General features: G+C 38.6%; 1 protein-coding gene and 1 long non-coding RNA gene across 2 annotated transcripts in view; one reads left to right on the plus strand and one right to left on the minus strand.

The window, feature by feature from the left end:
* LOC141629683 (uncharacterized) overlaps window positions 1-441 on the minus strand; it is a 486-nt gene extending 45 nt beyond the window's left edge. Inside the window, exons 1-2 of the mRNA XM_074442654.1 lie at window positions 364-441; window positions 1-189 (exon numbers count right to left, since the gene is read on the minus strand). The exon at window positions 1-189 is cut by the window's left edge and continues 45 nt beyond it. Of these exons, the coding sequence (XP_074298755.1) occupies window positions 1-189; window positions 364-441 (267 nt within the window). The remainder of the gene's footprint in view (window positions 190-363) is intronic.
* A 54,356-nt stretch (window positions 442-54,797) lies between these two features.
* LOC141633732 (uncharacterized) lies at window positions 54,798-55,172 on the plus strand. Its single transcript, XR_012538507.1, has 2 exons — window positions 54,798-55,000; window positions 55,127-55,172. It is a non-coding gene; the product is annotated as an uncharacterized LOC141633732 (long non-coding RNA).
* Window positions 55,173-72,089: the final 16,917 nt, after the last annotated feature.

Consider the following 72,089-nt stretch of genomic DNA (forward strand, 5'->3'; position numbering starts at 1 on the left):
CTCCCAAGTAGCTTCCTCCACTTTATGGTTAGACCACAAGATTTTCACCAAAGCCACTTCACCATTTCTGGTTTTGCGAACCTTAATGTCAAGTATCTCCTTTGGGACTTCTTCATACGTCAACTGCTCATGTAACTCAATGTTTTCAATTTCCATCACATGTGACAGATCACTAATATAGTCCCTCAGCTGTGACACGTGAAATACATTATGGACTCGTACTAAAGCTGGTGGTAGCGCTAAACAGTACGCCACTTCTCTTACTCTATCTAGAATCTCATAAGCTCCCACATACTTCTAACTCAATTTTCCACGCTTCCCAAAGCTCATGACTCCCTTCATTGGTGACACTTTCAGCAACACCTTATCACCAACATAGAACTCAATCTCAGATCTTCTCAAATCTGCATAACTTTTCTGACGATCCTGTGCAGCTTTCATTTTCTGTATGATCACTTACACGTGCTTAATCTGTTGGAGTTAGTGTCCTCCACAATAGTGCGTTTACATAATAAATCTCATTAATGGAATATCATCAGATATTTAATTATTCAATCCTCGTCAGTTGATTAACGTAAATCGATAACGGTTGGCTGACTAGAGTTTCACATTATTATCGTGAGACGGCGGTGATCAACTGACCCCTTTCGGTCACACCTAAAGGAACGAACCCCAATTGACAACTAATTAATTGTATGAGATACAAGTTATTTAGTCCCTTGATTTATAAACTAAGAGGTTAGTCGATTATTTTTAGAGAGATTTCGAGTTGCGAACTCGAGGAACGGCAGTTATTATTTAATTATGTGATAATTGAATAATAAATTTTGGGAGACGGGTTTTAGTTAATTAATTGTTAATTCACTAAAATTGTACTAATTGATTAATGTGATTAATATTAGTACGTAAATAATATGTATAGTGGTACACGTAAACTTACGGAGTGATTTGGACGAATTAATTATGGAAATATTTAAACATGAAACGATGTTTAAAATAAAATTACACGTATTTGTGCGACAAATATAAGAACCAACATGGACCCGTAAACGGGCAAGTGGACCGTGTAAAATAGAGTTTTGGATGATTAGGAACATAATCATTTCACCTTACTTTATATACTACCATAAGTTATCTTATATAGATTTTGCATGTGATGTAAGATTAAAAATATAAGAAAAATTGAACACTCCACCTCACCTACCCCTCCCACCGGTTTTCCCTCCATATACACTCAAGATGTTTGTTCATTTTTACACACAACATCACTTGAACATCTTTGCATGTGTATCTTTTCTCTCTAAAAATAATAGAGCATTCTCTTACTATGATTGTTAGTATACAAAAATTAATATTTACTAAGAGAGTTAGTAATATTATAATATTATCAAAAGTATAATTTTAACAAGTTTCTAGTTAAATACTTGTTAGATTTTTGGGTTAAGTTCTTGGGTGCATCTTGAAGGAGATCTTCTCTTTGAAGATTTGTAAGGAGGATCATCCATTTGTTATAAGCTCAAGAACAAACTAGTAAGATGAAGTAGTTTGTGCCCATTTTACCATAAAATCAATGTAAGGAAATTGTTTTTCCTTAAACTTTCATTTTTTTGCTTTTATATTTGCATGCATGTTACATAGATCACCTAAATGATAAATTATGAGATAATTTAATTTTTATTAGAGAATCTAATATGGATCTATGATCTTTCAAGTGGTATCAGAGCTTAGGCTTGTAATTTGCATGTTGATTTTAAGCATTTTAATGAATTATGAGATAATTTATAAAAATTCAAAAATTGTGTTAGATGAGGTTTTAGCTCGAAATTTTTGGGGCATGCATACCTACTGATCTTAAAAGGTTTTTGGTTAAGTTTGGTGATTTATGAAGTTATTTTGCTATTTTTAATGATTTTTGGTAGAAAACCGAGTAAAAAAGTCGTATTTTAGTTAAAATTTGACTAAAAATAGTTAAAAGTTGATTCAGTCCATGGAATTTTTATGGTATTGCATGCATATTTGCTACTGATTGTATGCAAAAGATTGAAGGTTGTTTCGAATTTTTGCATGTTTATTGATTTTATGAGATAAAAGTCGATAAAAGTTAAATAAAATAATCATAATTTCGAAACATTTGATTCTGCCCTTGATAAATTTATGTAAATTTAAAAATATTATTTAAATGTTAAAAGTGAATTTTAATATGTGTTTTCACCTTGTTTTGATGTTTATTGGTTTTAGTGGTTAAAAACCGATAAATATCGATCTTTTTCTTCATAAAATTTATCCGGATTTTTTGGGCAATTTTTCTGACATTTTGGTGTTCTTGGGAGTGTTCCAGAATATTCAATTTTTTTTTCAATTTTTTGGGTAATTTTTCAATTTTTTTGGATTTTTACTTAAATATTATGATTTTATCAATTAAATTAGCAAAATATAATCAAACTAATTATTTATCATAAAATTAGTGAGGACTAATTTTGAGGTTAAAAACAGTTTGGACAAATAGTTTGGACTTAAATGAGATTTAAGAGTTGATTATTGATTTTTACATGTTAAAAATCGATTAAATCCACAAAAACCGAGATGGATACCAACGATTGATAGATAGGGCGATTTTGGCATGATTTTACAGCATTTTAAGCATATTTTTTTAAGTTGAATGAATGATTGTCATTTATTTAAGGTATTTATTTAACTGTACCTAGTATGGCCTAGTTTATTTTAATCGTTATTACCCGAAATGAATGGGAATAGCGATTTGTTTGTAAATTAAATACGATCTCGTATCGTCGGTTTGTAATTAATTAATAGTTTTATTTTTTTTATTAATTAATGTATAATAGAAATAGCTATGTAATTTAAATTGTAATAGTTATTCTTACCGGCGTTTCCAAAAGATGGATTACATCGAGACGGAGTCTATTTTTGGAAGGTGTTCCAAATCCCACAAGAAGGAGCCACTTATGGATTGAAGAGGCAAGGGACCAAGGAGTTGGTTTCTGAAATGTAATAGACTATTTTTTATTAACTAGGTGGCCATACTAGGATTTATTCATATGCTTACTTGTTTGCTTGTTTTATTTTCGCGCATGCCAAAATCGCCATTCATATGCATTTTATCTTCGCGATTGTCAATTCACGTCATTTACATTCACCGACTTAGTTCACTTATAGGGAATTTATGACTAAATTGACAAGATCTCTCACATAACTAAAATTGAGATTAGCCTTACCAATTAGTAACACCTATGAATCTCTTGTTCATTAGAGCCACGCTCGCCAAAGCGGGGTGTTCTCTCTTTACCTTGAGTGAGTAGGGTGGTAAGCGGTTATCACACGCCAAAATTGGTTGGACTCAACGAGATATAAGATGGTCTTGTGTTCCGGGGCTAGTAGATGGATTTAAGGAAATTCGTCGACCAAGAGTTCTAGAGGTAGAATTAGTCAATGTGACTTACCGAATTTACACAATTATGGGATATTTCACCCAAGCGATGCTCATTTTTGTGTAATATTTGAGTCTTGGAATCATTTATATAATTTAGTGGGAGATCATTATATAAATGTTAAAACTTGTTAAAGATGTTTCACAAGTAAAATTTAAACATTGAATGTTAATTTTTCCTATTTTTCGTTGATTCTCATAAATGTATGGCATCGCGCACTTCATCGTCTTTTCTCTATTTATTGTTATACTTTTTTCATTCTTTCATAGAAAGCGGTTTCTTTGAAGGAATTAATGATTGGTAACATGATTTACCAATTCACCTACATAAGCTTACAACGATTTTTGCGGTTATTATACAACTTAATTAACGTTCATACATATTAAAATGGGGTTTCATGTTGCAAACTCATATTACGAGTTTAAAAGGAAATCACATTTTATCAAGAGAGTCTTGATTTCGAAAGTGACACCTCCGTCATGATGATGACATATTAGTTTTAATTACTCAAATGTAATTCAAAAGTTTGCGAAAAGAGTTTTCAAAACCACTTATAATACTCCAATATGATACCGTCAAATGGCTCACTTCGAGAAAGGCCAAATCAATTGTTTATGCGCTAAAGAGTTTAGGCATATGATAACAATTGAACGGTTAGGTAGTCCAATTTCGCAAGAAGTTGAAATTTTGCCACATGTTACACTCACTTTATAGTAATTCACCCTTTTCTAAGTGTATAAAATATCACGAATGACATGAAGAGAGGCCTTCATGAGATTCATTTTTGCTTGATTGAAGCAAAGAGGAATGTGAAAGTGAGTGGGAGTTAAGAAGAATCAACCCTAGATGTATGCGATACAACAAAAGTTGAAAGAGACATCTACTCAATGGATAGGCTAGTTCCACTATCTTGGTATGAGATACCAAGTACGGGTCATTTCTTTGTAAAGAAGTTTACCTGAATTGACAAAACGTAAGACGTCTAGCATAGGACATTTTTGTATCGAAATGGTGCTAGAATAGCAATGATTTCGATAGGAACAAATGTACCTAAATTTGGTTTTAAAAGAATATAATTATCTATGTTTATACATAGAAGGCATCACTTATATGATTTAAAACAAAATGTTGTACCTACTCCTATGCTAACTTGGTGGTTGGTTTAGACCACTTAAGTTAGAGGAATTTTACATTCTTCATGAAAACTAAATGTTATACTATCTTGTAGATTTTAAAGTCTCTAATTTGGTGAACCCAATTGATCAAACCTCAAGTAAATTTGTTTCAAACGAGTAAACGAAAAGCACATTGAACAACCATTTGATTGTGAGTCTTATGGTATGTGTGCATGTATTATGTTTTTCTTTTGCAGAAAAGAAACACAATAGTGAGGTGATTGACCATATACATACGGATGCTTAAGGCCTATAGTTGGTTATATATATATATATATATACTTTGTTACTTTTACCGTAATGTTAAGTAGATATGAAAACCTCGTATCTATTTAATAAGACATAAAAGTGATTTTGGAAACGTGGAATATTTTCAAAATGAAGTAGTAAACCAAAAGCACGTCAAGATCAAGATGTTGATCGGAAGTTTCAAAGTAATGACTTTGAAGATCAAATGGGTAATATCAAGTAATGACCTTGATAATCACTAAGAAGATTGTGAACCAGTTCACATAATACCTTCTCCTTGCGACACCATAGCGTATGGTGTAGTCAAGTATATAAACCGAACTTTATGAGATATAGTTTGAGGTTTTTCGCAATTTTTGTAAGCTATTTTCTCACTAAAAGCTTAAAACCCGACTATAATAGCCTAAATGACTCAATATGAGATATGGATAGGGAGAGTCCCTAACTTGTCTTTTTATACATTTCGAATCATAAATGTTTATGTTCATAACCAATTTATGTATTTCTGAGGGTTATCCAAAATTGAACCACTTGGTTTTTACTCCTCCAAAACGAGAACAAAGAGTTTGTGGCTCATAATACTGTCTTTCCAGAAAGATTTTCATTTTCTGGAAGACAGAGTGGGAGAAATTTTGAACTTACGGAAGTCCAAGACCCACAAACTGAGTATAATGTAAGAAGACGTTCTTTATTGTGGCTCAGTGGTTATAAGGAGATAATTTTGCGATAATATTGCGTTACTTTTCAAAAGTGACGAATCTTAAACCCTCATCAAAGGCTTTTCTATAGTATGAACTCTATGTGATGGCGTGTCACCATACAATTCGAATTGATCTCCTTGCACACGATACGATAAGGAAGGAAGCACAAGATGTTTTCGAGACTTCATTTAAGGTGAATACTTTGGTTGGTTACCTTGATCTTGTCGTAAAGGTTACATAAGATGTTTAAAATTTGAGCTTGTTATAGAGAGTTTGAGACAACCCATATGAGTTTATCAATTCGTATGTTCTTAGTAATATAGCCTCTCATGAGGATGAGATTCGGCAAAAGAATAACGAAACTTTCTCATTGGGAGAAGTTTTGTTGACCTTGTCATTGTTAAGAAGGCTAGCATGATTGAAAGATCCCTTTTGTGATCTATATACGTCAAAGAGATGGAACTTTGGGTTCAATCATGTAGTCTATCAAAATGGTATTACTCGAGTGTCGAGATACCATGATGATACATGGAGTTTAGTGGGAGCTAAAATGAGTTTCTTAGTCTAAAATATGTGCTTGACATATTAGTGACTAGAAATGTAGCTAAGGTGATATTTCTTAGTCTAAAATATGTGTTTGACATATTAGTGACTAGAAATATTCTCGGGTGAATACTTGAGAGTATCATGGCGTATCTTAAATATCCGGATCTAATATGATAGATCTCCATGGATACTAGCATCTTAGTCAAGAGACTTATGTGATAAGATTCTTGACTCGTTCAAGTTGTTGAACAATTAATATGATCTTTTTGCTTCCGCTGCAGGATCTATTAAATATGCTAAAGGCTGCTCTTGTCGGGACTTATCATATTGAGAATATGAGAAGTCATTACCAATCATTTCTTAGTGAGTGTCACTAGATGATTATCAAGAGCATCCTTGAGTACTTGAGAAGCATTGAGGATTTACTCTTGTAGTTTGGAGGAATTTATGAATTTTGTGTAAAAGGATTACACGGGAACATTCCTATGCTTATAAGATGTTATGGGCCTCGTTAAGGAATGGTTAGCATATAAGAGTGCTATGTGTATAAAGAATAATATGTATAAGAAGTTATACATATGTGTATAAGAAGTTATACATGTATAAAGCAAATATGTATGAGGAGTCATACATAAAAGATGTCATATGAAGGATGTGTATGTATAAGTGATATACGTACAAATCATGAACGAAAGCTAAGTACATTACAACATCCGATGTTGTAAGAGAGATAGTTGATAACCGGAATTTAATAGGACTAGAGTAGTTCTGTTAGCCGAATATCGTATCCCAAGAAACTGTGAAAACAGTGGGAGTGTTTGACTGGCTTTAGAACCAGAGTCTAAAAACTTGTTTAGACATGTACTTAGAAAGACTCTATGTGATGAAAAGATTGCATAGAACAAAGGAAAATAGCAATGGAAATTAGAGTGATGCAACTGTTGCTTATCCTCTAACCAAAGTCGTAGGCATAAGGTAGACATGATGGTTATGTCATCTCAATGTGAATTGAGGAGTATACCTTAATTGCTAAAGATCGTTATGTAAATATTGGATAGAGTATTGATATTTACATAAGTGATGATCGCATTCATTGTTAGAGTTTCTTTAAGAACTCAATTATTCAGTTTGACTGAAAACATTAAATACCTTGTTTATTTGAATAAGTTGTAGAGACAATGTAGAACACTATTCAAGTGAATAAGATGAACATTGTATTTTGTCCCTAGTCACTTAATGAGGTGACGTCTCGGAGTGACTAAATTGTAAGTCGATTGATGGTTGTTCAACACCATAAGGTCATACGTGATGAATAATCGATTACATAGCCAGAGTGTGTGACACTTTGCCGGACAGTGACCATTTAGAGAGTCCTTAAGTTCTATTATAGACGCCTGGTCGTGGCGGGGATCTCTAAGATGTTCTAATGAGTCGATTCTTTTGACTGGAGACTATTATCTGAGCAAGTGCAGTTTTCGAGTGACTTTGGTTTTTTTCTTAGGTCGTGCCGTGAAAGGAGGCCAAAAGGGCATTTACTAGGTCATGGTGATCTGTATTGTGCAATAGGATAAATAGGGCATACAGGAATTGTCCACCCACGTTGGGTAACTATATCTCAAGGCCACTCGAGGAGTTAATGACTACAAATGCGTGGCCACGCTCAGAAGTAATCTGTGAGAAATTTTCCGGTCAGGTAGTCACACTCCCGATCGAGAAAACCACTCGCGATATGTTCGTGTGCAAGTGCGACCTGAAAGACACCTTGCATTGAGTGGGATATTATAACGGACAAGAGAATTGGAAGCGCACACCTTGTGTCGGACAAGTGGGAGATTGTTGGAGTTCGTGTCCTCCACAATAGTGCGTTTATATAATAAATCTCATTAATGGAATATCATCAGATATTTAATTATTTGATCCTCGTCAGTTGATTAACGTAAATCGATAACGGTTTGTTGACTTTGACGTTATTGTCGTGAGACGGCGGTGATCAACTGTCCCCTTTCGGTCACACCAAAAGGAACGAACCCCAATTGACAACTAATTAATTGTATGAGATACAATTTATTTAGTCCCTTGATTTATAGACTAAGAGGTTAGTCGATTATTTTTAGAGTGATTTTCGAGTTGCGAACTCGAGGCGCGACAGTTATTATTTAATTATGTGATAATTGAATAATAAATTTTGGGAGACGGGTTTTAGTTAATTAATTGTTAATTCACTAAAATTGTACTAATTGATTAATGTGATTAATATTAGTACGTAAATAATATGTGTAGTGGTACACGTATATTTACGGAGTGATTTGGACGAATTAATTATGGAAGTATTTAAACATGAAACGATGTCTAAAATAAAATTACATGAACTTGTGCGACAAATATAAGAACAAACATGGACCCGTAAATGGGCAAGTGGACCGTGTAAAATAGAGTAGTGGATGATTAGGAACATAATCATTTCACCTTAATACTACCATAAGTTATCTTATATAGATTTTGCATGTGATGTAAGATTAAAAATATAAGACAAATTGAACACTCCACCTCACCTACCCCTCCCATCGGTTTTCCCCCTATATACACTCAAGATGTTTGTTCATTTTTACACACAACATCACTTGAACATCTTTGCATGTGTATCTTTTTCTCTAAAAATAATAGAACATTCTCTTACTAAGATTGTTAGTATACAAAAATTAATATTTACTAAGAGAGTTAGTAATATTAAAATATTATCAAAGGTATAATTTTAACAAGTTTCTAGTTAAATACTTGTTAGATTTTTGGGTTAAGTTCTTGGGTGCATCTTGAAGGAGGTCTTCTCTTTGAAGATTTGTAAAGAGGATCATCTATTTGTTATAAGCTCTAGAACAAACTAGTAAGGTGAACTAGTTTGTGCCCATTTTACCATAAAATCAATGTAAAGAAATTGTTTTTCCTTAAATTTTCATTTTTATACTTTTATATTTGCATGCATGTTACATAGATCACCTAAATGATAAATTATCAGATAATTTAGTTTTTATTAGAGAGACTAATATGGATCTATGATCTTTCATAATCATCTCCTGCACCATGTCCGGCTCTACGATACTTCTCTCGGCACTATCATCTTAACAAATCGGACTTCTACACTTTCTCCCATACAGAGCTTTGAAATGCCCCATGCCAATGCTAGTATGATAACTATTATTGTAAGAGAATTCAATCAAATCCAGTGTCTCCTCTCAAGACCCTTCAAACTCCAAAATATACGCCCTAAGCATGTCCTCTAGCGTCTGTATAGTTCGCTCAGTTTGGCCGTTTGTCGCAGGATGAAATGTTGTGCTCATCTTTATTTTAGTTCCTAAAGACTCTTGAAACTCTTGCCAAAACTTAGATATGAATCTTGAATCTCAATCTGACACTATATCCTTCGAAATTCCGTGTAATTTCTACACATTCTTTCTATAAGCCTATAGCCAACTCAGCTTTACTCCATGTATTTTTCATAGGAATACAGTGAGCAGACTTAGTTAATCGGTCAACTATCACCCATATCATGTTATTTCCCTTTTAACTTTGAGGTAAGTCCACAAGAAAATCCATAGAGATACTTTCCCATTTTCATTCAGCCGCTTCTAAGGACTGCACCTTCCCTTGAGGCCTTTTATATTCTTCTTTAACTCTCTAGCATGTAAAAAACTTGGCCACAAACTCTTCTGTTTCTCTCTTCATTCCAGGCCACCAAAAAGTTTTCTTCAGGTCTCAGTATAACTTATCTCCTCCAGGGTGAACAGAATATGGCGTATTATGAGCTTCAAACAAGATACTCCTCTTCAATTCATCATCGACCCTCAAATCGAAGTCCACCATCGGCACCAATCCTAAACCGTATGGTCTCCCCACTGGCGGCAAGGACCCACCATTTCTCCATCCTCAAATCATAGTGCTGCTTCTCCAAAATTTTAGAATACAACTCATGCTCCACTGTCAAATCACCAATGCTCTTTCCCTTCCATATCACATGAACTGCCATCTTCTTAATTTCCTCTCTCAAACTCACGCGAGACGCACTACATAAGTGATGAATATATTTCCTACTCAGTGCATCTGCCACCACATTTGCCTTTCCCTCATGATACACAATCTCCATATCATAATCACTAATCAACTCTTTCCACCTCATTTGTGTCATATTTAACTACCTCCAGGTGTAAATATATTTCAAACTTTTGTGGTCCGAAAATACCTTAAATATTGCGATGTATAGGTAATGCCTCCATAATATTAGTGCAAACCCATTCTTTGAGGCATAATTCTCCTCATAAGGCTTCAACTGACGTGAGGCATAAGCTATGACTTTCCCGTTCTGCATTAAAACATACCCCAACCCATTCTTTGAGGCATCAGAGTATACTTCAAAATTGTCACTTCCATCCAGTAAGGCTAACATAGGAGTTGTGGTTAAGCGCTCCTTAAGAGTTTAGAAAGCTTCCTCACAACTCTTATCCCATCTAAACAGGTTCTCCTTCCTCATCAAAGTTGATAAGGGCTTGGCTATTTTCGAGAAATCTTTCACAAACCTCCCATAATACCCTGCAAACCCCAACAAACTTCTAATATTAGCCACGTTCTTCGGTCTCACCCAATTAGAAACTGGTTCAACTTTACTCGGGTCCACCGACACCCCTTCCTTCAAAATGACATGACCAAGGAAGGCCACTCTCTCCAGCCAGAACTCACACTTACTCAATTTCGCATACAAGTCATTCTCCTTCAAGGTCTGTAAAACTAGCCGTAAATATTGTTCATGCTCCTCTCTAGTTTTCAAGTACACTAAGAGGTCATCAATGAAAACAACCACAAACTGATCTAGGTAGGCACTAAACACCGTGTTCATTAGATCCATAAATACAACGGGTGCATTAGTTAACCCAAAAGGCATTACCACAAATTCATAATGGCCATACCTAGTCCTGAAAGCTGTCTTGGGAACATCCCCTTCCTTTAGCCTCAACTAATGGTACCCCGATCTCAGGTCTATCTTAGAAAACACACCAGCCCCACTCAGTTGGTCAAAAAGATCATCTAGGTGAGGTAAAGGGTATCTGTTCTTGATGGTCACATTATTTAGTTCCCTGTAGTCAATACATAACCTCATGCTTCAATCTTTCTTCTTAGCAATTAAGACGGGTGCTCCCCAAGGTGACACACTCGATCTCACATAGCCTTACTCTAGCAACTCCTCTAATTGTTTCTTTAGCTTCTCCATCTCCTTAGGTGTCATTAAATAAGGTGCTTTCGAAATCGATCCTGTTCCAAGTTTTACTTCAATGCCAAAGTCTATCGCCCTCTTAGGTGGTAACCCAAGAATTTCTTTAGGAAAAACATCGAAAATTTCACAAACCACTGGAATTTCCCCCCTCTTAGGTTCGGCCGCACTCATGTCTTGCATATGACACACATACATTTGGCATCCCTTCCAAAGGTAAGACTTGAAGGTAATAGAAGTTATAAATTTCATCTTAGGCTTAATAATGAAACCCTTATAGGACACTGTCACCTATTTAGGTCCCCTTAACAATATCTTTCTTTGGTAACGATCTATAAAAGCTTGATGTTTATTCAACCAATCCATTCCCAAAATAATTTCAAAGCCTCTTACAGAAAACTCAATTAAATCTACTGAAAACACCACCTCCCTAATCTTAATTTGAACTTCTTTAAACATCTTAGTACATCTTATGGACTCTCCCGATGGTATCCCACTTTATCATTTATATGAATTAGGTCTTTAAGCTCTAAAATCTTAGCATGCTCACTTGCTACAAATGAATGAGTTGCCCCCAAGTCAAATAACACGAATGAAGGCTTAAGGTTTACAAGAAAAGTACCTGAAACAATGTGACTGTCATTCTCAGCCTCACCTTTCTTGACCATGAACAACTTTCCCGCCGTTTTCTGACCCGCACCTTGTACAGTTGAGGCCGAGCTGTTTCCGGCCCTAACTCCACCTGCCTGGTGGGTATTTCCTGTATTCTGCCTCTGGTTCATACCATTCCCAAAATTTCTACTTCCCTAATTGGTGAATCGCTTGAAGTTGTTGTTGCTGCTGTAGTTACTTCTCTGATTATTCCATTGCCCATAATTGCTCATATAGCTGGATTGAGGAGTTCGAAAACCACCACTTCCATTGTTATTGTTATTGTAGCCATATCCTCCTCCTGATCTGCATTCAGCTTTCATGTGCTCGAACTTCCCACAACCAAAGCATTGCCGCTTCGGAATGAAGCCTTGGCCGTGACCAGCACTGACCCCACGGCCAAAGCTCCCTCAATCACTACCTCCGTATCCTCCTTGCTGAAACGGCCTAAATTGATTATTGTTATACCTCTTGTTTCCATTGGCATTCTCCGCATTTTCATTCTTCCTCTTCTCACACTTTTCCTTCCCATCTTCCTTTAACATCTCAACTAACATCTCCACATACCCTGCTCTTTAGTAAATATCATCAACATTAGTTGGTATTCCAGCTGTAAGCTTCTCCTTGATCTCCATAGACAACCCCTTTTCGAATCTCACTGCCATCATCACATCTCCACAGTTTAAATCAGACACATACTCATATAGTTCTACAAACTTGTTATGGTATTCCTCCACGGTCATGCCTTCCATCATCCTGAAGGTATCAAACTCCGACCTCATCTTGCTACAGACGTGCTCAGGTACAAAGATATTCCTAAGTGTGTCTTTGAAGCTATTCCATGGAATGTATGGCTAATCACTTAGTCTACAAGCTTCCTTCAAATCTTCACCACTCTTTTCCCACCATTGTCCAACCTTTCCTTTCAGATAATATGCAGCTTGGTCCACACGCAGCTCCTCCGGACAATTAATCAGCTTGAACAGACTGCTAAACTCTCTGCACCAATCCCTCACTAACGAGTACTCTCCCAATCCATCATATTTGGCCGGATTGTGACGAGCGATAATAACACTCGTCTTTGCCGGATCAACTACGGTCTCCTTGCCCTTGTGTGCATCTTTCAACGCAGATGACAACATTTGTCTCTATCAGCCTGTCAACCTCCTCATGGGTCATAGTTGTTAGAATTGTTTTCCTTGGAGGCATTTTGCAAAAGTTCCATAAAAATATAAGACAAAAGAATAAGCATGTGCTTATTGGAGCTATTTCAAACATCTTAATACTTTAAATATAATAAAGATTTAATCCCTACATCAACAACAAATTACTTAGTCAGGTTTATTTCACACCTCAGGCCAGACCTCACGGCATTAGTCCTTAAATAGGCAAAATTTTCGGCCCTAATTCACCATCGATTTAATAATTCATATTATAATGATCTAATCTCCCTACTTGGCTGAGGGGCACAAATTCCACATGTTGAGTTTTCATATCAAACTACACACAGAAATTCAAGAATTCATATGGCACACTAACATGTGAATAACAACAAAACTTGTAATAACCATTAGCATACGTGATAATTTGCACAATGCAACATAATTCTTTCTTTTAATAATTATATTTCGTGGATAATTGGCATTGGGCATTTTAAATTCTGATTGCTTTCACTTCACTACCAAACATCGTTCTGGTGTACTTACCGTTCGGTCATACGGCCTTATCCCGTCTCACCAATGGCCTGTATATTGTTAGATACACATTCATCACACTTAAACATCCAAATCAAGTGAAGAACATAAGAAAGCATCCACTCTATCTACCCTCACTCCATTAGTCTCACCAAGGTACCCGTTTCAAAACTAAAAGGGCCATAACCCGAATTAAAGACGTCTCCCTAACCCGAGCTAAGGGGGCTCCCAATAGTTTCTACCATGTGTTTTTTTTAGACACGTCTTAGATTAATTTAATTCATTGGTTTTATGCCCTAGGACCATCGCTCTGATACGACTTTTAACACCCCCACTTATCCAAGAGCCTTAAGCTACGCATCTCGGATAACAGAAGGTGTCACCATCTCAGTTGCCTGAGGTAAATAGTATAAGAAACAAACGATTCAAGGTACTTTAAATAAAAGATTACACAGTGCAGTGAATTGTGCAAAACAGACTACAATCACACGACCAAACAGGGCCAACTAACGGTCTTGCCAAACAAACTTCAAATTACAATCCGACAATTTTAGTGATAACTAAATGGTATAGTCTGACTACTAAACGTAAACAAAAGTGGTGACTCTAGTCCCAGCCCACATCCATCAAGCAATACATGCTTATTATCTGCTTCCATGACAGAAACCGTAATTAAAAGGACACACAAACACACATAGGTCAACCTCATGATTCTATAATAAATAAAAGGACAACATATGAATACTATAAAATAAACAATGCAAAATCTACGATGCCACAATGCCACTGTCTTAGAAATAAGTCACAAGTAGTCTGTTGTCGAGGCTCTTAGCCTAAGCTCAACCACACCATGTGGTCTAGGCACGCCAGGTCCAGGGCCAACTCCGAACACCATGCCCTGCCTTTCCTATCCAAACCAAGGTCCACGGCTCTTCCACATCTCCTTACCTGGCCTATCCAATTCAGGTCCACAACTACAGTCGTGCCTGACTTATCCAAATCACAAACCATCCCGCAATTTCGTTGCTAAAACAGAATAACCAAAGCTTACACAATTTATTCACTATAATAAATAATTGCCAAGTATTTTGATAACAATAATGCCAAGTTCCTTTTACGTGAATTATAATAACATGCTAATGCCAAGTGTAATACGGTAAGATGCCAATAAGATACAAACAACTAGTGAATAGTCAACAACAACACCCAAGCCACGGCCATAAGGACCAACGTCAGTCTTATTCGGCCCAAAGGCCAATTATACAACCAATTAGGAAATTCCATCATAAAAGATTATTATCATGCCAATAACGGTTAATTAAGACACGTATTTACACATAACAAAACCCCGCAATTAATTGTGGAGTAGCTAGCCTACTTTATAGCAATTTCACATACGCAATCCCAAGCAAAGCAATTCAAAAAGCTTCCTCAAAGAAACCGTCACCTAATGCAAACAATAATACGAAATAATTAGTAATTAATTTATGTTTAAGACGGTATTAAAGTTATTTAATCACTACTTCAAATAAGTCCTTCAATAACGGCCAGATAATGCAATTACTGTTTTTAAATAGAAACACGGAATCGTTATTGTAACGACGGTTGTTATATATATACCACGGTTGTACAAACACGAGACCGTTTTATAAAATCAATAACGGATCTATAATACCGTTATAAAACTATTGTTAAATATGTTTATGGCAACGGGTATACTTTTAAGAAACCGTTATTAAATCTTAATAACGGTTTTAAATCCGTTGTCGTATTTACTATTGACAATGGTTTAGTGGTTCCAAAACCGTTGTTAAATTTATCTATTTGACAACGGTTTTGTTTAAATAAACAATTATAAAAGTTTTAAATTCGACAACGGTTATCGTTCGTTATCTTATATTTTTGGCGGTTTGAATGGGAGGGAAAATATGTCAACGGTTATTTATTTAAATAAAACCGTTGTCAAATAGTTGTTTACAACTGGTTGTTTTTAACCGTTATTGTTTTTAATTATTTTTAAAAAAAAAATTATTTTAGCTTGTTCTAGCAGATGCTGAAATGCTATTTTTTCAGCAGCATTTCTAGTTGCTGCTAAAATGCTATTTTTTCAGCAGCTGCTGAAAAATAGCATTCCAGCAGCTGTGCACTGCAAAAAATCGATCCTGTATCAAAATATTACACCCCATGATCAATTAATTCCAGTTTAAAAATAGTACAAACAGGATGATCAAAAGCCAATACATAACTTCTTCAAAAAAACAAAAGAAGCCAATACACAACGGCTCTATATATACACACGTACATAAAGCATGAGCAAACTATTGAGACTCCTCTAATGAAACAACATATCTGGCCCGCATATTTCTCAACTGGGTGATGTCCTATGGTGAATATTCTGGGCTTTGTTGAGTATTAGTGGAAACTACAATTCAAAACATACATAATCAAAATAGATAGAATACATGGAAGTATACATAATTGAACTCAATTTAAGTCTGAAATAGTTTTTAAATCACACTAACCCGTATCGAAATGGTAGAATAATTTCCTATGATAACCTCCCACATGGACTGACAACCGTAAAAGTTGCATTGTTTGTCGTCTGGTGCTTTAGGAGACTATTATATAAATCACACACAAATCAGCTGAATTAGATAATCAACCACTCGCATAAACATAAATTAAATGATACGAGTAATTATTAAGAATACACTTACTAATGGCGTGATAAAATTGGGATCGGTGTTACTTTCATATTTCCCAAGTGGACATAATCTTCTTTTTGCTTCAAAAACACTAATTCATCTGTACTTTATTGTCAGAGGGTTTGCCTTCGTGAGAGTCAATCAGTAAACTATTTTTGTTTCCACTTGGATTGCCAGTAGCACCTAATGCTTCCTATTCAATTTGGGACATTGAACTTTAAATTAGTTCATTTACACGCATGTAAGCATGTCAATAATAAATACATATAATCGTGATTCATTACAATAATCACGTACTATACATACATATTCTCATTATAGGGGGCAAGCCATAGTTTTTTGGTCAACATCAACCGACGAGCTATTAGCCGAAACTAATATTCCTAAACGTTGTCTTTGAAGCTATTCCATGGAATGTACGGCTAATCACTTAATCTACAAGCTTCCTTCAAATCTTCACTACTCTTTTCTCACCATAGTCCAACCTTTCCTTTTAGATAATATGCAGCTTGGTCGACACGTTGCTCCTCCGGACAATTAATCAGCTTGAACAGACTGCTAAACTCTTTGCACCAATCCCCCACTAACGAGGGCTCTCCCAATCCATCATATTTGGCCGGATTGTGACGAGCGATAATAACACTCGTCTTTACCAGATCAACTACGGTCTTCTTGTCCTTGTGTGCATCTTTCAACGCAGATGACAACATTTGTCCCTATCAGCCTGTCAATCTCCTCCTGGGTCATAGTTGTTGGAATTGATTTCCTTAGAGGCATTTTGCAAAAGTTCTATAAAATATAAGACAAAAGAATAAGCATGTGCTTATTGGAGCTATTTCAAACATCTTAATAATTTAAATATAATAAAGATTTAATTCCTGAATCAACAACAAAATACTTAGTCTGGTTTATTTCACACCAACTAAGGCCAGACCTCATGGCATTAGTCCTTAAATGGGCGAAATTTCCGGCCCTTTCACCATCAATTATTTAATAATTCATATTATCATGATCTAATCTTTCTACTTGGCTTAGGGGCACAAGTTCCACATGTTGAGTTTTCATATCAAATTACACACAGAAATTCAAGAATTCATATTGCACACTAACATGTGAATAACAGGAAAACTTGTAATAACCATTAGCATACGTGATAACTTGTACAATGCAACATGATTCTTTCTTTTATTTATTATATTTCGTGGATACTTGGCATTGGACATTTTAAATTCCGATTGCTTTCACATCACTACCAAACATCGTTTCGGTGAACTTACCGTTCGGCCATACGGCCTTATCTCGTCTCACCATTGCCCTGTATATTGTTAGATACACAATTCGTCACACTTGAACATCCAAATCATGTGAAGCATATAAGAAAGCATCCACTCTATCTACCCTCACTCCATTACTCTCACCAAGCTACCCGGTTCAAAACTAAAAGGGCCATAGCCCGAATTAAAGACGTCTTCCTAACCCGAGCTAAGGGGGATCCTAATAGTTTCTACCTGGTGTTCATTTTGTTTAGACACATCCTACATTCATTTAATTCATTGGTTTTATACCCTAGGACCGTTGCTCTGATACCACTTTGTAACACCCCCACTTATCCAAGAGCCTTAAGCTAGGCATCTCGAATAAAAGAAGGTGTCACCATCTCAGTTGCCTGAGGTAAATAGTATAAGAAACAACGATTCAAGGTAATTTAAATAAAAGATTACACAGTGTAGTGAATTGCGAAAAATGGACTACAATCACACGACCAAACACGGCCAACTAACGGTCTTGCCAAACAAACTTCAAATTACAATCCGACAATTATAGTGATAACTAAATGGTATAGTCTGACTACTAAATGTAAAAAAAAAAGTGGTGACTCTGGTCGCAGCCAAGCCACATCCATCAAGCAATACCTGCTTATTATCTGCTTCCATGATGGAAACAATAATTAAAAGGACACACAAACACACACAAGTCGAACTCATGGTTCTATAATAAATAAAAGGACAACATGTGAATACCATATAATAAACTATGCAAATTTTACGATGCCACAATGCCACTATCTCAGTAATAAGTCACAAGTAGTCTGTTATCGAGGCTCTCAGCCTAAGCTCAACCTGTAACACCCCCATTTATTTAAGAGCCTTTAGCAAGACATTCCCAAATAAATAAAGGTGCCTGAGTTAGTAAGTATAAAAGACAAACAATACCAAAGTACTTTAAAACAATATATTATTAAAGTGCCACAAGAGCCTTTATTACAAAATTCCCAACGATTTAAATAATTATTACAAAGTACTTTTTTAAAACAACTGCAGCGGAAATAAAATAAATACTTATTAGATAATCTAAGTGATCTAGACTTCTAGGTAGACTGGCCAATCCTGACGCATTCCCGTAAGCTCCCCAAGTTAGCTAATCTGTAAGACCTGCAATATCTGCTCCCCAATATTTGGTTCATCACAGGTGTTCACGAATACACAGTCAACCGCAAGGTTGATTAGGATAACCAAACAAAACAATACCATACGATAAAAGGCTTAAACCAAGATCGTCACACATATGCACGCCGGCTCGACCGTGGAATCCATCACACACCTCAACCAAACGCGCCACACACGACACCACACGGTGTACTGCTCAGGTCCATGGCCGACTCCTCACGCCACCATGCATGTCCGACCATCATACGTACAGGACCACGACACTTACACATCCCTGTGCCTGATCGACCATAACTGTACAGGACCACGGCTCAATCTCGTTGATGCGTGTCCTAAATATGATGTTTTACACCCTATTTCACACGCATTTCAGAGCTCCATTATGTAGTTTATGCTACTATTTTCCCTATTTCCGTCTACTTTCGTGTTTTTGTGTAATATTCCAGAAATGTGAAGAATCCAGCGGAAATCGAGCCGAATCCGTCCCTAAGTGCTTGGCATAGGATTTGACATGAAGATTTGACTCGGGAAGCGAACTTGGTGCGCGTATCAAGGCTTGAAAGATAGATTTACGAAAGTTTCAGAAGCGGATTACCAGCTACAGTGGTCTACAGACTAACCTACATGGTCTATAGACTGTCAGAATGCTGAACAGAAGTCTGCAGGAAAGAGGAGCAGTCGATCGACTGATGCTATGGGTCGATCGACCGGAGCACGATTATCAGAAGCTTCTGCACAGCGCATCTTAGGCGATCGACCGGTCTTAGTGGTTAATCGACCGCTATTTTAATCTGACGTAACTTAAAAGGACGAGAAGTTAGAAGCCCAATGGTAATGAGGTTTTAAGAATAAGAATCACGCTATATTCCTATATAACGTGAACCTTATGTTTCAGAACAGGCATCGGGTTATTCTAGGCAATTAATTAGGGTTCAATACACAGAAGTTCAACTTTGGATTATTTCATTAGTTTAGATTAGTTTCATCAATAATGTTTACTTTTCGCATTGGATTTTGGTCTTTCCCCTTCAATTCTTCTTTACGGTATTCCTTTGTTCATTTGTTCAGTTTCGTTGCCTTAATTCTTCCGTAGTTTAGAATTGATAGTTTAGATTCCCCAAAGCCGAATTCTCGTTTCATGTTAGTTATTTATTTAGTTAATTCAATTATGAAATGAATTGCTTTATTTGTTAATTTTACTATTGTTGTTACCATTCATATGAGTAGCTAAATAACCCTTGCTAAGATGTAGGGGAGCTATAGCGTAGATGGCGTAGAATAGGTGACCCCGAATTAGGGCATGGTCGATCGACTGGCTTAACTGGTCGACCGACTGTGCCGTGTGGTCGGTCGACTAAAGTATTTGGTCGATCGACCGAACCCATGTTTGATTAGCATCGTTTGATTCGTTAAGTGCAATATTTAACAATGAGACCGAGAGGAGACTTGTTAGATGCTTAGTTTTGACCAACCCGTAGATCGAGAGATAGGGGAGGGCATTAATTAATGAATTAAGACGACTAAATTGCTAAGATCGAAAGATATGTAATTTAGGCATTAGGAGTCACTTTTCAGGGCGAGAGCTAGTATTAGTGAGACCTAGGGACTAGTAGCATAGGCCGAAAGGAGCTACTAGTTAACTTGGACCGAGAAGACATGTTTTACCCATCCTACACGACTGTATTTCGGACTTACCTAGGATTATGTGCCATCGTAGCAATAGTGAACCGACCATCTTAGCTCCTTTTTATCATTTCTTTACACTTATTTTTATTACTTGCTTATTTATTTTTGCATTTAGACTTAAATATACTTCAATCCAAAACCCCCGAGAAATTCCATAGACTGAAAAAAAAACAACTTAACTCCCTACCTCCCTGCGGATCGACCCTTACTACCGCTTGCTAGTTGCAGTTTGGAAAATTATAAATATTATTTTTGACACTCACATCGACAGGTATCAAATTTTGGCGCCGTTGCCGGGGATTTTCTGTATATAAGAGGAAAATAAACAACCATGCGGGACAAAAATGTAAACGTGAATGCAAAACAGAATGAATGCAACGCAAAACCCTTCCCCAAACCAAATCACACAATGCCCTCATTGTGCAAAATCATATAATGAAAAAAAACAAAGGAAATTGGGATTTTGCGGAAATATAACTAAAATTGACATAAAAGAAGGACTCGGAAACTCACAAGACTTTAAGCGCAGCAAGAAACCTCCCCAAACCAGCGTGAGCTAGGAGGTTTCAGTAGCCAGCAGTGCTACCATAGGTACCTGAAACGAAACAAAAGTACCGCGCGTAATTCCGAGAAAGCAATTTATGAAACGCAAAATTATGTGCAAAATAAGAAAATAGAAGAAAATAGAAATGAATTGGAAAATAAAGTGGAGAAAAGACTCCCTCAACTCCGCAAATCGACCAAACACAGCAGGGGAATGGTAGTGAACAGGTACAACAGCGGGAAGCGGTCGATCGACCATAGCAGCCAGCCGATCGACAAGGATACCTGCTGTAAGTTTTTGATTTCTTTGAATTAGCTCAATAAATTGAGCTAATTTTGTCTATGAACCTACAAATACACATAATAACGCGCCCAAAATTTGCGCTAAACCCAAATGTAAAGTGTAAAGTCTTTCAATCTTAAGCAAACTTATTAAAGCAAAGTCTCGCGCACACAAAAGCAATAAATAGTCTAACAAAAGCAATAAAATGTCTAAAACTTATGAAATAAAAAGTTTTCATCCGCGAAAAATGCGGAAAATCTCCGACCATGGCTTCTGACTATACGAAGTACCCTCAGCGGTGCTCAACTTCTCAGCACTCCAATCCACCACACCGTCCGACAGGTCAACATCAGAAGCATCTTCCCACACTTGGACATCCTCTTCAGTCTCAAGCTCCAAGTCTGAAACTGTAACTCGAACTGGCACCTTCTTGGGCTCCTCATCCGTGCCATAGCTAAGACATCCTAGACCGCCTCTTTGAACGATTAGCTCCTTCACAGCTGGAGCAATGACCGCTCTTCCTTCCCCAAACCATTTCCTGCAATATCCAAAACAGAAGAATTGTCCTCCAATTTGCTCCCAATCTGGGGCGGAGGTGTCATAACAGGAATAGGCATAGGTACTAAAGTAGGCATATCAGGAAGCACAAAATAAGACTTCTTTTCATAAATCACATTACAAGTAACTGGCCACATAAGGTCTTTCATCCTAGGGGACTGGGCAAAAACAATGGACTGTTTGCCCACCTTAAAGGTCAAAGTTCTTTCCCCCACATCAATTACTTCACCAGCAGTGTGCAAAAACGATCAACCCAAATAATAGGGATGGGAGCATCCTCGGGTATATCTAGGACACTGAAGTCAACGGGGAAAAAGAACTTCCCTATTTGCACAGGAATATCCTCTAAGACCCCTACTGGCTGAACTGCAGAACGATCAGCCATTTGTACAGTCATATTGGTAATAGCAAATCTGGTCAGACCCAACTACTTAGCTAGACTCAATGGAATAACACTAATGCTAGCTCCTAGATCACATAATGCCTCCTCAATTGAGAAGGTACCAATATTATAGGGCATAGAGAAACTACCTGGGTCAGCTAGTTTACGAGCAGCAGTGTGAGTTAGGTATGAACTAGACTCCTCAGTTAAATACACAGACTCGACAGCATTCAAGGACCTTTTCTTAGCTAGCAATTGTCTCATAAACTTCGTATATGCAGGTACTTGATTAACTAGCTCTAAGAAAGGTATTTGCACATTAAGACTACGCACTAAATCTTTGAATATACCGAATGTTACCTCATCTTTGGTTGGCACTAGTCTTTCTGGATAAGGGCCTGTCAGAAGCAGCTTTGCCCTCTCCTCTAGGTCTCTCATACCGGCATCAGTGGACGTAGGCTGAAAATCCACTACTTTGTCCTTGTTGTAGCTCGAACCTTCTTTAGACCATCTCAGGAATGAACCATTAACCGTCGTAGGGTCATACTTTGGAACCGGAACTGACCCATTAGCTATTGGATTTTGCCTCGATAATTTCGGAGCCGTAGCACCCCGAAACAAGAAATCCCTGAAGTTATCTAGCATTGGAGGACGAAAAGGTTCGACATCAGCGGTATCATCAATCGATCGACTAGTGGGGTCGGTTGATCGACTGATCTCCTTTTTTCCAGAATGAACAGAAAGATCAGAAAGTGTCGCTGAGGAATTTGGGGTGGTCGGTCGACTGGGTATGGCGGTCGATCGACCATGATCGCTGTTATTCGTCTTTTTCTCGCTCTTTCTCTTCTTTCCTTTTCCAGCAGCTTTTCCACCTTTTTCAACCATAACTCCCTCGTGTTCATCCCCTACCATAACGGGTCCAGCAAGGGTAGACCCGCTCCTTAGTGTGATTGCATTCAGGGTCTCTTTCTGATCCGGCTGCGACGGTAAATGCCCTGGAGCTCTAGTAGAAAATTTACCTGCTAACTGGGCAATCTGAGTTTCCAACATCTTTGTACTAGCCTCTCTAGCCTGAGATTCCTTCTGCAGCATCCCCGTCAAGCTCTGAAACATGTTTTTGAGCTCAGAAGCCTCAGAACTTTGAGACTGCTGCTGCTGCTGAGGTACATATGGTGGTTTATAGTACGGTTGCTGCTGGTTATGAGGGGGCACATAATTATGCTGCTGCGGAGGTGGAGTCGGATTTTGGACATTCTGGCTACTCCACCTCAAATTTGGATGAACATTAGAAGGATTAAAGTAGGTGTTGGTCTGCCTATAATGTTGAAAAGCAGCACAAACCTCATTGGGACTGATACAGAAATCCGCAACGTGTCCTTCTCCTCCACATCTCTTGCATGAAAAGGGACCGTCTGACACAGCATTTACCTGATAAATACCACCCTTTGAAGCTCCTCCTAACTCATACTTGTCAAATTTCGCCGTAAGAGCCTCTAATGCAGCTACGGAAGGAGATTCAGCAGCTCTCCTTTGATTTCCCCTAGAGTTTCCATGCTCAGCTTTATGGGTGGCCAGGTCATCGATGATTTTCCACCCCTTTGTCTCACCGCTATTTTCTTGAAATCTCCCATTAGCTCCAGCATCTAGGATAGCTCTTTGATCATCATAAAGACCATTATAGAACTGGTTGCACAGAAACCATTTCTCAAACCCATGGTGTGGAATAGAGCGAATTAGCTTCTTGAATCGGACCCAAGCTTCATGAAAATCTTCAATAGGTCCTTGCTTAAAACACGTGATCTGAGCTCTATTCGCATTGGTCTTCGATTCAGAGAAATATCTTTTATAAAATGCCAGGGCCAGCGAGTTCCAATCAGTAATCCCAATAGCAGCCTTATGCGTGTATTTTATATAACGTTTTTACCTCATTTTTACGCGCATTTCTGTACTATTTATGTAGCATCTAGCTACAAATACCCCCGAATATTCTACTTTGGTTCGTTTTATGTAATTTGCAGGAATAAACCAAAGAGGAGCTAAATAGAGCCTATTTTGTCCCAATTGCATGCATTTATGGAGAATAAGGAGCCGGAGCTTGGAATCTAACATTTTGGAGACGCGTGAGCTGGTTTCGGAAGGTGCTTTAATGTCTTCCGTGCCAAGATAGCTCGATCGAGTGATTTATTACTCGCTCGAATGCTTTATATACTCCATGTTGCTCGATCGAGCAGTTCAAGTATACACAAGAGAAGACTTTGCAAGGATGCTCGATCGAGTGGTTTATTTCCACTCGATCGAGTGGTTTATCCCGCCTTAGCTTATTTTCCGCCTAATTTCGTATGGGCTTTTGTAATTAGTCTATAGATTAGGTTTAGAGTGCATTTTTCGTATAAGACTGAAGGAGTGAACAACGTAACTTCTCTCTCGATTCTCTCTCACTGACTTTACTCTATACTTTGCTACTGCTTCTTGGATTTTAGTTTTCTTTCTACACTTTTGCTACTCGGATTCGGATTCGTATTGGTACTATTATTCTTCTTTAATCCTTTAATCTTAATTATTGCTTTAATTCCCTCTTTCCTTTATTGTTTTCATAATTGCTTTAATTTTATCTTTATTAGTTTTGTTATTATGTTTAGTTTCAATTATCTATTTGTTATTATTGTTAGTTCAATGATGATGCGTAGCTAATTGCCTTCTGCTAAGACTAAAGGGGATCCATAATTATGAGGGGAAAGTAATCGATCTATTGGGTTAATGCTGGTATAATCTTTGTTGTTAACTGTTGCAATTAATTGTATCTGTTTAATTGAGTCGACGCAATTAGGCATTTATATCTTAGTGACCCTTGACCTGGACCAAAATGTTGGAATAGGCGAGACTAGTAGCGAACAATAGGGCATTATAGTTAGGGCGAAAGCTAAGCTATTTGTGCTTTAGGGCGAATTGAGACCGAGAGGAGATATTCATTGCTCCTCAGACCGTATCTGCATTGACCTGAGACCTAGATTACTTGACTGAATGATTATGGTGAACCGTCTGTCTTAGCTGTTTTATCTATTTGGTTAATCTTTATTCTCTTATTTTCTCCTCCTTATCCTTATCATTAGATTAGAATCAATCAATTAAAACCGCCCAATTTGGTTACCGAGACAAACTTAGACAAAGCTGACATCTTCCCATCTCCCCGTGGAGATCGACCCGACTTCCCTAGCTATATTAGTTAGAGCCAGTTGGTTATTTTTGATAGGTATACGACTGTCCTGTCAAATTTTGGCGCCGTTGCCGGGGAGGTGGCGCAATTTTGTTACTTTATTTAAGTTTGTTTCTCGTCTCAAGGAATTTATTCCTTGAGACTGATCTTATTTCTGCAAAGTTTTTGATTAGTTTTGCAGGTTACTTGTTGCTTTGTAAAGTCTATTTGCCAGAATGCCTAAGTTAGCCAGCCATTCAGAGCCTACTTTGGATTCGCTTCCAAAAGGTTTCCTATTACCCATTATTGATCAGGGAAACTTTGGAATCCACCCATCTTACATACAGCTGGTAGAGAGAAATCTCTTTAGGGGGTACCTGAAGAAGATCCATTCAGGCATATAGAGCTGTTTACAGAGTATTGCTCTACCATTCCCCTTTCTGCTGGGGTGACACAGGACAAGGTGAAGGGAGCCCTCTTTCCCTTTTCTTAAGCTGATGATGCCCGAGAGTGGTTGAGAGATCTTGATAGGGAGGCAGCCGGTGTAACCGACTGGAGTTCCCTTGCTTTAGCCTTTTACAGGCGATATTTTCCACCGCCGTGCACCAATGCCTTGAGAGCTCAGATTAGTTCTTTTGAGCAGCTGTCTACTGAAGATTTGAATGGGGCTTGGACTAGGTTCAAGAAGCTTGTCCGCTCTGTGGCTCATCACGGGTTCAAACGATGGTTTCTTTGTACTCAATTTTACAACGGACTATATCGAAGCGAGAGAGTTATTCTTGATAGCGTAGCTAAAGGGAGATTCACGAAGAATGTTGAAGATGACCAAGGGTGGCGTCTCATTGAGCAGATGGCTATTCATGTCTTTGAATATGGAAATCCCTGAGGTAGTGAGCAAGTTATTGAGTCGGCAGCAGCTGCAGTGGAAGGTCCTAGCAAAAGCCTAGGTAATGTGGAGATTACAGAAGCTTCAGGCGAGAGTGCTCAGGTTTGTTCGATCACTGAGTATGTGGAGCTATGTGGTAGATGTGGTATGGAAGGGCATGACCCTATTGGATGCCTGTCGAGTACAGAGTGTGTCCTTGCTTATCAGAAATACAAGCAAGGAGTTCCTTTTTCTCAACTGTACGAAGAAATAAGGAATGCTCCTATTCTTTCTACGCCAGCGCCGCAATCGGTTTCTCCTCCTGAAAATCAAGAAATTGCTGAACTTAAATCCTTTATGTTTAGCATAACACAACAGTTTCAGGAGAAGTGCAATAGGAAAGAAACTGTCATAGCGGAATTGAGAGAACAAGTCGCGCAGTTAACACTCGCGAAAGACCAAGCCAAGCTTCTACGAACATATGATTCATCCAATGTAACGAATCTCCAAGTTGGCCTTACTCATGAAGAGCCAAAAGTACCAGAAGACGGGGTTTTGATAGCTGAAGATTCCCCGGAGGATGATATAGATGAGTTTCTGGACGAAATTGTTGCTGCGTGTGGTCCAGACACTCGATCGAGTGAAAAATCTACTCGATCGAGTGATTTAATTCATCCCGTCACTCGATCGAGTGATAATTATAGTCGATCGAGAAGTACACAAATTGAAGATGGTCGATCAAGTGATATTCTTACTCGATTGAGTAAGTTTGCTGAAGAAATCACTCGATCGAGTGATAAAAATGCTCGATCGAGTAAGGCAGAAAAAGGGAATGGTCGATCGAGTGAGGAAAGTGGTCGATCGAGTATTTCTCAACATGAAATCACTCGATCGAGTGATAAAAGTACTCGATCGAGTACTAGAAGCGGCGGAAGTCCTATTTTACTATCTAATTCCGCTACCGTGTCATCTTCCTCTACTGTGGAGACGTCACGCGTTGATAAAAGTAAAGAGAAAGTTGCAGGTCCACTCATTGCTACTAGAGTGCCCTTCCCAGGTCGTCTGAAGGACGCAAAGATCGAGCGACAGTACGGTAAGTCTGTGGGCGTCGTGAAGAACCTCCAGGTAACTGTCCCTTTTACCGAACTTGTTACTCAGGTACCTACTTACGCTAAGTTTATGAAAGATATTGTAACGCGTAAGAGAGATTTAAGTGAATTTGAGACAGTTTCATTTATGGAAGAGTCTAGTAATTTGCTTTTAAACAAGGCTCCACCCAAAATGAAAGACCCGGGTAGCTTTTCTATTACCTGTATTATAGGCAATGTGGTTATCGATAAGGCTCTTTGTGACTTAGGAGCCAGTGTCAGTGTCATGCCCCTATCTGTCTGCAAGAAACTGAACATGAGTCATCTTAAAGTGACTAACATTACCCTACAGATGGCTGATAGATCTGTTAGGAAGCCTTTAGGTGTCTTAGAGGACGTGCCTGTGAAAATAGGCAAGCTCTTTATCCCAATAGATTTCATTGTTTTAGATATAGCTGAGGACACCCGGACCCCAATTATCTTAGATACCATTCCTTTGTATAGCTGGGGCCGTCATTGATGTCAAACAAGGGCGTTTGACTCTTGCAATAGGGGATGACGCGATCACTTTCAGTCTGCCTAGTACTTTGACTCGGCCAATGATAGAGGATACTTGCTATTCGGTTAATATTATTGACGAGTCTATTTATGACTTCTGGTCGGGTTCTTTCATGAAGGACCCACTAGAAGCTCTCATGCTTTTTGATGAGTGTGCAGATAGCCCAGATGACGATGACGCTGTGTTGGATTTGCTTGTTGATGATTTAGATGAGCCTGAACTCACCGAAGCTGAAGGAGAGCAAGTGGAACAGATGATTAGCACTATTTGCTCCATTGAGGTAAAGTTATCAGAGCGTAAGCCTCTCCCTTCTCATCTAAAATATGTTTTCTTAGACGATACTGAGCAATTTCCAGTCATTGTTAGTGCTAAGCTTGATAATGATCAGCTAACCTCTTTGTTAGCTGTACTTAAGAAAAACAGGATAGCACTGGGTTATTCATTGGACGATATCAAGGGGATTAGTCCCGATATTTGTATGCACAGGATAGAGCTGGAGGAAGATCACAAACCTTGCAGACAGGGTCGGCGCAGACTGAACCATAAGATGCAGGATGTTGTGATGGCTGAGGTAATGAAGCTGCTCGACGCAGGTATTATTTATTCTGTTGGTCATTCCAAATGGGTCGATCCGATGCGATGTGGTCCCGAAGAAAGGAGGGACAACTGTAGTTAAGAATGATAAGAATGAGTTAATACCTACTCGAGTAGTGACTGGCTGGCGGATGTGTATAGATTATAGACAGCTTAATGCCGGCACCAAGAAAGATCACTTTCCCCTTCCTTTTATTGATCAAATGGTAGAAAGGTTAGCTTCTCATAAGTTTTTCTGCTATTTAGACGGGTATTCAGGGTTCTTTCAGATCCCCATTCACCCAGACGACCAAGCTAAGACTACATTTACTTGTCCTTAGGGCGTTTTTGCTTATCGCAGGATGCCTTTTGGTTTATGTAATGCCCCTGCCACCTTCCAAAGGTGTATGATGGGGATATTTTCAGAGTATATTGAGTCTATTATGGAAGTTTTCATGGATGATTTCAGTGTTTATGGAAGTGATTTTTCTAACTGTCTGTCTAACCTTGAGAAAGTGTTGCAGCGCTGTATTGAGGTTAATCTTGTGCTGAACTGGGAGAAGTGCCACTTTATGGTCAACGAGGGAGTTGTCTTAGGGCACTTAGTTTCTGATAGGGGAATAGAGGTTGATAAAGTAAAGGTGGAAGTGATTCAGCAATTACCACCTCCTGTTAATGTTAAGGGGGTGAGGAGTTTCCTTGGTCACGCCGGTTTTTATCGCCGGTTTATCTAGGACTTCTAAAAAATTGCTAAACCACTTACACAGTTGCTACTTAAGGATGCCCCTTTTGTGCTTACTGATGAGTGTCTTTCTGCTTTTCACAGGTTAAAGCAGGCTTTAGTCTCTGCGCCGATCATACAGCCTCCCAATTGGGACTTGCCGTTTGAGATAATGTGTGATACCAGTGACTATGCACTAGGAGCAGTTCTAGGCCAAAGGAAAGACAAGGCTTTGAATGCAATCTACTATGCGAGCCGAACTCTGGATGAGGCTCAAGTGAAGTACACTACCACTGAGAAAGAGTTGCTAGCTGTAGTTTATGCCTTAGAGAAGTTTCGTTCTTAATTAGTTAGGTCAGAAGTTACTGATTTTACTGACCATGCAGCTTTGAGGCATCTCCTTGCTAAGAAGGAGGCTAAACCATGGCTATTGAGATGGATACTCCTTCTTCAAGAGTTTGATTTGCAGATTAAGGATAAGAAAGAAGCTGAGAACGTTGTAGCTGATCACTTGTCGCGACTGATGCGACAAGAAGGGGAAGACTCTCTACCTATTGATGATTCTTTTCCTGATGATACTTTAATTGCTGTTATATCGTCCATTGTTAACCAAGAACCTTGGTATGCAGATATAGCTAACTTCGTTGTCGTGTGGCAAGCGCCCGACCTTTCTCATCAAGCAGAGGAAGCGTTTTACGTATAACGCTAGCGTAATTCGGGATGATCCTTATTTGTTTAAGGAATATGCAGATGGTCTCTACAGACGGTGTATTCCGCAGTGGGAGGCCAAAGTAGTCCTGGAAGGCTGTCACTCCTCTTCATATGGTGGTCACCACGGTCCATCGCGCACCGTGGCTAAGGTACTTCAGTCTGGTTTTTACTGGCCTTCTTTGTTTGCTAATGCTAAGTCTTTTGTTTCAGCTTGTGATGCCTGCCAACGATCAGGGAATATTTCGAAGAGACATGAGATGCCACAAAATGGTATCTTAGAGGTTGAGGTTTTCGATGTCTGGGGGATTGATTTCCAAGGACCGTTCCCGTCTAGTAAAAGTAATTGGTATATCTTAGTGGTTGTAGATTATGTGTCAAAATGGGTTGAGGCAATTGCCTCACATCTTTGTGATGCCAAGACCGTGATAAAAATGTTCAAAAAGGTCATATTTCCCCGATTTGGTGTCTCTAGGGTCGTCATTAGTTATGGCGGAATGCACTTTAAGGAAAAGAAACTAACTTCTATTCTGTCTAAAGTTGGTGTCCAACACCGGCGTGGTTTGGGGTATCATCCCCAAACTAGTGGTCAGGTTGAGGTCTCTAACCGCGAGTTGAAAGAGATCTTGTCTAAGGTAGTTTCTAAATCACGGAAGGACTGGAGTCTTAAGTTAGAGGACACATTATGGGCCTACAGAACTGCCATTAAGACACCAATTGGTGCATCACCTTATAGGTTAGTTTATGGGAAATCATGTCACTTACCTGTTGAATTGGAATGTAAGGCTTGGTGGGAAATTCGTGAGCTTAACTTTGATCCTAAGTTGTGTGGTCAGAATCGTCTTTTGCAGCTAGATGAGTTGGAAGAATTTAGGCTAAATGCCTATGATAGCTCGCGCATATACAAAGAAAAGACGAAGAGATGGCATGACAAGAGAATTCTACCTCGGGAGTTTCATGTTGGGCAAAAGGTGCTGCTGTTTAATGCCCGATTGAGATTGTTTCCTGGCAAGATGAAGTCCAGGTGAAGTGGTCCTTATACGGTGACAGCTGTTACCAAATTTGGATCCGTGGAGCTCGAAAACTCTGAAGGTAGTAGGTTCAAGGTGAATAGGCAATATGTGAAGCATTATCACGAGGCAAATGAAGCAGACAATCGTGTTGAAGTCTTGTACTTCGGCGAGCTAGACGCGCCACTTAATTGATGCCAGAAAGGTCGTGCGGGACCTCTTAAACCAGCGCTCTCCGGGAGGCAGCCCAGACTGTTTTATTGTACTTTTGTTGAACATTTTATTTTTCTTTAGCTTTATGTTGAACTTTAGATGCTGTTTTACGAACTTTTTTATGCTTCCCTTGCTTTTAACGCGTATTTTGCAGGTCCAGTCACTCGATCGAGTAGTTTTTCTACTCGATCGAGCACTTTTTGGGTAGTATTCACTCGATCGAGTGATATATCTACACGATCGACCAAAGCCAAAATCACGCTTACTCGATCGAGTGGTTTTCTACTCGATCGAGTCCTTCCTGCTACCAGTTTGCTCGATCGAGCAATTCTAAGCTACTCGATCGAGCAGTTAGGTCTTCCAGCTGCTATTTTACGTCTATAGAGCTACTGCTTGACTTTCTTTGACCTCCCATGTTCATGGTCGGTTTGGGGAGGTCCCTCTTTACGACGTTTTGTAAGTTTTCCGACTCCACTTCTCCTTTTCTCTTCAATTTGCATTTCTTTCCCTATTTTTGGTACAATGAGGGCATTGTATGGTTTGGTTTGGGGAGGTATGCATCCATATCTGTGTCTGCATGTTTTTCTTGCATTTTTGCTTACATTTTTGCTTGCACGTTTAATTATTTTCGCATGCATTGTTGTTTTAATTAATTAAAAAAAATCACATAAAAATCATAAAATTCAAAAAATTTCATGTTTAATTTGAGTCGGAACGTTTGAACTTTGACGCAACATTGAATCCTTAGTTGAGCCTTGCATATTCTTGACATTTAGTTGGCATGATTATGTGCATGATCTACGAGTTTTTGTTTCGTTCTTATCTGAACGAATAGACTTGACTCTTATATCGGCAAGCTACATTACATTCTGAGGTTAAAGCTTTATAAACTGGTGACATTCATGACCGGTTTCATTTAGGATGTGAGTAGTACTCTCTTTAAGGCATGTAACATCAATTTGCATAAGCATGAGTCTAGTCTTCTTAATACCTGTATGCATTCGGTCTGTGGATGGTGACACATGTTAGGAGAGGCAGTTCCCTTTATTTCATTCTACCCATGAGCCCCACATAGCCAAATTGCCTTTTTGTCCTATTAGCTACTTTCTATAATACTTCCTACCCTAGCCGAGCTAGTGACAAGTAGTTGTTGGAATGTTTTATTGCAATATCGTTATTTTATCTGATTTCAGAAGTTGGTGGAAGAATTGAAGGGAATGAAAGAAAAAAATGATGGATGAAAAATGAAAAAAATGAAAAAGAAAAAAGAGAACGAAAAAAGAAAAGAAAAAGAAGAAAAGGAAAGAAAAATCATGTGTGGAAAAAAATGAGAAATTGTATAATGATTTTCACTCCTTTGTTTTATTTATATCTTATGGGGAGTTGACGAGTTTGTTTTGGTGTTTCGTGAGTAGAGTGCATGGATTTTTGCACCGTTTCATCTTGTTATATTGAGTACGAAGTTGGGATGCAGTTCAAATTTGGATTTCGTTGTTGCTAGCCTGGCTATTAACCCCACATATCCAAATTCATTTTAGCCCCTTCTTACCCATTATCTCACTTACCCAAATGTACGTCCTCGGCATGTGTCTTGGTCATTAGTATGGTTGGAATGCGTATGTATGGTTGTAGAGACTTTATTCATGTTAACTGCATGCGTGTTCTTATAGGTCGAGTTAGGTGAGTGTCTTTACTTCTTTCTATCTTTCACATATATACTCACCTTGTGCCTAATTCTGAGTGATGAGCGACCCGTGAGAGTCCGATATCTTTTGAGTCTTGCAAGGTCGACGGTTCAGTAAGTTTGAAACATTGGTTTAACTCGTTTGCACTTCTCTTTTGCCACCTTGTCATTTTGTTGCATTAAATTGGTTTTGGTGGGTGATTTGTAGCTGATGCGTTCGTCCCGTTCCACTGTTCATTCTTAGTTGCATTCATATTTTGCTTGGGGACAAGCAAAAGTTTGGTTTGGGGAGATTTGATGCGTGTATTTTATATAAGGTTTTTACCTCATTTTTTCACGCATTTCTGTACTATTTATGTAGCATCTAGCTACAAATACCTCCGAATATTCTACTTTGATTCGTTTTATGTAATTTGCAGGAATAAACCAAAGAGGACCTAAATCTAGCATATTTTGTCCCAATTGCATGCATTTATGGAGAATAAGGAGCCGGAGCTTGAAATCTAACATTTTAGAGACGCGTGAGCTGGTTTCGGAAGGTGCTTTAATGGCTTACGTGCCAAGATAGCTCGATCGAGTGATTTATTACTCGTTCGAATGCTTTATATACTCCATGTTGCTCGATCGAGCAGTTCAAGTATACACAAGAGAAGACTTTGCAAGGATGCTCGATCGAGTGGTTTATTTCCACTCGATCGAGTGGTTTGGTGTTAGTTTGCTCGATCGAGTGGTTTATTTCCACTCGATCAAGTGGTTTGTCCTGCCTTAGCTTATTTTCCTCCTAATTTCGTATGGGCTTTTGTAATTAGTCCATAGATTAGGTTTAGAGTGGATTTTTCGTATAAGACTGAAGGAGTGAACAACGTAACTTATCTCTCTATTCTCTCTCACTGACTTTACTCTATACTTTGCTACTGCTTCATGGATTTTAGTTTTCTTATTACACTTTTGCTACTCGGATTCGGATTCGTATTGGTACTATTATTCTTCTTTAATCCTCTAATCTTAATTATTGCTTTAATTCCCTCTTTCCTTTATTATTTTCATAATTGCTTTAATTCGATCTTTATTAGTTTTGTTATTATGTTTAGTTTCAATTATCTATTTGTTATTATTGTTAGTTCAATGATGATGCGTAGCTAATTCCCTTCTGCTAAGACTAAAGGGGATCCATAATTATGAGAGGAAAGTAATCGATCTATTGGGTTAATGCTGGAATAATCTTTGTTGTTAACTGCTGCAATTAATTGTATCTGTTTAATTGAGTCAACGCAATTAGGCATTTATATCTTAGTGACCCTTGACCTGGACCGAAAGGTTGGAATAGGCGAGACTAGTAGCGAACAATAGGGCATTATAGTTAGGGCGAAAGCTAAGTTATTTGTGCTTTAGGGCGAATTGAGACCGAGAGGAGATATTCATTGCTCCTCAGACCATATCTGCATTGACCTGAGACCTAGATTACTTGACTGAATGATTATGGTGAACCGTCTGTCTTAGGGTTTTCTCTATTTGGTTAATCTTTATTCTCTTATTTTCTCCTCCCTATCCTTATCATTAGTTTAGAATCAATCAATTAGAACCACCCAATTTGGTTACCGAGACGAACTTAGACAAAGATGACATCTTCCCATCTCCCTGTGGAGATCGACCTTACTTCCCTAGCTATTTTAGTTAGAGCCAGTTGGTTATTTTTTTATAGGTATACGACTGCCCTGTCACAGCTCGATCCAAATCTCGGTACCACTCCCTAGCAGCATCTCGGAGCGAGAAGATGAACATCGTCTCTTTTATCAGGTCTTGGGTCACACCTACTGGTGGGAGTATGGAACAACAGTAGTCAGTGAATATCTCCATATGTTTAGCTGCATCTTCATTTGCAGCTCCCCCAAATTGGTTTCTCTCAACCAAGTTAATATAGGACGGTTTCGCTTCGAATTTCCTATCCGTCCCAGCTGGCAACGCGAATCCCTTATAGAGATTCTCAGCTTTTGGCTCAGAGTGACTGGCTATACTAGCTTCTTCAGCCATATCTGGAGATGTGACGGTCTCAGCTGATGAGGCATAAATAGGAGATGAAGGTGGATCCTCCTCAAATAACGCGTTCTCGTAGTAACTGGACAGAGTACTCAGCTCTTCCTCTGTCGGCAATACTCTAGATGATCCTCTCAACTCACGCAAAGTCTTCTCGATCTCAGGATTTAACAGTAGTAATTCACCACCATGTGACCTGCGCATAAGAAGAAACTATAAGTAGAATATTAAGGAACAGATGTCCCTTAAACTTAGAGAATAGACTAAAATAAAAAGGAACAACTAAAACTAGAGCTGCCTCTCCGGCAATGGCGCCAAAATTTGATACCTGTCGATGTGAGTATCAAAAATAATATTTATAATTTTCCAAACTACAACTAGCAAGTGGTAGTAAGGGTCGATCCGCAGGGAGGTAGGGAGTTAAGTTGTTTTATTTCAGTCTATGGAATTTCTGGGGGGTTTTGCATTGAAGTATATCCAAGTCTAAATGCAAAAATAAATAAGCAAGTAATAAAAATAAGTGTAAAGAAATGATAAAAAGGAGCTAAGATGGTCGGTTCACTATAGCTACGATGGCACATAATCCTAGGTAAATCCGAAATACAGTCGTGTAGGATGGGTAAAACATGTCCTCTCGGTCCAAGTTAACTAGTAACTCCTTTCGGCCTATGCTACTAGTCCCTAGGTCTCACCAATACTAGCTCTCGCCCTGAAAAGTGACTCCTAAAGCCTAAATTACTTATCTTTCGATCTTAGCAATTTAGTCATCTTAATTCATTAATGAATGCCCTCCCCTATCTCTCGATCTACGGGTTGGTCAAAACTAAGCATCTAACAAGTCTCCTCTCAGTCTCATTGTTAAATATTGCACTTAACGAATCAAACGATGCTAATCAAACATGGGTCTGGTCGATCGACCAACTACTTCAGTCGACCGACCACACGGCTCAGTCGGTCGACCAGTTAAGCCAGTCGATCGACCATGCCCTAATTCGGGGTCACCTATTCTACGCCATCTACGCTATAGCTCCCCTACATCTTAGCAAAGAAACTTAGCTACTCATGTGAATGATAACAACAATAGTAAAATTAACAAATAAAGTAATTGATTTCATAATTGAATTAACTAAATAAATAACTAACATGAAATGAGAATTCGGCTTTGGGGAATCTAAACTATCAATTCTAAACTACGGAAGAATTAAGGCAACGAAACTGAACAAATGAACAAAGGAATACCGTAAAGAAGAATTGAAGGGGAAAGACCAAAATCCAATGCGAAAAGTAAACTTTATTGATGAAACTAATCTAAACTAATGAAATAATCCAAAGTTCGACTTCTGTGTATTGAACCCTAATTAATTGCCTAGAATAACACGATCCCTGTTCTGAAACATAGGGTTCACGTTATATAGGAATATAGCGTGATTCTTATTCTTAAAACCTAATTACCATTGGGCTTCTAACTTCTCGTCCTTTTAAGTTATGTCAGATTAAAATAGCGGTCGATTGACCACTAAGACCGGTCGATCGACTAAGATGCGCTGTGCAGAAGCTTCTGATAATCGTGCTCTAGTCGATCGACCCACAGCATCAGTCTATCGACTGCTCCTCTTTCCTGCAGACTTCTGTTCAGCATTCTGACAGTCTATAGACCATGTAGGTCAGTCTATAGACCACTGTAGCTAGTAATCCGCTTCTGAAACTTTGGCAAATCTATCTTTCAGGCCTTGATACGCGCAGCAAGTTCGCTTCCCGAGTCAAATCTTCATGTCAAATCCTATGCTAAGCACTTAGGGACGGATTCGGCTCGATTTCCGTTGGATTCTTCACATTTCTGCAATATTACACAAAAACACGAAAGTAGAGGGAAATAGGGAAAATAGTAGCATAAACTACATAATTGAGCTCTGAAATGCGTGTGAAATAGGGTGTAAAACATCATATTTAGGAAACGCATCACCCGTGCCCGACCGACCAAACAATCTCAATAGTAATACCAATTCAATGCCAGTCTCTTTCACAATCAATCAGCAATAGAGATCCAACCAACAAGATAATAATATGATCATAAGACAACAATGATATCAATATGCTCAAGACAACAATTACGACGATGTGCTCAAGACAACATTTGCAACAATAATTCATCTTCCATCAATTCTCCAATTACCAATATAGTAAAGTTGAGTAGTTAACCTACCTCTTAGCAAATCTTCACAAGCAATCAAATAATAAAAAAACTTCCTCCACAAATTCACCACCTAAACAATCAATTAATTTATGTATAATTATTAACTAATCTTATTAATGAATTTAAGATGTAAACTACCCAAAAAAATCCCACAAAATCATCACAACATGCCCCCGTAACCGGTTGACCCGACGGTGGTCAAACCCATCGGTCAACATCCCCTCACGGTCACGGTCAACGGCTCCCACACGGCCATGGTCAACGGTCAAGGGTATGGTCAAGGTCAAACGTAAATAAATGATATTAGGCGATTAGATAACTTACCAAACTTAATTATCGCAAGGTGAAAACTCCGTCCTAAAGTTGTCTCACAAAAACTCTCCTCACAATTGTATTTGAGTTTTAGAAAAAGAATAATTATGTGAGGCATAGAGTTGGTATTTATATAAATTGGTATGAGAAGCAGGAAGGTTTTAGGAAAGTGCTTTTAATAATAAACTAATGAAAATATCAAAGGTAGGTGGAAAAGATAATAAATAATAATAATAATAATAATAATAATAATAATAATAATAATAATAATAATAATAATAATAATAATAATAATAATAATAATAATAATAATAATAAGTTGAGATAGAAATAATATAATATTGGGTTATTTCATAACAATAATCCATCCTATTGGTGGTCTGCAATAATCACTCCATCCTATCAATAATCTCAATTAAATCCAACCTAAACACCATACCTTCTAATAACGCACCAGCTGATATTTTGTGAAGTTTATGTGTATCAAATAAACCAAGTTCTTGATTTATCACTTGAAAATATTACACATAAACTTCACATATACCAGTTAGGTTGTTCAAAAACTATCAAATATTCCAACATAAACTTCAAAAAAATATCAGTTGGTTCGTTATTAGAAGGTATGTTGCTTAGGTTGGATTTAATTGGGATTATTAGTAGGATAAAGTGATTATTGCAGACCACCAATAGGATGGATTATTGTTATGAAATAACCCTATAATATTATAATATTAGGAATTATTATGAGAAGGTGCGAAATTAAGAAATAGATTAGCGCGTAGCATCACTTAGCGAGTTTAGGTTTGCGCACTGATTTTCAAACAGCTGCCATTTCTTCGTTACATATCGAAACAAGTCTTGTGACCATGCGTTGGAAAGCTAAGACAATAAAATTTCATCTCCAAGTTGAATCACCTTCATATAAAATTGAAAACTCTAGATATGACCGTTTGAAAATGCCCCTAAAATAAGTGATCACATTTCCAAGTATGACACATTTGTGCAAGCTCTCTATTAGTCTTTCATAGTCTACTTTGTATTTAGATACACACCACGGTCTTATAACCTTAGAATATGAGGGGTATTATACAACCACACCATGTGGTCTAGCCACGCCAGGTCCAAGGCCAACTCCGAACACCATGCCCTGCCTGTCATATACAAACCATGGTCCACGGCTCTTCCACATCTCCGTGCCTGGCCTATCCAATTCAGGTCCACAACCGCAGCCGTACCTGACCTATTCAAATTACAAACCATCCCGCAATATCATTGCAAAAACAGAATAACCAAACCTTACACAATTTATTCACTATAATAAATAATTGCCAAGTATTTTGATAACAATAATGCCAAGTTCCTTTTACGTGAATTATATTAACATGCTAATGCCAAATGTAATACGGTAAGATGCCAATAAGATACAAACAACTAGTGAACAGTCAACAACAACACCCAAGCCACGGCCATAAGGTCCAACGCCAATCTTATTCGTCCCAAAGGCCAATTATACAACTAATTAGGAAATTCCATCATAAAAGATTAATATCATGCCAATAACGGTTAATTAAGACACGTATTTACACATAAGAAAACCCCGCAATTAATTGTGGAGTAGCTAGCCTACTTTTTAGCAATTCAACATAAGCAATCCCAAGCAAATCAATTCAAAAAGCTTCCTTAAAGAAAGCTATACCTAATGCAAACAATAATACAAAATAATTACTAATTAATTTAAGTTTAAGACGGTATTAAAGTTATTTAATCACTATGCAAATAAGTCTTTTAAAAACGGTCAGATAATGCAATTATCGTTTTTAAATAGACACACGGAATCGTTATTGCAACAACGGTTGTTAAATATATACCACGGTTGTACTAACACGCGACCGTTTTATTACATCAATAACGGATCTATAATACCGTTACCACAACTCAAGAACTATTATAAAACTGTTGTTAAATATGTTTATGGCAACAGGTATACTTTTAAGAAACCGTTATTAAATCTTAATAACGGTTTCAAATCCGTTGTTGTATTTACTATTGGCAAAGGTTTAGTGGTTCCAAAACCGTTGTTAGATTTATCTATTTGACAACGGTTTTGTTTAAATAAACCGTTGTAAAATTTTTGAATTCGACAACGGTTATCGTTCGTTATCTTACATTTTTGGCGGTTTGAATGGGATGGAAAATATGTCAACGGTTATTTATCTAAATAAAACCGTTGTGAAATAGTTGTTTACAACGGGTTGTTTTTAACCGTTATCTTTTTTAATTATGTTTTTTTTTAAAAAAAATTGTTTTAGCTTGTTCTAGCAGCTGCTGAAATGCTATTTTTTCAGCAGCGTTTCTAGTTCTTCTTTGAAATGCTATTTTTCAAGAAATTTTTGAAAAATAGCATTCAAAGAAATTTGGCAATCGCAAAAATTCAATCCTGCATCAAAATATTACACCCCATGATCAATTAATCCCAGTTTAAAAACAGTACAAACAGGATGATCAAAAGCCAATATATAACTCGTCAAAAAAAAAACAAAAGAAGCCAATACACAACGACTCTATATATACACACGTACATAAAGCATGAGCAAACTATTGAGAATCCTCTAATGAAACAACATATCTGGCCCACATATTTCTCAACTGGGTGATGTCCTATGGCGAATATACTGGGGCTTTGTTGAGTATTAGTGGAAACTACAATTCAAAATATACATAATCAAAATAGATAGAATACATGGAAGTATACATAATGGAACTCAATTTAAGTCTGAAATAGTTTTTAAATCACACTAACCCGTATCGAAGTGGTAGAATAATTTCCTATGATAACCTCCCACATGGACTGACAAACGTAAAAGGCGCATTGTTTGTCGTCTGGTGCTTTAGGAGACTAATATATAAATCACACACAAATCAGCTGAATTAGATAATCAACCTCTCGCATAAACATAAATTAAATGATACGAGTAATTATTAAGTATACACTTACTAATGGCGTGATAAAATTGGGATCGGTGTTGCTTTCATATTTCCCAAGTGGACATAATCTTCTTTTTTCTTCAAAAATAATAATTCATAAATATACACACATGCGATTATTATTTGCATATATATGGCTCAAGTCATACAATAACAAATGACATTATTGAAGGTTGTAAACTTACTCAGTTATCATCTTTACTATACTGTCAGAGGGTTTACCTTTGCGAGAGTCAATTAGTACACTGTTTTTGTTTCCACTTGGATTGCCAGTAGCACCCAATGCTTCCTATTCAATTTGCGACATTGAACTGTTAATTAGTTCATTTACACGCATGTAAGCATGTAAATAATAAATTTATAGAATCGTGATTCATTACAATAATCACGTACTATACATACATATTCTCATTGTAGGGGGCAAGCCATAGTTTTATGTCAACATCAACCGACGAGCGATACTATTGATTGTTCTTCGTATGAAATTCTGTGCACAGAGAATTTCTTAGGACTCAAGAATCCGTAGGCGTGAATTGGGAACTTCCTCTCAGCGATTTGATAATTCAGGTACCTATTACGCCACATGGAAGGAAGAATGTTATTGTAATTGATAATTTAAACAAACATCATTATTCGTAAATGGAAATGACTAAATAGTTTTATTTATAAAACTTACTTCATTCAAATCAAAATGTGAAAAACATCTAAATTGTCAAGGTCGACAAATTTCATTAGTTTCTTCGGGTCTAGTACGGCTATATCAGTTGCGCCCATAATTTCCTCTTCAATGTTAATCATGAGCACATCCCCTCTAGGTGATCTTTATAGCCGGGTTTTGCAAAACCTTCAGCAAAGTAGTTTTCATTTTTTTTATATGCACACGATTTATAATAAGAATCATAAGAAGGCTTGACTGCAACAAAAGTAGTTGGCTTATATTGTATGTTGTGTGGTTATTTTTTGGGGAACACTTAGTCCTTTCGTTGACTTTGTCCGTTGACATAGTATTAATTGCTTTAGCTGCCGCCATGGCTCTGCTTAACTTCTGTAAATGTAAAGATTAAAGTACTTAGGATATGTTAATATTCGTACCCTAATATATTTAAATAACAAGTAATAATTAACGTCTGCATATAGGTACCTCTGGGATGACAACATTGATGAGGTTGTCAGGCCATTTCACATAAGAACTTAGAGCTTTTTTCAAATAAGTGACCTCCGCATTAGGAAATGGTACTTTTACTTCCCCATACTTGTCTTTATATAATTGGGACACTTCCACTTTCCTGCATTTGTCACGAAGGGGTATACCATGAACCTTAACTTGTTGAAACTTGTCGTAAGCGAACACGTATCCCTTGACAGCAACAACTTTATGTTTCCTCTGTAAATATAACAGACGATAAGCCACCTTGCAATCGCCCTTCACGACAGCTTTAATCAATTAGTTCACATACATGCACTACCTTTAATTAATTTCATAAGTAAAAAACGTGTATGATATTAATAATTATAAACTAACAGCTATTTCCTTTTTCGGTGTTGATAAGAACGTCTGATCATCAACTAGCTCAACCTCTTCCCGTGTCACGGCCTTCCTGGCTTCCTCTTCCTCTTCAACTGCCAGATATCGATCCTCAGCTCTCACCTCAGTCTCCTTTGCCATTTCCTTCTCCCTTATCATGTCCTCCTCGGCTTCCTTCTGTACATTAACACCTGTCCATATAACATGTACTAATTTCCCAAATCATGTAACACATTGTATATAAGACATAAATATGATTACCTCTTTTTCCTCCTCCTCCTCCTCTTCTGCATCCTTTATGACTTCTTGAACCATATCCAACTCTTCTTCTGATGGCTTTTCCCCAGTTTCCACCATTCTCAGCATCAACCTGGCCATTTTCTGTAACTGTGTAGTAGAAATTAATGTCAGCATATATAGTTATAAATTATGTTGAATCAAATACAATATTTATATGATTACCTTCTTGGAATCATCATCACTCATCATCCTTCGAGAAGTTTTCCCAAAATACTTAGTGATACCAACATGCGTCGATACCCCTCTCACACGACCTGGATGCTCTGCTTTGCCAATTGCCCTAGCAAGAATGTCATCACGTCCTTGAGGCTTCCATTTTCCTTCCTCTACCTCCTTCTCACAGATCCTCTACATACACAAAAAACCATTAAGCAACTAAATTTTATTTAAACACACAATTATATAACTCCGACCTCCAGTGGTAGGAGTGACATATTAAGTAAAACTTTCAATTTTCTCTTTGATGCCCTTATCATATTCAGTTTCCGTCTTTCCATTCTTAGGAGTGTAACCTTCCACTCAAGCGTCATGACGATTGAACTTTCCAAGCTTTGCCTACAATTCATTCATCAGATTGATATCCTCTCAAAATATGTATGATTACTATGAACATATATAACATCTGACTAAAACACCTAATAGTCTAATATTATAAGAATTATGTACTTACAAGTTTCGTCTGAATCAATTTGTAACCTCCTCGGGAGCCGTAAAAGATTGTATTTTTCTTTGAAATGTTCGCCTTTTTCCTTTCACTCATAGCCTTCATCAAATAAATTGTATCGAGAAACGTAAGCATGACCAAACACTAAACTATGTATACTTCTTTACTTAATAAGTTACCTTAAACTTGTCAGACTGCCTATAAGCGATATAGCTATCCCAATGGTCGTGACTGACATACGGATACTTCTTTGTTGGTGGTTTTTTGTTCATCTCCCCGGTTTCCTTGTTGAACAAGTGGTTCTCAGAAATCTTTAACTTTCAAGAACTAAGGGCTTACACTGTCTTTTTTTTAAGGTGCTTTTCATACTTTTCGGGGACAACGTAAGCTAACTGTATATATGATGAGCATAGTTGGTTTGTTTCGGCTCATACACATGTCAAGTAGTAACTTAATTTCAGCTAAAGTATTTATTATTGTATATACATACCTTTATTCTCTTTATTAGCATGGTGTTCCGTATTTTACTCAATTCACTGATACGCGGCGTACCGAGAGGCACATATTGTCTTACACAATAACCAATCCAACTCGCAAAATACCCTATATTCTCACTATATGGCAGCCCCGTATCTTTATCCCATTGTAAAGGATTAGGTATCTTTGAATTTATTACTTCTAGGGAAACCCTGTGGCGCATTCGACCTGCAGTGTGTTGCATATTATTCTCATCACCTGAGTCGTCGCCGACGCATTTCCATCGTTTCTTTTGCGCTTTTTGACCATATCTAAAGTAGAAATGAATAAACAAATAATAACAATGCATGCTTATACTAACAAACAAATCTTCGAGAGGAGGGCTTATTACTTCTTTAAAGAGGAGAATGCGGGTTGATCTGGCGGCGGCAATGACGATGACGATGATGACTGCGACAATGATGGGGTAGGCTGGTGGTTGAGGGAAAGCTGAGTGTTTGAGGATATTATGTGGGGGAGGGGAAGCTCAGAGTATATATGTGTGAATAATACAACCCTTGCAAGACCTTGTTTAATGGAAAGTAATAAATACGGTATAAGAAAAACCGTTGTATTTTGTTTCCACACAGACAACGGTTTTGTTTATAACCGTAATTGATTAGTATTATCTACAACGATTTAGAAATAACCGTTGTCGTAAAGCTTTTCATTTTGTTTGATTTTACCTCCAAGAAATAAAGCATCATTTTTATATAGATAACAACGGCCTGAACCGTTTTAACTGTATACGTCCTGAACAGTGGTTTAGGTATAACCGTTGTATTTTATATTTTATTATTTTGATTTTACCGCCAAGAAATAAAGCATCATTGTTGAGATATGTATTTTACACCTTTGAATTGAACAATGGTAAGATTTTTCCGTAACCCGCTGTAACAGCAGAAAAAGTTTACAACAACAGTTTGATATATCCCAGCTAATAACAATATGTTTCTCAGAAAATCTTGCTTATTTCCATTAATTTAAAGGATTACAAGTTTACACATAAAGTGTACAAACTACCACCATACATAATAAACTAGGTAAATAATAATTAGAAGAAGAAATTTGATAATTAACTTAAGCCATGCCTCATTGTTTTTGAGTTCTATGATATCCATGGTTAACTTCTTGCATTCTTCTTTTGCCTTCAATATTTCAGTGTCATTTCCCCGCTTCGCTTCTTTAAGTTGATGTAGTATACTTCTCAATTGAGTAATCTCGATATCCATGCTCTTTTTCTCATTCACTAACCTGTTTATAACCTACCACTGCCACTCAGTCATTGGTTCATCAACCCACGTGAAGTAATTGCATCTGCGCATTTTAGTCTCGGGATTATATATTTTGCAACTAAGAAACTTTCTTCCCGGATCTTGCAAAGTCGAAGAAGTCCGCAATGCTGCCGGAACTGAGCAATTAAATGTCCCTATTGAAATAGAGGAAGAAGAAGACCTACCACTTGACATAATTTGGGTAATAAGAGAGAGAGAAAGAATGAATGAAAGATGGTTATTTAAAATCTATTTTATTCAGCAATTGCATAATCTAACACGGTTCTTATAAGATTCATTGTAATTATATTATTAATATCTTCCAATTTCCATTTATTTTTAGAGGTGTTTATATTCTAACACGGTTCTTATGAGAACCGTTGTTATTATATTATATGTTATTGTAATTAATGTAACATAAATCATTATAATTTTTTCATTCATTTGTCTGTACGCAAGTTATTTAAAATCTATGTTAATAAGCATTTGCATGTAATTAAGAGTAGAACTATATATTAAAATGCGTATATCATACAATGGCAAAAAAAAATATAGTACAACGAGGAAAAAAAAGGAAACACAATAACTTCTTCCTACACAAGACCAAGAAAAACCTATTTCATACGGATCATCCGTCCTTGAGCAAGCAGGAAACGTGGGCCACAGGTCGCACATAAGCCGCCGGGTCGCATGACAGAAGATTACACGGTTCAGAGAGAACTTGTGTATGTAATGTCACTTGATGATGCACTATCCATAATGGTTCAGGCTACTGCGAGAATCTTGTTGCCCAAAGTTGAATTAGCCATAGCAATTCATTCCCAGGAGTCTCTTTTGAAGCAGACACCGCAAGCGAGATAAGGTTAAGGTCATTTTGATAAATAAAAAACCACAAAAACAAACAGCTGAGCGTCAAGACGGTGATCTACCCTAACAAGAGTTTGACTAGGGGGTGGATAATTAGAATAAACTTGATTATAAATCAAGCTTAATACATCGGCATCAAGACAGTGATCAAAATGAGGCACTTCTTCATCTTCCCATGATTTCGGTACATTAATAAAACTGTACGAAAAAACCTTCTTATCAGATGAGCGTCCTCAGCAGTGGTAACCAATAAGTAAGGCCCAGCGTGTACATAACGATCCTTAGTATCGTCGGCATAAAAGTCATGTTTTCCCCTTTGATGGTCACGTGATGCATACCTTGTAGCGAGTTGTTTTGCTTGGCGAAAATCGTCAAGACCATCCCCTCAAAACTATATTAGAGCTTATCCAAGAAACCCACGACTCGAAATCCAAGTCGGGTGGATTGCCCTAACATTTGAAAACCCAGCCATTCTCAATAGGATGTCCCTCAACGGGGTAAGGCTCTTAGAAGCTGGCTTCCTAGCAGCATCGCGTATGACTCGGAGATTGTGAATTATGCACGTAATCAGATTGATATAGCGGGTTACCGATTGCTGAGGAGGTGCGACTGCGGATGATAAAGGCGACGGCATTTTAATTATGATATGTATTGTATATGTATATTATTTAAAAAGTGAAGTAGATAGGTTAGTAATAATAAAGTGATTCTTATTATTACTGCAAATGAGATGCTATTTATAGTATAAAGCTATAATTAATTAGATTAATTTCATCCATACGTTACAGTCAAACAATCAATAATAATAGGGCATGCATTGGTAAAATTACAAACTTTACAGTTTTCACAGTGGACTTGTGTTTACAACGGTTTTAAGAAAAACCACTGTTTATTGGTGTAATATGACAACGGCTTTAAAATAACCTTTGTTGATATATGTAATATGATAATGACTTAACAAAGAACCGTTATCATTTTGTGTTATACATATGGTCAAACAATCAATACTGCAACTTTGAATCAGAAAATTAAAAAATACATGGCATGCATTAGTCAAATCACAAACACTGAAAAATCAAAATAATTAAATTGATAATATGATGACATTGTTTAATAATTTAGTTTAAAACGGGTTTTGTCCAACCGTTGTGTTTTTTGCTTATTGGAAAATGGTTTTTTGGATAACCGTTGTGTTTTAACTCATTAGAAAACGGTTTTTTGGATAACCGTTGTAAGATTATATGTTTAACACGGTACAGTGAACCGATTCTTATTTAACTTTTACCGTTTCCACTTTCCAATTCTTAACTTGTTAAGTTTCCAATTCTTATCTTATTATACCGGTTCCAATGCTTATTATCTGATTATACTGTTTCCAATACAACCCAAACTCATTATAAGTAGAATTATAATTTTCCCTCTTTCAAAAAAAAAAAAGCTAGTCCTCCATTAATTTTCCACATCAATTATGTCGTCAAGTTCATCAACTTATAGTGGTTCATATTATTCATCCGATGATGATGATGATGCCCAAGCATCATATGAACCTCTTGCAGGATCCCCAAGTAGAATTATGTATGCGAAACCCTTTACGTGAATTATTCACAATCTCCCGTACACAGAGGACGGGCATGGAAAGGCTATACTCTCGTATAGCCTTGACTGGTTAATAGGTTTGATTCGGTTAGACGGATTGAATTTGGTTCAAACTATCTACCCGGACAATGATGCGCATGATGGCTTCGGGCGGTGCGCCCTCATCGAGTTTGGCGGGGTTGAGAAGTAGGAATGCTTTCATCAGGCTCGCAAACTTGAACAGGCATTCTATAACAATGACTCTTCGAGACTCTGGATTGATCACGATGATCAGCGGGTAGCCCATATTTATGGGTTGCAAATGAATCTAACCGTCTCCTACTACTTCCGATTCTGCACCGCCATGGTCGCAGTGCCGAGCAGAGGACAGTGCCATTGGAATGGGAAAACAACTCAGTGGATTGGGCTGAAGCTGAAAGAGACATATATGGTGATATTGTCTCTGAATTCCGGAGGATGGGGTAACAAAAAACATACTCCCTCCATTCAACTCCACACTATACATTTGCTTTTTCACGTTTGTCAACGCTTGTTTTACGCGATAAATATCTTTAGCTACGTATTTGTAAAAATTATTAAAGTTAGATATTTTTAATGTACTCCTAAAAACCTAAGTCATTATAATATTTTATTTGGTATATTGCCTTTGAGTGTAAGGAGAGACGTACACCCGGAGGGCACAAGAATTTTTCTGGTGATATTGTCTCTGAATTCCAGAGGATGGGGTAACAAAAACCATAAATAATTAAACTTTAATTCAAAGAACCACCTTAATCCAAATACAACTTATAATACCAGATAATAATTAAAGACTTAATAATTAGAATCTGATGAAATATTAGAGTACTCGTCATGAATTTCGGTATAGAACAAGTCGTAGATCGGCCCTTTATTATCATCGGGCAGCGCAGGAGGAATGGCCTCTTTCTCCCATGACATAGGCACGGTGACAAGAATGTGATGCCTCCCGTAATGTCTCAGCAGATGATGATCAAGATGGGTCGCAACCCATAGATATGGGCCTTGTTGTCTATCATCCGAATAGAAGTCCTCTTTCCCCGCATATACCCCCGCAAATCTAGCCCCTAATTTTCTTGCCTAACGAAAACTATCATGGCAGTTGGCTTCGCCAAACTCGATAAAACCAAAGCTTACAAAACCTTACTTGTTTGTCGACACAGGGTACACTTTTTTAACCGCGGTGAAACCGGACTCATGAAGAATTTGCGTCAACCACCCAAAATCAGGGTTTAAACCCTTTCCATTCTCATCATATTGAACCGGAAAATTATGGAGAATGCAAGTAAAAGGTCGTGCGTAACGAGAACGTGATTGTAGCTCCGATACACCGGCCATATTTTATTTAGAGAGAATTTAGAGAGAAATTAAAGAGTAAATGTTTTATAATTTAGATTTTGACCTAAAACATTATGAAGACATATTTATAGAATTATTTGGGTCAAATTGAATATTATTGGTCAAATTTGAATTTTTATTAAAGTTCTGATAAAGTTTTGCATGCAGTGGTTAAATTAAGAAATCTAATCAAATAGTGACAACGGCTGAATTGAAAAACCTATCTTCCATAATAGAAAATCATAACGGTTACAATAAACCCGTAGCTATAACATAACAATGGGTACCAGAAATCGTTGCTGCTGTTAATTTAGTAACGGTTTTCGAAATAACGTTTTCTTAAACTGGTAAGGGTTATCTAACAACCTTTGATAAGAGTGACTCCATAACGAATTTTTGGAACCCGTTAAACGTTTTTGATAACGGTTTGTTAAGCAGCCGTTGACACCTTATAATAACAATGGTTTTCGAGGAAAACCGTTATTCTTATTAGCGCGGTCTAGGTTTTTGCCCATATTTGGAAAACGGTAATCTAAGTGTCGTTTTTATATGCATTAAACCTTTGTAATACGCTCGTTATTGATGGCCAGATTTGGCTTAGTGTGAATTAAATCGACACCCATATCCTATAACTCGGCCAACCAACACCACCACCGCCTGGACAGCCCTGCTAGCCATTGTACAGCAGCCCTATCTTCCCCATACCACCCCTCATCACACCACCTTACTTGTGCCCTAACCAAACCCACGGTACAAAACCCTACACCAACAACACCCTCGACACTCATCGCATGCACTCTCCAATTAGCCACCACCGTGCCACCACCCAAGTCCCCATGAACCACCACCATCCACGGTCCATAATTTCTACCATAGCAGCCCATTACATGATGGCCTAGACCAAAACACGACTACCCACAACACACAACAACACACACGGTCAAAGCCCAGCCATCCCTGGGTCAAACCACCACGGCTATCACTCTTTTAATATCAGTTGTGTTTGTGAAATAAGGGTTTAGGTGGTATATGAGGTAGGTATATATGTCTTCCACCTTCCATGAGAGCACACCACATTTGAATCTTCTTCATCGTCGACTAATTCCCGAAGAACTAGAGAAAAGAAGAGAGAGAAAATCAAATAAACTCCAAAATAAAAATCCCCCAAATATCGACCATCTCCTCACCGGCGGCTTCTCCGGTCGCCTCTTTGGGTCGCCGACGAGACTTCTTCAACCTTTTATAGTCCTTCCCCTCACTGTCATCCGGTGAGTTTTTCGCTTTAGTTGATCTGTTGTGTTCGTTCTCATCTATCAATCACGACTTGGGTTTGGGGACTTTCGCTAAGTCGCACACCAGCATGGCGGTTATCAACACCTACAACCGCATCTCTGTATCTCCCCTCTTGATTGATTTCTGTTTTTTTAGGGTTCAGGTTTGTTTCTCTTTTTCGCCTTAGTTTGATCGTCTGTTTTTCGCTATTGTTGGTAAATTTGTGGCAGATAATTCACCGGGGACTCCATCTTCTCCGATCAACTTCTTTAGTGTTTGTTTTATTATCTGTCAGCTTGTTTTTCTGTGTATTTTGCTGGGTCTTTGTTCTCTGTCGAGGGGCTTCCCCTGTTTTTCCAGTTTTCTGAGTAGTTTCGATATTGTGGTGTGCTGGTCTTCTCCCGTTTTTTCAGTTTTTTTAAGTATTTTCGGTGTTGTGGTGTGTTGTATCCCTTTTTCGGAACTGTGTTTCTATGTCTTCCGCTACCGTTTATCATAAGTTTCTCGAGGCTTTTAATAGTGCCCATGTCGGTGATGGGTTTATGGAGAATGATAGGGATATGATGTTAGGCTACATTATGAAATTGTAGGGGTCAGCTCCGTTAATCTTAGCTAAGGTGAAGGAGCTTAAAAATAAGGGGAACATCTTTTTAGGCAAAATGATTTTGATAGTGTCGCAGCGTGTTACGATGAAGCTTGTAAATTACTTAGTTTGAGCTTGGGAAATATTGGAGGTGAAGATATTCAATCATTATATGGCCTAGTTGTTTCGCTTATGTCTAATATGGCTGCATGTGCCCTGAAACTTGAGGAATACAGAGCTGCCTCGGGTTTATTCTCCATGATTTTGAACACATTCCCTCGTAATGTTAAGGCACTTTTTTGTAGGGCAGTTGCTTATATGAAGTTGAAAAGGTTTTCAAAAACTGAATTGGATTTGGTTCAGGCATTAATGGTTGAACCTAGTAATAAGGATGTGTTGAGGGAATTAGAGGTGGTAAAAGGTCACCTTCTCATCAAAGAAAATGGAAAAAGAGTGCTAGAGGTTGCTACTGAAGATTGCGTGGATAGGAACAACAAGAAGTATGTTCATGTTTCGGCATCTGTTTCGGCATCTGATGTGAGTATAAATGATAGTGGTGAAAGCGTGGTTACGGAGGTGATGGAAGAACAAAGTGATGTGGGTATAAATGATAGTGGTGAAAGCGTGTTTGCGGAGGTGATGGAAGAACAAAGTGATGTGAGTATAAAGGATACTGAGAGTATGAATATGGAAGGGACGGAGGTTCAAAGTATTTATGCTAATAAGTCAGTTCTTCAGTTCTCCAAAAAGGGAGGTGGTAGTTCTACTTTAAGGATCCCAACAAATTCTTATAAAAAGTTGTTGGAAGGGAGAACGGTGAGCTTTTACCTTAAACGTGATTTGTCAACTTTAACAATTCGAATCCTTAAGAATGAGACTACTAAGGAGAGAGACTTTATAAGAGAAAAATGTTACAAGAAGAAGAAGAAGAAGAAGAAGAAGAAGAAGAGGAGAGGTCCTAAAAAGGGAAAATCTAAGATGATGGGGACAATGAAGGAAGACATTACCGCTTCCGATGTTATCAATGTGAAACTTGATATTCCTAGCGTAAGTTTGAGCTCGTCCTCTACCGGGGCCGTGACATCTTGCGCATCTACAATTTGTGACAATTTCCCTCCTCCTGGTACTCATGTCCCCCAAGATCAGGATGATTCTAATGACCATACGCCTTTCGTCTTTTTAGCTCGCCCTAAGAAGTGTAAGATTCTCTTATTTTAGAAGCCATCAAGCACCCCTTTTACTCCTCTGTTTTGCAGGTACCCCTGTACTCATCATGTGCACGAGAAAAGGAGATTCGCCACGTCCAAGAGGAATCAAAGCCAAGGGGATGAACCTCCAAGATACAATTTATCTACTTTCTCAAAAAGTAGATCTCTCTCCCATAAATTTCTACGTCCTAGTGGCGCAAGTGTGTCTTGTTGGAGGTACTCCTCCAAAGCTTAGTTAATAAAGAAGAGAAAAAGAATATTCGTGCAATTGGCCAGCTCTGATCGTCTCGTGAAGAAACCATGTTTGGTTGCCAACCCCATCTGTAGTTTATTTTCTTATCATAATAACTAGATTTCATACCCGGGCGTTGCCCGGGTAATATCTTAACAGGGTTTCAAAATAATTGTCATGACATTAATCTTAAAAAAAACTTAGCTTATTAGGCATATATAGAAAATCATTAATGGATATGATTGTTTTCAAGTAGTGCCAATTTAATTCACTCGACACTCCTTCCTCTGTTTTTTATATATGATTCCTCACTTCTCTCCTGAACATCTCTTAAAATAAAATGTAAGACTTTGAGGATCATCTCTGACATCTGTCCCACTATTGCGTCCCATTGTGTGTGTCACTCAACTTACCTTTTGACACATCACTTATGACAAAATAAAATATTACAACAAATATCACCATATGAGACAGAAGATCCTCAATATATGTTATGATATTTATACTCATATGAATGAGTTTTTCGTAAGCTAAGTAGACATTTTTATAATTTTTGAACAAAAGAAATTTGGGAGTTAATTAAGATGATTAAAAGCATTTTTTTACTATCATAGAATTAATCACTACTACAAAACTCGTTATGGACATCAGTCGATGGACATCGGATTATCTTGAAAACCGATGTACATAACATGCACATCGGTTGTTTGCAAAAACCTGATGTGCATATAATTATATGTACATCGGTTGCGTTAAAAAACACATGTCCATTATTTCTGATTTTAAAGGACATGTGATATTTTAATAAAACCCATGTCTATTTAAAAGTCATGGACATGGAACATTGCATTTAACCGATGTGCATTTAAAATGAAAATTTCAATCATCACTTATAATTTCGACTATATACATTCTTCCCCAAATCCTCTCACTCACTCTCACTCCGAAACCCTAACCCATTTGACACCCGTTTTCCCCTTTCCCTTTTCCTCTTTCCCTGAAGAAACCCTAAAGCCCTCCACCAATATCACCTTCACCACCTTCAGCACCTCCACTCCGGTGACAACACCTCCGCCAGGAACGTAAGCCTCCGCCGCTGTCACGCACCATCGTCCTTCGTTTTCCTTCTAGTCAGGTAATTCGATTTCTTTTTATTTTATTTTATAATCCTTTCAACTACTCTGCGATTTGATTCTCTAATTCGTCATTAAGCTAAATTGAAAGTGATGATAACACGAAGCAAAGATGCAGTAGTAAGACGAGACTCTCATTTTTTTGGGAAGCAGCCTTCATTTTTACGCGAAGAACATCGCAGTGATTTAGGATAGAAAATTCATTAACTCATTTTCTCTCAAATGATTTAATTAGATTAATTTAGTTCATCTCATTTATATTCAATTCCAAATCTTTAGTAATCGATTTTCAAGATCTATAAATTTCATGCTCAATTTAATTCAAGTTTGGTATAATTTCTTTTTTCTTATTTTATTGTTGTCTTAGCTTTACTTGTTAATCTAGTTAAACCTTTGTTAGTTTAGTAAACATGAACTCTATTAGTCGACTTAGAAGATATAATATATCATAATATAAACATGTTTTGCCAGTGCCTAACAACTGTTCGATAAAAATAGTTGGTGTCGTAGCATACTTGTTTTGATATGATCTCAAGTTTGCTAGTAACTTGACTTGTGGTAATGTTGAATTCTTTCTCAGCCGAGGTTGGTTTGTTATGTATCATAGTTGTTACATTGTTTTTCAGATGATTCATATTGATTTGAAGTTTCTGACAGCTGATGCCTACTGCTGTACGGACTATCAGAAGTAACAGGTTCCAACTACTAGAAATTAAAAGAGCTTTTTATTATTGATGCTTCTTGCTTGTCTCGAGTCTTGGCTGTCTTTTTTCACTCTCTTGTTCAATATGTGTCCTTGTGGAAATATTCGAAAGTTTGGTTTATATGCTTATGTTGTCTCAATACGTTCTTCAGTTGAGTCCAAACAAAAAGACAAGCTTCCATGGAGGGTGGGGGAGTATGATTAGTTGGAGATTAGTGAGTTTGATGAGTGGCAGAGTATTAGTGTATTGTGTACTGCACTTCGTATGATATTATAATGGTATTAATGCAGTCAGTGGCCGGAGTGATGCACTCTTGAAGCCTCCTATAAGCCTTGATAACTTTACTTTTTGTGAGATTTCAAATCAATTCTTTTTTATAGCTCCTCATAACCACATGGACTTATAGAGTATAAAATTACTTTTGTAGTCCATGAGTTTGAGAGTTCTAACAACTATCAGCAATTGTTTTTCTTTACTAAGTTAAGTTTAGATTAGTATTTTGAAATACTATTGTTCATACCTTGCTATTAGTACGACAACTAACATACCTTGTTTGAGATTTTGTTAACAAAAAAAGTGTCTTGTTTTAGAAGGACCAACAGCCAACTTACTGAGAGAAAGTAAAGTTCATTCAAATTCTAAACCACCACAAAGATTACTGATTAGTATGGACTTTATGCTTATCTTAATCTACAATTAAGCATCTTGAGCTGTCAACAAATACGTGACTAGCATAATCATGATTTATCATTATATCTACTAATCAATAAGGTGACCTTTTTGGCCAATCAGATTTTGTTCTGTTCTACATTTTTTTAGAATCACCTTTTACTTTTGTCCGAAGAGAGAAACCAACATACAACAACAAAGATAATGCCAGATATGGAAAGGTAATAAACAAAGAAAATATACCAACCTTCCTGCAGCCATGTCAACCTGAGCCTTGATCACCAAAAAATTGGCATTCCCGGCTGGACCAATTATGAGTTTTATGGATTATTTTGACAAATAGTTAGACTTGTGTGAGAACGACGGATGGTAACTGATAAATTGATTGTTATTCATGCCTGTTCTGAATTTTCTGAATGTTGTTTTTATTTGTCGATCTGTGTTTTTTCAAGATATGAGGATTATGTGAATAGAGATAGCTAAGTACTTAGACGGAAAGTCACTGGTGAAGCGCGCAAGTACCCGCAAATGGTTCTGCAAAGTCGTCACAGAAGAATGCGTTTGGAAATAAGCTTTCGGGCATGCGTGATCCAGGGGATGTATCCTTCAAGTGGAAAAACATCTATGCATCAGCTTTTGGTAAATTCAGAATTCTATTGGATTTCGCTCGTGTTGTTATACAGTGTTTTATTATGCCGTGACTGTAATCGTGTTACTGACTGCATCTGCGGTGTTTGATAAGTTCGATTTATAATTCTATTGCAGATGGTACTCACTCATACCTCTTTCGCCAGCACGAGAAACACATTGGTATGACATTCGTCCTTCATGAACATCATGTCAGTCCATCAAATTCATTGTGCTTACTGCCAATTCCACTCTGAAAGTTATGTGATGACTTGCTTCTAGAGTCCTAGGTAGATTAAAATCCATTCAGCATAAGAATGATTTGGAATGTGATGGCATATTCAATTCCTCCACATTTTTTTGTTTTTTTTACTGCTTTGGAGCTAATTTTTGGGAAAATGCATCATTTATGAACCTTCGGAAAACCCTTGTCGGTATGGCGAAGTTGAAGCGTCATACAGAAATGTTCCAAGCTTCTCACATTCGGGTGAGTGTATTGCTAGTAGTTGTGATACTTAAAATACGTAATGTATGTGTCTCGTTAGTTATATAGGATTTTCTATGTTGATATTTTGTTTTCTCGTTAATTTTGTTGTGTTGAACCAGATTCTCTTGGTAATATGCCCAATGGGAGATGAGCAAATCTGTGGCTGCCAAGTAGTCTTGTCTCTTCGGCCTTTTTTTTTTTAACAATTAGTCAGTTTACCTATCGATTTATATTTTTGTATAGGTTAGTCGTCTAAGTAAATTTGACATATTATGTAGATGATTTTTTTGTTGTAATTGGCTTTGGATAACCGATTGATTGTATACAGATATTTTTTGTTGATTATGGAATCATTTTGCATTGCCATCATGTGTACGACTAATATGGGCAACAGCGTAATATTTTTTTTTTATAAAAAATAATAATTATAGACATCGGATTTTTGCAAAAAACTGATGTCCATTGATCAAATAGACATCGATTTTCCTAAAAATCCGATGTCCATTGATCAAATAGACATCGGTTTTCCTAAAAATCCGATGTCCATTGATCAAATAGACATCGGTTTTCCTAAAAATCCGATGTGCAAATTTTAATGGACATCGGTTTAAAATCCGATGTCCATTAATCCACAATGGACATGACCAAACTCTACATCGGTTGTGTATCCGATGTCCATATAGCGAAAAGTCCGATGTCCATCACAAGTTTTGTAGTAGTGAATAGTCAAGTTTAATCCTATGTAGGAATAATTAGTGGAGTACCTTAATTAGTAATCCGTATTATTGATTGAATTTGATGCATGATAGAATTTTAGCTTATTTAAAAATCTTGACTTGAAATTTTACCTAGCTAGAACGTATTTGTACTCAATGATTAAAATAAAATTATCCTAGTTGATGAATGTAACTTCTTAAATCAAATCTTAATCCTGATCAAGAACTCATCATATGAATTATACAGTAAATTGTTCCATTGTTATAGGCCTTCACAGAAATGCATAAATTATACTCTCTTTGTAAATATGAGAACTTGTTGTTTCTCTTATTGATTTTAATACAGGTAAGATGTTGGAAGTTCTTATACACACTGAATGAAGGTATGTATGAGAACATATACTAATATACAATAACTTCAGCAACCAAGTCCCTCCTGCAGAAATACCTCGTGCATACAGCATACCCCTGATCATGTTTATCAAATCCTTGCACACAAAATCTAATAAGTTAATATAACATAAGGAAGACTAAATAATACTCCGTATGAATCTGTTTACAAATTGACACAAAACGGAAGCAAAACTCTCAAGTTAAAGTTATATTTTATTTTCTCCAATTTAGCTATTGAATAAGATGGTAAAAATCATTAGATCATGATGCATGCATGCAAACAAAACAACTAAGAAAGAATAATAAAACACATATACATTAAAGATAACATCAAAATTTTAGAGACGTTCTCTCACTAATTTATTGAATACCGCTTTTTCGTACCATTTTATCTTTTGTTACTGACCTAAAATGACTTTAAACTTCATGTCAAATAAGTCAGATACAAACTCATATATGAAACTCAAATTGCCCTGCATGTAATTTGCAACCATGTTCTTTTATGTAGTTAAACCTTTGTAGTATATGTTCTCTGGCAATGTCCTTCGAAACCACAATTATTACTTGTGATCAAAAGCAATTAATAACTATGAAATCATTAACTATATAATAAAGATTAGAAGAAATGGGCGCAATTTAACTCGAGCTTTGGATTTGTTTGGCCCCCTCTCTGGAATTAATAGAGTAGATGCGTGGTTGCACTTTCGAATTAGGGTAGATTTGATTAGCAATTTCATCATCATTTATTCAAATTGATAATCACTATTGTTTATAGTCAAGATAACTAATAAAATCACTATTGTTTATAGTCAAGATAACTAATAGGTAGTGGATCAAATTTTCGTATGTAGAATGTACCTTGAGATTGGAATGCATTGAAAAAGAAAAACATGATTAAAAATTCATAAAAAATAATTAAAAACAACAAATTTTAACGTATACATTAAGAGTCGGTAATTAATTATGTTAAAAAAAATGACATGTGAAGGGAAACGCATTGGGGGAGGGGATACATGAAATTTTCATATTAAAATTCATTGCCATCAAAAACTTATTGATAGTGCTAAATAGTATATATCCTACTCATCCAAACTTTAGAATCGAATGAAATCGCTCTAAAGTAATAGCCAATGAAATCGCTTCAAAACTTCCTCTTTTAAGTATATATATATTGATTGATTTTAATAATATTGTTCATAGCCTTGCATGTAAGGCAATGACTAGTTATGATACCTCTTTTTACAGCTGTCAAAAAAAAAAAAAAAAAAAAAAAAAGGTAGGTATATATACTAGTTATGAGATGCTTCTAGGTAGTTTACTTAAAATATTAAATTAATAAAATATATAAGATCAACCCAACTACCCATGTCCAACACGTCTTACCCAGCCATACTACACGGCCCATCTTTCTTTCTTTTTTAATATTTTCCTTTTATTCTTATTACGATAATAAAACTTGTAGAATATAAAGTGCTTTAATAAATATAAAATACTTTAAAATGTCTTATAAAAATACCGGGTATTACATTTGCATACTAAAAAAAGAGGGAGAGGCCAGTAGGAGATCCAATTTGAGTAACATTTTATAAAATGAAGGTAGTAGTACATGATCTTATCTAATCTCAAAAGCTCATTAGTATCTAATCTCAAAACCTCTTTTTTACAGTAGGATATACTCGATAAAAAACTATTAATAAAGTACAACTCTAACCCAAACAATCATAATCAAATAAAACTTCCGAATTCCTTCAAAAAAAAAAAACAAAAAAAAAAACTTCAGAAACAATATTGTTAAAAAAATCAGATAGAAAACACTCAAACGAACAAAATTAAAGCAGAATCAACGAATCGCTAACCATGTTCAACGTCATCCTCGTTATCACTACCACTGCTACAGCCAACATCGCCGTCTTTTAAATCTTCCATTTCTTCCTTTGGCATACAATTTATAGGCTAGACGTAGAACTCCTCGAAATAAGAAGGTCGATTAAAAAGTGCATACAATTATACACTTGATAATATTAACAGAAATCAGATAAATTAATGAGTGCTTACTTAGATTTAAGCTAAATTTTCACTAATGCGTGGTTTAAATGGGGAGTTCTTCCCATAGATATGCTCCGGAAAAACAAGAACAGCTCCAATCTTCTTACCTAAAATTAGTAGTTGACAACAGATGAATATGATAGACAAATGCACTGAAGAAACCAGTAACCAGACAGTGCAACCATAAACATTTGATTTACGTCTCATCAGCAATCGAAATCAATATAACAACTAGACTACTTGTCTTCTTTTATGTCAATAACAGTATTTCCTCCCTGATCAACGACAAATCTGATATGAATACTGCAATTATGAGATGCCAGCTAAATAACAACTCATCAACAATTCAGCAACAAACTGTCATTCTGTTACGGACGAGGATTCGGTTACGAGGTTCAATTCGCGGGAAAAGTTGTTACATAGGATTACATAGGATAATTGTATAAAAAACAGAGTAGTCACAATTTTACGGCTAGCTTTGATTATTTGTAATCTTTTCTTTCTCTCTCTCAATACTCTCATAATCTTGTAATTTTTCAATCATTCTCCATGTTATTCGAAACAATGCAGAAACTGAAGGAGAATAGAAATATCAGTTAAAGACGAATTATAAGCGAACAGAAAAATAAGAAACCCGTAAGTAGTGTCGTGGTAGAAGCCATTGCTTTGAAAACTATTTCTCCGGTACGACCGTGGTGGCGATCAGCTAGTGCCGGTAGTTCCCCAAGGATAACACTACAATCTCCACGCAGTTCCGCCTCCGCCCACTCGGAACTGTGAGACTTGGAACGAAATTAACAGCAGTACCCAGAAACTTTATGATAGACGAGAAGAAGAAGAATAGAGGAGTGTATGATTTTCTGTGTTGAAGGTGTGGAATAGCTGTTGTATTAATACAGCATTGCAGGCGGTTTTAGGAGCCAACAACTGCTCCTCCATAAACGCCAGTCAACGAGAGAAAGGGGGAGAGAATAACTCACCCACTAACAGCACTGACTTATTCCACTAACAGCCCATTAGACTGTTTCAACAAAACAGAAGCCCACTCGGATGCGGCCCAAAAATATAGGCACAGCCCGCCGCAGGCGATTGCCAAATCCCGAATCCCGAATCCCGAATCACGAATCCCGAATCCCGAATCACGAATCCGGGCTCGGGCACAGGCACGGCGCGCGCGCGCGTGTGCGAGGCGAATTAAGCACCTCGCAAGGCTTCCACAAAAGCCTCCCTTGACCCACTAGTGATAGTGTAAGGTAAGAGGACATATATAAACACATGAAAATCTCTTTTCCTCACCAATGTGGGACAATAGGAAAAAAAAGAGAAGCCTTACAAAGCCCCTATTTCCAACACTCCAGAAATACATAATTCTATTTTCTTCTACTTTTGGGAATCCTATTGTATTTTCTTAGTTTCTCGATAATTCCTGAAACTACTCTATCAATTACTTTATCAGTTGTATCAGAGATCATTCCTGGATTCGTAAATGGCGCCAAAAAACACAAGAAATTCTGATTTGATTGAAGATTCTGCAAGAACAATGGAGGAAAAAAATCAAGAATTTGGGGGAATCAATGATCAACATGGAAGCAAAATTTGGGGAATTTGTTCGAATTCATAACCAAGATAAGACGGAAATGCAAGCTGCGATTTAGATTCAACAGCAAGAACTGGGTGGAAAATTCGATCAAATGAATGCTCGGATGAAGCAGATTCTGGGTCAATTGGTTACTGTAAATACTCGGGTTTCTGGGTTGGAGCAAGGATCAGAGATTCTAGGCAACAATGGGGTATCAATTCATTTGGAGGGAAAGGCGTTATTATGGCACCAATCTTTGATGAAAACGAGGGAATTAGGGAATTGGCCTAGCTGAGGTGATTATAAAACCGCTGCCATTGCTAGATTTGGTACTAACTCTTTTGATGATCCCATGGCTGAAATTATGAATCTTAAACAAAAAGTATCTGTAGAACAATATCAAGAGCAATTTGATGGTTTACTTAATATAAGTGATTTGACTAAAAAAACAAGCTTTAAGTTGTTTCTTGAAGGGGCTAGATGTTGACATTCAAAACACTGTTAGAATGCATAAATCCCAGACATTAATGGATGCTTTTGCCCTTGCTAAGCTACAAGAAGCCACCATATCCTCTTTTATCAGGAAATCCAAACCAATTCTGGACAAACCTCCTTCAAAACCTTTTTCCAGTCAACAATATGTCACCAAGTCTTTCTTAAATCAAAGGCCCACACCAAATAAAACAATGACCATAACCAGATTAAGTAAGAAAGAAGTAGCTGAAAGGAGGGCCAAGAACTTGTGTTTCACCTGTAATGAGAAATGGTCTCCGACCTATAAGTGCAGGGCTCAATCGCATAATATTGAATTCCTTACTATATTAGAGTAGGAACAAGAAGTGGAAGAAAGCTGTGAAGTGGATGAGCATTACTTCCAGGGCCATGAGGAAACACCCCCCCTTGATATCTTTGAATGCCATTAATGGTCACACCACTTATCGGACCATGAGAGTGAGAGTTACTGGGAAAGTTAGGGAAACCCCTTTCACATTTTGATAGATTCAGGGAGCACTCACAATTTTCTGGACATTAAGACAACAAAGAAATTGGGTTGCCCAGTGTGAAGATCCGCACACTTCGAACCCTTAGATTTATTTATGCTTATGTAATTTCATTTCCCTTGTACATTTGTAGTAAGTATTTTCTTAGTAGTTTTAGAATAGGTTTCCATAAATAGGTATATCGCTATTCTACACTAAACTTGTAAATTCAATGTTTCCTGCTACCAGGACCAAACTATCAAATTTGCCTCTATGAGAGGTGCTAGTCAATGAAAAACCGCTTCTCATCCAAAAGCTTGTTGTTGCTTGCTTTCAATAATCGTATTGCTTACTTTTATTGCTTTCGTGTGCCGGACTTGATAATCGTGACTAGGATTCCCGACACACACCGACCCGAGACCCGAGTATCGTGCTACTGGGCGATCCCTCACTAGTACGAAGATCCTTGTCGCTTGCATCTTGCCTTGAGACGGGCAAGGGTGCGCGCCACGGTCCGGCAAAAGTAGCGGACCGTGACATTTGGTATCAGAGCCCGGTCTTCGGACGGGTTTCTGCACACCGCATTTGTTCATCGAGATCGAGAAAATGTGCGAAACAATCGAGGACCGAGTGGATGCCTTAGAGAACGCAATCGACGTCAAGCTTTCCAAACTCGAGGACATCGTTATGCGGATGGCCGCAAGCCTCGAGGAGTTGCAAAAGACAGTTTGTGACCTTGAGACGAAGGTGGACGGGATGGACACCCGCATCCAAGCGATCAATGGTGCGATCCTCGACGATCGGGAGGAAGAGATCAATAATCTGCATCGAAAGGTCGAGATGTTAGAGAACACTTGCGCCACGCTCGTGAAACCGGTGGCTAATGTTGGGAAATATGTGGGGAGCCATAAGGTGAAGGCACCTCCACCTCGTGCCTACGATGGGGCGAGGGATTCGAAAGCGGTGGATAACTTTATCTTCGACATGGAGCAATACTTCCGAGTAAGTGGGCTCGACGAAGAAGCGGAAGTTGTCACGACAAGCATGTATCTAGTCGACGATGCCAAGATGTGGTGGAGGGCTAGGTACAAGGAAATCGATGCGGGCACGATTACGGTGACATCGTGGGCCGACTTCAAGAGGATCTTGAAGCATCACTTCTACCCCGAGAACACGGAGTTTGTTGCTCGGAAGAAGTTGAAGGAAATCAAGCACACCAAATCAATCCGAGAATATGTGAGGGAATTCTCAGCGTGCATGCTCGAGATTACCGAAATGTCCGAGACGGATAGGACATTCGAATTCATTGACGGGTTGAAGAGGTGGGCACAACAGGAGGCCATGAGGCGTAATCCCAAAACTCGTCTTCTAGCCATATCGGTGCGGAACGCCCGCTCGACTTTCATGGGGAGCGAGAGGCACCAAGAGTGGTGGCACCAACGGGGAATACTGGTGCGTCACAGAGTGGATACAATGGACAAAGGCCACAAAACAGCGCCATTTCAGTTGGGAACAGTCGGTTACGCTCGCAAGGAAGTCAAGCCCAATCGGCGAGCACTACAAACTCGCCCTTAAGCTCGTCTTCGAAGGCGGGAAACTCTACTGCTTCCACAACGAAGAGACCGTTCGCGTGTTTTGTGTGCAAGGGTCCTCACAAGATGGCCGATTGTCCGAACAATGCGGAGTTCAATGCCATGTTCAAGAAGATGCCGAAAGGGGCTCAAGAACGTCTTGATGGGGCGTTGGCCGACTATCACCAAGAGTGTAACGAAGACTCGAGTGATGGTGAAGACCAACCACGGATGGGCTCACTTCAAAAGATCAGCGCGATGGGGAATTACGAAGATTCCTCCGCCAAGAAATCCCACGGGCTCATGTACGTGGACTTGATGGTGAATGGAAACAAGCACGAGCCTTGATCGACTCGGGCGCCTCCCACAACTTTGTTACGAAAGAGGAAGCTGATTGGTTGGGGCTAGTTCTGCGGGATGCTAACAGCTGCCTGAAGCCGGTCAATGGGAAAGTAAGACGCGTCCAAGGAGTGGCTAAGAAGGTCGCGGTCCAAGTGGGTGAGTGGGCAGGGGAGCTCGACTTCACCACCGTTCCGCTGGATGACTTCAAGTTAGTACTCGGGATGCAGTTCTTTCGAAAGCCTTGGTAGTATTGAAACCGAGTGACGGATCAATGCTACTAATGGGGTCTATCGTAGTGAAGACGGTAGACAACGACGAAGACAAGGGGCAGCATCGAATTTCGGCTATGAGGGTGATACCGACGCCGAAACAAGGGATGCGACCTTGGAGAACGCCTAAAGGTTCGGTGGAGCCGAGGGGGAACAAGACCCAGGCTAACTACGATGCTAAGTGGCCTGGAGGACGAAAGAAGAGTCTACCCCCTCACCGAGGAGTAGACAATGAGGGCCGGGATGCCCAAAGAAGTAGGCCTCGTACCATCAGGGGGCCGCGTCGATGTGCTGAATCGACGTCCTGGTTTGCGGGTCAGTCGACCCAAGAGAGAAGGCCTCGTACCATCAGGGGGCCGCGTCGATGTGCTGAATCGACGTCCTGGTTTGCGGGTCAGACGACCCAAGAGAGATGGCCTCGTACCATCAGGGGGCCGCACCGAAATGCTGATTCGGCGTCCTGGAGATCTCACATTCCCTTGAATGCAGGTACTGAAGTGGTGATGGACAAGGTGAAGGTGCAATGGAGCGAGCACCTTGAACGATCTTGTAAAATTTCCGCTCGAGCAACGAGGACTTGGACTTTCCAGAATGATCAGAGGCGAGTGATAAACTTGGAGGACATGATGTTCGGGAGTCTCGCCGTCAAGGAAATGCACTCTATTCTTGAAGGGACGATGAATCCGATCATGGTGTGGACCGAGAAGTATGTACAAGCCGGACTCAAGAGAAAGCCAAACCACAATGTAGCATGGACGGCCACAGCTCACCAAGGATGTCTCACTGAAGCGTCGTTCGAGATTTTTGTGTTGCCGAGGGTGGCAACAGATTAGGTGGGGGAGAGTGTGACGATCCGCACACTTCGAACCCTTAGATTTATTTATGCTTATGTAATTTCATTTCCCTTGTACATTTGTAGTAAGTATTTTCTTAGTAGTTTTAGAATAGGTTTCCATAAATAGGTATATCGCTATTCTACACAAAACTTGTAAATTCAATGTTTCCTGCTACCAGGACCAAACTATCAAATTTGCCTCTATGAGAGGTGCTAGTCAATGAAAAACCGCTTCTCATCCAAAAGCTTGTTGTTGCTTGTTGCTTGCTTTCAATAATCGTATTGCTTACTTTTATTGCTTTCGTGTGCCGGACTTGATAATCGTGACTAGGATTCCCGACACACACCGACCCGAGACCCGAGTATCGTGCTACTGGGCGATCCCTCACTAGTACGAAGATCCTTGTCGCTTGCATCTTGCCTTGAGACGGGCAAGGGTGCGCGCCACGGTCCGGCAAAAGTAGCGGACCGTGACATTTGGTATTAGAGCCCGGTCTTCAGACGGGTTTCTGCACACCGCATTTGTTCATCGAGATCGAGAAAATGGGCGAAACAATCGAGGACCGAGTGGATGCCTTAGAGAACGCAATCGACGTCAAGCTTCCCAAACTCGAGGACATCGTTATGCGGATGGTCGCAAGCCTCGAGGAGTTGTAAAAGATGGTTTGTGACCTTGAGACGAAGGTGGACGGGATGGACACCCGCATCCAAGCGATCAGTGGTGCGATCCTCGACGATCGGGAGGAAGAGATCAATCATCTGCATCGAAAGGTCGAGATGTTAGAGAACACTTGCGCCACGCTCGTGAAACCGGTGGCCAATGTTGGGAAATATGTGGGGAGCCATAAGGTGAAGGCACCTCCACCTCGTGCCTACGATGGGGTGAGGGATTCGAAAGCGGTGGATAACTTTATCTTCGATATGGAGCAATACTTCCGAGTAAGTGGGCTCGACGAAGAAGCGGAAGTTGTCACGACAAGCATGTATCTAGTCGACGATGCCAAGATGTGGTGGAGGGCTAGGTACAAGGAAATCGATGCGGGCACGATTACGGTGACATCGTGGGCCGACTTCAAGAGGATCTTGAAGCATCACTTCTACCCCGAGAACACGGAGTTTGTTGCTCGGAAGAAGTTGAAGGAAATCAAGCACACCAAATCAATCCGAGAATATGTGAGGGAATTCTCAGCGTGCATGCTCGAGATTACCGAAATGTCCGAGACGGATAGGACATTCGAATTCATTGACGGGTTGAAGAGGTGGGCACAACAGGAGGTCATGAGGCAGAATCCCAAAACTCTGTCTTCGGCCATATCAGCTGCGGAACGCCTGCTCGACTTTCATGGGGAGCGAGAGGCACCAAGAGTGGTGGCACCAACGGGGAATACTGGTGCGTCACAGAGTGTATACAATGGACAAAGGCCACAAAACAGCGCCATTTCAGTTGGGAACAGTCGGTTACGCTCGCAAGGAAGTCAAGCCCAATCGGCGAGCACTACAAACTCGCCCTTAAGCTCGTCTTCGAAGGCGGGAAACTCTACTGCTTCCACAACGAAGAGACCGTTCGCGTGTTTTGTGTGCAAGGGTCCTCACAAGATGGCCGATTGTCCGAACAATGCGGAGTTCAATGCCATGTTCAAGAAGATGCCGAAAGGGGCTCAAGAACGTCTTGATGGGGCGTTGGCCGACTATCACCAAGAGTGTAACGAAGACTCGAGTGATGGTGAAGACCAACCTCGGATGGGCTCACTTCAAAGGATCAGCGCGATGGGGAAGTACGAAGATTCCTCCGCCAAGAAATCCCACGGGCTCATGTACGTGGACTTGATGGTGAATGGGAAGCAAGCACGAGCCTTGATCGACTCGGGCGCCTCCCACAACTTTGTTACGAAAGAGGAAGCTCATTGGTTGGGGATAGTTCTGCGGGATGCTAACAGCTGCCTGAAGCCGGTCAATGGGAAAGTAAGACGCGTCCAAGGAGTGGCTAAGAAGGTCGCGGTCCAAGTGGGTGAGTGGGCAGGGGAGCTCGACTTCACCACCGTTCCATTTGGATGACTTCAAGTTAGTACTCGGGATGCGGTTCTTTGAAAGCCTTGGTAGTATTGAAACCGAGTGACGGATCAATGCTACTAATGGGGTCTATCGTAGTGAAGACGGTAGACAACGACGAAGACAAGGGGCAGCATCAAATTTCGGCTATGAGGGTGATACCGACGCCAAAACAAGGGATGCGACCTTGGAGAACGCCTAAAGGTTCGGTGGAGCCGAGGGGGAACAAGACCCAGGCTAACTACGATGCTAAGTGGCCTGGAGGACGAAAGAAGAGTCTACCCCCTCACCGAGGAGTAGACAATGAGGGCCGGGATGCCCAAAGAAGTAGGCCTCGTACCATCAGGGGGCCGCGTCGATGTCTTTGAATCGACGTCTTGGTTTTGCGGGTCGGTCGACCCAAGAGAGAAGGCCTCGTACCATCGGGGGCGCGCGTCGATGTGCTGAATCGACGTCCTGGTTTCGGGTCGACGACCCAAGAGAGATGGCCTCGTACCATCAGGGGGCCGCACCGAAATGCTGATTCGGCGTCCTGGAGATCTGACATTCCCTTGAATGCAGGTACTGAAGTGGTGATGGACAAGGTGAAGGTGCAATGGAGCGAGCACCTTGAACGATCTTGTAAAATTTCCGCTCGAGCAACGAGGACTTGGACTTTCCAGAATGATTAGAGGCGAGTGATAAACTTGGAGGACATGATGTTCGGGAGTCTCGCCGTCAAGGAAATGCACTCTATTCTTGAAGGGACGATGAATCCGATCATGGTGTGGACCGAGAAGTATCTACAAGCCTGACTCAAGAGAAAGCCAAACCACAATGTAGCATGGACGGCCACAGCTCACCAAGGATGTCTCACTGAAGCGCCGTTCGAGATTTTTGTGTTCGAGGGCGCAACAGTTAGGTGGGGGAGAGTGTGACGATCCGCACACTTCGAACCCTTAGATTTATTTATGCTTATGTAATTTCATTTCCCTTGTACATTTGTAGTAAGTATTTTCTTAGTAGTTTTAGAATAGGTTTCCATAAATAGGTATATCGCTATTCTACACTAAACTTGTAAATTCAATGTTTCCTGCTACCAGGACCAAACTATCAAATTTGCCTCTATGAGAGGTGCTAGTCAATGAAAAACCGCTTCTCATCCAAAAGCTTGTTGTTGCTTGTTGGTTGCTTTCAATAATCGTATTGCTTACTTTTATTATTTTCGTGTGCCGGACTTGATAATCGTGACTAGGATTCCCGACACACACCGACCCGAGACCCGAGTATCGTGCTAGTGGGCGATCCCTCACTAGTATGATGATCCTTGTCGCTTACATCTTGCCTTGAGACGGGCAAGGGTGCGCGCCACGATCCGGCAAAAGTAGCGAACCGTGACACCCAGCCAAAGCCACATGTCCCCTAATGGTTTCAGTTGCTAATGGTGAAACACTTGTTAGCAAATCCATGTGCAGCAAGTTGACCTCCTAATGTCATCAGCTTATCAACCTCAAACTGATGGACAAACTGAGGTGGTCAACAGGTGCTTAGAAGGTTACTTAAGATGCATGACTTGTGAAAGGCCTAAATAAATTGGGTTGCCCAGCCAAAGCCACATGTCCCCTAATGGTTTCAGTTGCTAATGGTGAAACACTTGTTAGCAAATCCATGTGCAGCAAGTTGACCTCCTAATGTCATCAGCTTATCACCCTCAAAGTGATAGACAAACTGCGGTGGTCAACAGGTGCTTAGAAGGTTACTTAAGATGCATGACTTATGAAAGCCCTAAGGAATGGAGTAAATGGATTCCTCTAGCAGAATGGTGGTACAATACCAACTTTCACTCAGCTGCACAAAGCACTCCTTATGAGATTGTGTATGGCCAAACCCCTGCTTTGCATGTACCCTATATCTTGAAGGATAGCAAGGTAGAGTCAGTTGACAGGAGTTTAAGTGAAAGGGAAGAGTGTATTAAGATGTTAAAATTTCATCTTAAGAGAGCCCAGGATAGAATGATGAAACAAGCAGATAGAAACATATTAGGAAACATGAAGGGCCCAATCCAGTATGTCAAATTGCAACCATATAGGCAACAATCCGTTGTTTACCGGACCTGTGTAAAGTTGGCCCCAAGATATTTTGGTCCCTTCCCTGTGATTGATAAAGTTGGCCACGTATCATACAAGCTTGGTCTACCTCCACAGGCTAAGGTGCATCCTGTTTTTCATATATCTCTACTGAGGAAACATGAAGGGCCCAATCCAGTAATTCATTCTCTCCCTGGATTGGATGAATTGCATTAGATAAGGGCATAACCAGTGGCAGTTTTGGACAGGAAATTAGTCAAGAGGGGAAATGCAGAAGTGGTTCACATTTTGACCCAGTGGTCTAACTCATCAATGGAGGATTCTACATGGGAATCTTATGATGACATAAAGAGGAGATTTCTAGAGTTCAATTTAGAAGCAGCTTGATGACAAGCTGTTGAGGACAAGCTGTTGGTTAAGGGGAGTGAATTGATATGAATACTGCAATTATGAGATGCCAGATAAATAACAACTCATCAACAGTTCATCAACAAACTGTCATTCTGTTACAGACAAAGATTCGGTTACAAGGTTCAATTGGCAGGAAAAGTTGTTACATAGGATTACATAGGATAATTGTATAAAAAACAGAGTAGTCACGATTTTACAGCTAACTTTGATCATTTGTAATTTTTTTTCTCTCTGTCAAAACTCTCATAATCTTGTAATCTTTTAATCATTCTCCATAAATACATAATTCGATTTTCTTCTACTTTTGGGAATCCTATTGTATTTCCTTAGTTTTGCGATAATTACTGAAACTGCTCTATCAATTACTTTATCAAAATCAAAGCAAATTAGTTCATGAAATATAACACATGGAAGACTGAGCAAAACAAAATCTTTTAACAGAGCAAAAGAGTATTTCCAACGATGATAGAAGTCAACTAAACATCATTAAAATTCTAATTCAACAGAGAATAATCCGCGACCAAAAAATCCCAAGAAACACAATCCGAGAAGTTAATGGTAAAAGTCAACATGTGGGTATAGATTGTGATAAGACTTTTAGTCTAGTGGTTAAACCTACCACTATCCACACTGTTCTAAGCCTTGTTGTTTCTCGCTCTTGGCCAATCCATCAATTGGACATCAAGAACACATTTTTATATGGTGACCTCGTCAAAATGGTATATATGCATCAACCTCCTGGTTTCGTCGACTCCTGTGGACATAGCCACCCGCGCGTTGATTTCGAGGCGCCATCACTTATTCCATGGAACTCCGGCGCGAGGCAAAATCAAGTCATGGGTCGTTACCATTTTGAAAGGCATTGAAATCGGTGAAAGGTTTGACAAGTCTGAATTTGTGGAGTCGCCACCAATTTTTATGGAAAATTGTAACCGTTCGAATACTTCGTGCCATGTCAAGACACAAAGTAGTCAAATGAACACTAAGAAATTCGTTACCCTTAGCATTCTATATCTAGAATGACTCTCGCGATGCCAATGAACACGGGTGTTCACAGAGATCTTGAGTAAGGGGTGAGGGTACCTATTAGGAAGCTCTTTTATATGAACACCTAATCCCGCCCACCTCGATAGCGGCCTCTACTAATGATCAGGAAAGTTGTTTATATTTGATATGTTGTCAATTGTATGCATGTAATACAACTTCTATGGATTAATCCTAGCATGTGAATTTAGACTATATCGGTATACAAACAATTTAGCACTCAATTGGTTCAAAGTTGGAATATTTAGATTAATTACATGTGAAAGCCAGATAAATAAATCATACAAGAACGATATAGAACAAATACAATAAATTAATTACAATCGATTACAATGAATCGAATTGAATTTACGTCATAAATATGCTCAAAGGAGGATTTGAAAAGAGAATAAAAGAAAAAAGAAAAAAGAAAAAGAAAAAAAAATTAAAATATGAAAATATGTCGAATTATAAGTGATAATATAAATAATAGTCGATTAGAAACCTAATTTGAAACCTACGTCGGAACAAGAACGAGTTCAGAGGCAGAAGTCAGCCCAGAACAGGCGCTGCAACTGGTGCGTCCACTAGAAGAGGCGCATCATCTAATGCGGCTGTTCTAGAGCTGGGTTCAAACTGTGAAAGTCAAACTCGCAGTTTCTTAACTTTCGTTGATCGATTTATGTCAATTATTGATGTACGACTCGAATAGAAGTGATTTAGCATGTTTATGTACACAAATATCGTCATAGGTCAGATTAAAAAATGAATTAAACAAGATATTACATTGGATGATTTTATATACAAATCTCGAACATAAGACGGTTAAAACAAGAACAAAATACAACGAAGTCTGGAAAATAAAGGAGAAACATGTACAAAAGTCGAATACCAGGGACTTGATATAGATAAATCAAGCCTCTTAAATCCGGGTTTGAATATGATGATAAAAACTTGCAAATATTAGTTATAAGGAATTTAAGTCGAAAAAAAGGTTGAATTTTTTTTTTGTAAAAACTAATTAGAAGATGATAGACGAAATAAGATGAAAAAAATGAAGAAAATAAAATAAAAGACGTAAGAAGCAAAGACCCGAGGAAGAAGAAGAAGTGCAGCAACTGAAGGCAGCCTCTGGAAGAGGCGCAGCAGTTGCTACGGCCTTACCAGAAGGCGCATCAGTTGAAGCGATTCTTCCCCACGTTGTTTCTCTACTGTTTCCGTCAAAGGGTTTTAAAAATTGATTTTAAAATACGATTTGAGCATGCTTATGACATAAATTCTTAAATAGATAGCTCTTTCTTCTTTCCCGGTGGTCTGTGCGAGCATAGCCCCCATGAAGGTTTCTTTGACTCTGAGGTACAGAGATAAAGGTTGGTCCTTCTGCGATGGCATTAAAACAGGTGGCTTGGCCAAGATCTTCTTGATTCCGTCAAATACATTTTGACATCGCCGTCCCACATGGTGTGGTCCGTTTTCTTGAGCTTTTTGAATATTGGTTCGCAGATCATAGTGAGCTTTAAAATGAAGCAGCTTATATACTGTACCTTGCTCAGGAAGCCTCGAACTTCCTTTTCTGTCTACGGTTGTGACATCTCGATTAGAGCCCTGATATTGGATGGATCAATCTCTATCCTTCTCTGAATGACTACATATCCCAATAGCTTGCCGGATGTGACCCCGAATGCGCATTTCTGAAGATTAAGTCTCATGTTATATTTGCATAATCCGATAAAGAACTTGCAAAGGTTGGCGATGTGACCCTGTATATCCTTGGATTTGACGATCATGTCATCTACATATACCACTACTTCTTTATGCATCATGTCATGCAACAGGGTAGTCGCGGTGCGTTGGTATGTTGCTCCAGCATTGATTAACGCGAATGGCATAACGGTGTAGCAATAGATACCCCACTGAGTGACGAACGCTATTTTATGCATATCTTCTTCAGCCATTTTGATCTGATTATATCCTACATATCCATACATGAAAGAAAGGAGTGTATGATCTGCTGTATTATCTACTAGTATGTCGATGTGCGGGAGTGGAAAATCGTCTTTTAGACTGGCCTTGTTCATATCTCTGAAATCAACACAAACTTGGATTCGCCCATCCTTTTTGGGTACGGGGACTATGTTAGCCACCCAGTCTGAATACTCGGAAACTTTGATGAACGCGGTTTTGAATTATTTGTCTACTTCCTCCTGAATCTTGAGAGCTCATTCCGTTCTCATTCGGCGAAGCTTCTGCTTTAATTTACAGGTGGCAATATCCTTGTCTATCCCGAGCATATCCTTGTAGGACCAAGCGAAAACAACTTTGAATTCGTTAAAA

The sequence above is a fragment of the Silene latifolia genome, chromosome Y (assembly GCF_048544455.1).
Source record: "Silene latifolia isolate original U9 population chromosome Y, ASM4854445v1, whole genome shotgun sequence".
Taxonomy (NCBI): domain Eukaryota; kingdom Viridiplantae; phylum Streptophyta; class Magnoliopsida; order Caryophyllales; family Caryophyllaceae; genus Silene; species Silene latifolia.